Source organism: Watersipora subatra, chromosome 11 (assembly GCF_963576615.1).
Source record: "Watersipora subatra chromosome 11, tzWatSuba1.1, whole genome shotgun sequence".
Lineage (NCBI taxonomy): Eukaryota > Metazoa > Bryozoa > Gymnolaemata > Cheilostomatida > Watersiporidae > Watersipora > Watersipora subatra.
The window spans coordinates 37,048,417-37,120,505 of NC_088718.1; the positions used below are offsets into that span (position 1 = coordinate 37,048,417).

General features: G+C 35.4%; 4 protein-coding genes across 4 annotated transcripts in view; 2 read left to right on the top strand and 2 right to left on the bottom strand.

The window, feature by feature from the left end:
- The first annotated feature begins 10,511 nt into the window (after nt 1-10,511).
- LOC137408028 (uncharacterized) lies at nt 10,512-11,924 on the top strand. The gene has a single exon (XM_068094417.1). It carries the CDS (start codon nt 10,512-10,514, stop codon nt 11,922-11,924), a length of 1,413 nt encoding a protein of 470 aa, XP_067950518.1.
- Nucleotides 11,925-11,945: 21 nt separating this feature from the next.
- Nucleotides 11,946-14,060, top strand: LOC137408029 (uncharacterized). The gene has a single exon (XM_068094418.1). The coding sequence runs from the start codon at nt 11,946-11,948 to the stop codon at nt 14,058-14,060; it is 2,115 nt and encodes a 704-aa protein (XP_067950519.1).
- Nucleotides 14,061-19,407: 5,347 nt separating this feature from the next.
- Nucleotides 19,408-46,467, bottom strand: LOC137408568 (tachykinin-like peptides receptor 86C). The gene is made up of 3 exons (XM_068095144.1): nt 45,639-46,467; nt 33,545-33,748; nt 19,408-19,901 (listed from the first exon to the last, which is right to left on the bottom strand). The coding sequence occupies exons 1-3, from the start codon at nt 46,329-46,331 to the stop codon at nt 19,758-19,760; spliced, it is 1,041 nt and encodes a 346-aa protein (XP_067951245.1). The 5' UTR covers nt 46,332-46,467; the 3' UTR covers nt 19,408-19,757.
- Nucleotides 46,468-56,990: 10,523 nt separating this feature from the next.
- The window catches only part of LOC137408030 (carbohydrate sulfotransferase 15-like), a 23,974-nt gene continuing 8,875 nt past the window's right edge, over nt 56,991-72,089 (bottom strand). The window contains exons 4-7 of the mRNA XM_068094420.1: nt 69,521-69,653; nt 63,802-63,997; nt 60,883-60,990; nt 56,991-57,212 (exon numbers count right to left, since the gene is read on the bottom strand). Coding sequence (XP_067950521.1) covers nt 56,991-57,212; nt 60,883-60,990; nt 63,802-63,997; nt 69,521-69,653 — 659 coding nt within the window. The remainder of the gene's footprint in view (nt 57,213-60,882; nt 60,991-63,801; nt 63,998-69,520; nt 69,654-72,089) is intronic.

The window sequence follows — 72,089 nt, forward strand, 5'->3', positions numbered from 1 at the left end:
CACAGATCCTTGTTCCGTAAATCTTATCAAGCGCTTGTAGATTCAAGCGGCTCCATGATTGTAGAAAAGATAAAACAACTCCAATCAATTTTGGTACAGAACATTCAGTGTAGACAACTCTTGCTTGTTTTAGCAACCAGTTTTTTGTCTGATATTTTAGTAATCCAGAAATCCTCATTTGATCAGAGCTCTGATTCTTATCATAACATTCATGTTACAAGGATAGACAATGCTATTAACATTTGACCTATTGACCTACTTAACTTTTACCATAAAACAATATCAAAGCAGTATAGTAGACGCTTCTATAACGTAAACTTAATTTAATGTAAAGGAATTATGTAAAGTTTTTTTTTCGTATTACATAAAAATTCCATATAACGTGAAGGAATATAATGTCAATATGATAATAATATATTATATAATTATTATTATATAATAATATAATAATAATATAATGTGAAGTGTCAAGGCAGTGCAAGTTCTCAAATTTGTCTTTAATGACAAGGATTTCGCAGTTAGCCTTTAAAGTATTGTCTTTTGTCTTGCGGCTCTTGAGCAAGAAAACATGTATGGGGGTACCTCTATTATATATACCAGCATCCAGGCGGTCTAGTATACAATGTGAGAGATCATCATGTGTGCCGATGCAGCGAGGACAATAAGTAACTACACAACTATTTAGAAAAACTCCAAAGTTGTTTGTATGTCTGTATTTTGCTTCTTAAGCTATAGGAACATCTGATCAGTTTGGTTGACTGAGCAATACTGACTTTATTTGTTCTATAAAAGATCTCTGGGCCAAGTCCAAGCACATTGCTTGTTTCATAAACAACCTCTGAGCAAAATTCAGGTACACTGATTGGTACAGGTTTTAGCTGATGGTCTACTAATCTGAATATCACAAGTTGGAGTCTCATTGAAATCAATGTTGTATTTTAACCTCTAACCATAGTATTTGAAAAACAGGCAGACAGACATTCACTGCTCTTACAGTCGTAAAAATATATTTTGTGTACATTATTTTGGACATATAAAATTTATTTTGTTTTCTACTATAAGCCTTGTTATCTAGAAAAAAAGAAAAACTGGCCAATTTAAATCAACATTGTAGGTTGCACTCATCTTAATTTAACATAAAATTGTTATCATCAGGAGCCCTAAACCAAGTGAAAGTGATAAAAAAGGGAATAGTTGTTAATACAAGCCAATATTACCACAGTTACTGTAAAGTCATTAAATTAAAAAGTTTGGTTAGTTTGTTCTTGTCTTTTGAGTCAAAAAGGGTAAGTTTGGGAGTATATTGAAATGAATTAGGCAATTTACATGTATTTTACTGTCTGTATACCGTAGAAATCGAATAAGGTAAACATTCTCGGAATGGATTATTTACATTGCAGAAGCGTCGACCTCTTCTCTAAACTCTTCTAGCATAGAATGTTTTATACTTAAAGAGATTGTTGTTCATGTGATCTTTTAACTAATAATTGTACAGCAAGAAGTAAACTCTGTTGCTGTTTTGTAATATAGAGAGATATTAATGTTACTAATAATAATAAAAATGAATCGGGTATCCAGGCCGAGTTAATGCAACAAATCTACAAAGAGTGAATTGAAGAGAGACTTGATCCTAAAGAGAACCAACTTTAACAAGTTCTGCTTTAAGGAATACATATACATCGCTAGTTTTGAACAAATTGATGAAGTGCAACTAAAAAACCAATGAAACTGTAAAGAGCGAATTGGTGGGCAGAGGTCAACTCCGAATCTACTCAAAGCTTGGAAACCCAGTGAATATAGACTGTAATAAACTTCTCCCCATTTCAACCTAACGATGCACTTGCACAAAACTTAAGTCAATTTAATCAGAAATTATAGATATTATTTTGCCATTTGCGATTGTTTTTGATATATAAGATGGTCTGACTGCTAAGATGTTTCAAGATTAAAATCGATAAAACTTTATTGGGAATAAGACGTTCAGAAAAAAAGATGTGCCCAGACTTGCCCAAAATGATGTATGTAGCAGTGAGACTGCCTGTCTCAAGCTCGTATTTACATTTGCTATTGCTATCAAAGTCGAGTGCTACACGGCTCTATTGGCATGTACCGCAAAACCTTTATGTGAATGCCATGGTACTCTATTTTTCAACCCTTCTCTTGATGTAGCACTTTATTAGAGGTGATATTCAAATAAAGAATGGAGTTGCATTTTTTAAACGCTTCGTCAGAACGCTGAGAAAATAAATTTAACCTTTTCATGGGCGAGTTGAATGGCGCCTATATTTGACACTCTCCATCAGGCAGTGCGACATTAACCCTTTTGGATGCAAGAATTTTGCTAATTTACCTCCAACTTGTTGTAGGTCTCTAAATAAATATGCATGATAAAGCTGATACATGTCTTTACCAGTTGATATCTAGCGTTCGTCATTATCGTATGATGATGTTATAGCCTGTGTGGCATTGTGTTGCAGTGTTCAAATTATTTTCTTTGATTTAAAAGTTGAAAGCATTCTTTTGTTTTATAACTTTATTTAACAATGCTGCGTAAAAACTCATTGCACTCATTGATATGTCTGAAACAGTTTAAAGCCAAAACTAGTATTTTATGTGCAATAGAATAGGAGTTAAAAGCATGGATCCATTGTAAGGTAAGTTAATATCACTGCAATCATGCTATCAAATAATATGCTTTAAATTTGCAAATTTATAAGTATTATAATAATAATCTATCAAATGCTAGAAATATATTATTAGAAACAAATGAGATAAACAAACCATAATAATAATACATGCAAAAACAAAAACTAGTGTTTTAAAACCAATATTAACATATTTTAAAACAAAAACATTTGCATCATTTTCTCAGTCAGTTGCATTCTGATTGTTTCTTTCATTTGGAACTTCTTATATATTCTTGTGATTGTCCAATACCTTCTACAGTGTCTTCTGACCTCAACTCCTCTTCTGTACTGTTGAACTAAGCGATATTGGCGTCCAACTCATTTTTTAGCAGAGCAAAAAATTTTTGGGATTCCATTTTGAATAGACACTTCTAGTGTAAATAAAGAAAAACCATGTGTAATCAAAATAGCCTCAAAATGTTAGCCTTGAAATATGTGGTAGTATAGATTCCATTGTGAATGCGAAAACTTTGTTATATACATCAGAATATCAAAACCGTGTTAAAAACAAAACTAGTATTGGCCTGGTATAGTTACTAATTATTTCAATGGTGTTGCAATCAAAGTTCTAATTGCAAACTGGTAAAGACTCAGAGTTAGAAAACAGACTTTAGTAAAAACAGAAACAACCAATGAGTTAGTTGTCATTGATGTAATTGAGTTACTTTTAATACGGTTTTGTGGAAACTTTGTCACAGATCATTAGCTATTATGGGTTCATAAAGATTGAGAATGTCAAATAGTGGCGTCAAATAAAGGTGGTGTTTAGATAGAAGTGGCGTTCAATTAAAGGGTAACACTATTATTCAACCCTTTTCCCATATTAGCGCTCAAATAGAGGTGGCGTTCAAATAAAGGTGGTGTTCAATTACAGGTTTTACAGTATCTTAATTTGTACTTGCTCATGATTGTCGGAATAAGATTTTTAGTTTACCCACATGTATATACTCGTATATATATATTTAAAAAATTGTTTCCTCAACCCGGTATAATACCCCGTATGGGTGGTAAATTCTGCTCTAACTCGGGTCTCCTACTAGAGACCTGAGAGTTTGAGCACTCGCCTCAAGATCTTAGCTGTTTCCAATAGCGCACTTTTCTGCAACTCACCTGAGATGATTGCTGTTGGTATTTGGGCAAGCCACATTTGATGCGCCGGTGTTATTGCGCCCAGTGCCCCAATGACTACTGGGATTACAGTTGTTCTTACATTCCAGCATTTTTCAATTTTTTTTTCCAAGAGGGAGATATTTCTCTACCTTTTCTTTTTCTTTGCTGGCTATATTGTAGTCATTGGGTACTGCTATATCTATTATAGTAGCCCTCTTGTTCTCCTTGTCTACCACCACTGTATCTGGTTGGTTTGCTAGGACATGCTTGTCAGTTTGGATGTAGAAGTCTCAGAGGATCTTAGCTCGGTCATTTTCATTGACCTTACCAGGAGCTTCCCACCAGTGTTGTGGTTTATTAAGGCCATACTCATCACATAGACTTCTATACACAACACCTGCGACATGATTATGCCGCTCAGTGTATGCGTTCCCTGCTAGCTGCTTGCATCCACTGATGATGTGTTGGATGGTCTCAGGTGCATCTTTGCACAGTCTGCATCTAGGATCGTCTCTAGTGTGATAGATTTTGGTTTGGAGTTGCCTTGTTGGGAGCACTTGCTCCTGGGCTGCCATAATTAGCGACTCTGTATTGGCCGTTAGGTTTCCTTTGTTCAGCCACATATATGTCTGGTGAAGATCGCCAACCTTAGATATTTGTTGGTGGTAAGCACCATGAAGAGGTTTCGTATGCCAGTCAATTTCCTCATCATCAGGGCGTAGGTCCATTGTAAGAGCAGCCGATTGAAATTCAGCTAGCAACTAATCTGAGATGGCCATGGAAGCTGCATATGCTTTGATGCTTTGCTCCTCTTCTTTCACTGTCTGCTGTACACTTTTGAGTCCCCTACCGCCGTCTTTCCTATCAAGATACAATCTAGCAGTATCAGATTTTGGGTGGTGTGCTCCATGCATGGTCAGCAGTTTACGAGTTGCTATATCTGTTTCTTTGATGGCTTCCTCAGTCCATTTTATTATCCAGGTCATTGACATCTTGATGAATGCCACAAGAGCAGGGTGAACATTGTACATACTGAGGCACTCAAGTATCCAACTATGGGAAATTGAGTCATAGGCCTTTTTGTAGTCGATCCAAGCCATGGCAAGATTGGTTTGCCTTCTCCTGCTGTCCTGACAGACCGTCCGATCCACCAGTAACTGATGTTTAGCTCCTCGGGTGTTGCGCCCAATTCCTTTCTGAGCACTGGTCATATAGTGACTCATGTGCTCTTCCAGTTTGTCTGCAACTATTCCTGAGAGCAGTTTCCAAGTGGTGGGCAAGCACGTTATTGGTCGATAGTTTTTAGGAATCGGCCCCTGCTTTGGATCTTTTATCCGAAGTACAGTTCGTCCTTTGGTCAGCCATTCTGGATGGTCACCTTGTTCTATTAGGCATTCCATCTGCTTAGCCATTCTAGTGTGAAGTGATGCCAATTTCTTTAACCAGAAGGCTTGAATCATGTCATGGCCAGGTGCTGCCCAGTTCTTCATACGCTGCACTCTGCACTTGATGCCCTCTTTGCTGATGGTGAGTCCTTGCTGGGCCACACTGTGTTGATGGCTCTCTTTAAGCCTCTTCAGCCATTTTGCAGTGGTGTTATGAGTAGTCTCTTTCTCCCAGATGTCCTTCCAGAACTTTGAAGTGCTAGATCGGGGAGGCTCAGACATTGGCCTCTGCAGTTCACCTTTGAACTGGAAATACACTCTAGATGGATTATTGATGAACAGTTTGTTCATTCTCTTGTTATCCCGCTCTTTGGTGTACCGCTTCAGTCATGCCGAGAGTGCTACTAGCTGCTTTTTGCTTTTTATAATATATATATATATATATATATTTCTCAAAGTATGTTTGTCATTCCGGCCATAGATATAGCTATAGCGCACACTGATAATTTTACCAATGCGGCCACATGTTACTATGCCCCTATTAAGAAATATTTTCCGGAAAGTTCAATTACTATATCTGTGGTCCAGGCCAATTCTTATATCATCTCTGTGGTAAAGCTTCGACATTATCTCGCTGTTCAGTCAAACAAACGCAGTACCAGATCTCATTTTTAAATTTGTACGGGTATCAAAAGGTACCAGTATCATCGTATTCAAAGTTTTGATGGATAGCTTCTGGTGGATCAGTAACCTTTTTTATACACACACATTGTTATGTATGAACTGTTATTATTAGGTCAGCAAAATCAGAATTTTCATTTTGTTTTCTCAGTTCATATTAATTGTATCATTACTAAACCAGCTTTCATTGTAGCCGTAGCAAAGCAGATTTAAATTAGCTACTACTTGCTAATTATTTCACATTTACATTTAAACATTTTTATATTTGTTTTATTTTGTTTCTTAACTTATTTGATCTGCACAAAACTTTTTTTTGGTCAGATCTTTGAAAGTTACAGTTGTTTGAAGAAGTTTGAAAAACTCATACGGTTGTTTCATTTCTTCTCTTAAGTTATTTAAATTACACAAAACACTTTTCTCATGAAGTTGGAAAGTTAGAATGGCAAATGTTGTCATATGTTAAATAAAAATAGATCTTCTGTGCAAAGGTTTTTTTTATTATTCGAGCAGCTCCGGAGCATTCAGTAGTATATATAAATATATATATATATTTATCACTATCTACGTGTCTCAAATATTCCAAATAAGGTAATGATAATAATCTGTCCCATTTGTTTCTTCTGAATGCTGTGATTATTTTCAAATATATGGTGAAACTAACTGCATCAAAATTTGTAAGGTTCTTTGTTCATTGTAAAATTTTATTTTGCCATTGATGGCCGCTTGTCTATTGTCGCATTGCTGCCAGTCAGGTCATGACCCAATGTGCTCACTGCTTTAATCACCTTGTTTTTAAAATTGCCAAATGCTCCCATATTACAAGAACATTAGTGAGCCTTTTACACCGAAACAACTACCACAGCCACATAGAGTTTATTACTTTTCCAAACCGCTGACCGTGTCCTCACAGTTGCAATATACTCTGAATCACCATTTTCCTTTTTTGTTTTTAGCATAGGTTTTATCTTTCTTGGCATTTCAGTCTAACACCTCAGAGAATGAGGTTGTACAGAATTTCTGTTTCTGTTCACTTACTATTATTGTTTTTAATATTCACCCAGAGAGACATACTTATACATATTTACTCAACTACATTTTAACTCTCTCCTGGATAAGGTGATAGAGGTATGTACTCATTATAAGTTTATGTTTTTATTCAATATTGACTTTTTAAGATTCTTCAAATGTTGTTTTAAACATTTGATGTCATATTGATATTATATGTACTATTGTTATCATATAGCATTCTTGTTTGCTTTATTTTATCTTTATGTTTCATATTATAATTTGTAGTTTTACGGTGTCTACGTCTATAACAGCAAATAAAATTATATAACAAATGACACCCGTTCGAAACTCCACATTGTCTCTGGGAGGGCAGTTACAGTAAAACTCTACCCTTGTGAAGCGCTGCCTAGTAAAACTGACTCTCAGTGAAACTCCGCTGTAGAAGTCAATAATAAGATTCTGCCAACCAAAAAGAATCTTTCTACTTCTGAACAACAATGAAGTTATACAGATATACGGACATTTATCAACGGATTATTTTGACCAATTGAAGAAGTCAACAAATCATCATATACAGACAATTCCATACGCAACTATCTGCCACTAACATTAAGTTTGAAAGAAGTAAATTACAAAGTAAACAGACATTTCAACTACCGAAAGTCAGACCTCCTAAACTCAAAATCAAATCGAACACTCTGTAGCTGAACCTATAATAAGTCTACAAAAATTTGCACTAGAAGTACACGAGAATCCTACGCCACAGTATCCAACGTCTAACGCAAAGAAGAAAAGATAGTGCCAGAGCCAGTCCGACAATAAGCCAGCAGCCAAGAAGCCAGAGCTTAGAGACAGAGCCAGCAGCTACATCTCCTTCTCATTAGATAAGTTGTTTAACACTGTTTGATTCCTTTACTCAGAATTTTGACTTTATAAATAGGTATAATTGCTTACAGAAACTTGTTTAATTTGAGTTTGAATACTCAATTTGAATAGTTGGAGAAAATCTTGTCTTTACGGTATATTTGTATGCAAAAATTTGAATTTTGAACAATTGTAACAGAGCAATTGCAATTGTGACGACATCAGCGGTCAAGCAAATATCTAACTCGAATTGGATAAGCTGTGGTTAAGACATCTGTTTTCATTTTATTAGCAGAGCAGATTTGCTTTCAAGGGGTTCTTGGCGGTGTGCATGAGGGTAGACAGCCTTGCTGAAATTATTGACAGTGGATAAGACTGTAAAACATTTAGCCCTGTTTACAAAATCACCTTGTGCACTGAAACCTTACACCCTACTCAAATTAGAAATTATCTTCTCTTTGCAACTTGTTTGAATTGCTCATTTGCAACACTGACAAGTCAGTTGACGTTGTCCTAACTCAACCATGTCTAAGAAAGGTAGTTTATCTGATCACAATGAAGATTTTCATAGCGTAGATCTAGTACTTGAACAAACCACAGGTGCAAGTGCTGCTAAAATTACTGAAGACTTTGATTGCACAATTCAACCAGAAATGAATATTGAACATGTTGCAACTGAAGTTGAACCTCAGAAGTTTAGTAGGACTGCAATTGGTAATGTTGCTAAACAGATACTTCAAATCATTGAAAATTGCAGTTTCTTTCACAAATCGCTAATAAACGATCTTGTATCAGAACATTTGAGTTATGACCAATTGGCAGGATGCCAAGCACAATTAGAACATGAAAGAAAAACCATAAAACAAACACATGATCAGTGGCGGAGCATGCTTAGAGAGATCGAGCCAGATAGAAGATTAGTTAATCAAGTAGACCAAGTATTAGCAGATATTGAACATCTAGCAGCTCAAGTTTTGGAACGAATGAGCAAACAATGTGGAAGGAGTGAGAGTGTTGCATCACTTAGTTTATTGGTTGACATCCCAACTACCAACAGTCCTCACTCAATTCAATCACCAGCTAACCAACTAGCTTTTCGTAGTCATGAACTCTCAATTACTGAGCCTGCGCCTTCAACTACTCAAACACACATTTCGAAAGCTAAGTCTAAGTCATACAATTCTGTGAGCTCTAGGGCAAGCTCTAGCATGCGTCGTATGCAGCTTGAAACATCTGCTAACCTTGCTGCTATGAAGAAAAGTTTAGCAGCTGCAAGAGAAACGCAAGAGCTGGAAATGAAGGCACAGCAAATGTCGCAAGCCATTCAGCAACACAAAATGCAAGCTGAAATAGAGGGCAAAGAGGCAAAACAGCTTGTGATAACACAAGCGCTTGAAGATGGTGTTGGATCATTATTTCACCCATCCTCAATAAATAATCAACCCATCGCTGTTTCAACTGGAAATGCTGCAGCATCACATCCAGTTACGCAGTCGCATGAACGAGCTTCAGTTTCACCTGTCAGTGCACACGTTCTTAGATATGTATCTGAGCAACAGCCAGCGCCACTTTCAAACCCACAAAAATATCGTTTCAAATCCGAAGAGCTCCTAAGGCCAAGTCATGACAGGTTCAGTCCGAATGAGTACACCACAGCAAAGAACGCACAACCCGACACACACTCTCTTGCTAAGCTTCCAGGTGTTATAGCAGACACGTCCCATAGATATGATACTAGACACCAGTCAATTCAACCAGCTACTCTCACCCCAGTCACAATCAGTCCCAACCACGAGGTATTTGCTGAAACTTTAGCAGATGCCATAAATACTGTACGCCAGCGACCATCGGAACCCCCAATGTTTCATGGTGATCCCCTCCAGTACCATGACTGGAAGGCGGCATTTGAGGAAGCATTTGACCTCTCAAAGGTTACACCAGGTCAAAAGTGGCTAAAGCTGCGGCAGTACGTGGATAGCAGAGCATTAAAAACAGTAGAGGGTTACTGGAGGCATAAGACAGAGGATGCCTACCAAGCCGCTTAGGCGAAGCTCGATAAGAGATTTGGAAGACCTGAAATAATTGCTGAAGCCTATGAAGAAAAATTAACTAGCTGGCCAGCAATCAAGTCAGGTGATGGTGAGAAACTAGAGGATTTTGTAGAGTTTCTTGAGTCTGTTGTTGGCTGTATTTCCACTGAACTAGACTTGAACTCAAAGGCTGCAAATAAGCAGTTGATCCTCAAACTTCCACATCAGATTGCACAAAAGTGGGCGACAAAGGCTACCAAGCTCGAGAAACATTATGGAAAGTTTCCTCCTTTGAAAGACTTCATAACATTCTTGTCAGACGAATGTGATGTGGCCAAAAACCCTCTGACAAAAACCATTCAGAACCACAAAGAAAAGTCTGCTAAGATCAAGAAGGATAATCAAGCCAAAAAGCCAGACAAAAGGGCAACTATGCTTCTAGCAAGTGAAACAAAAGACTCTACAACATTTGAGAGCAAAACCTCTAGAAACCCAGCAAGCGCCACAAAATCCATTGAAAACAAAAATCAACTCAAACGCATAAAGTATCTATGCTTTATTGCAAAAAAGACAATCATACCATATGTGAATGCTTCAAATTAGGCAAGCTACCACACAGTGAAATTGAAAAGCTATTTCATGAACATAAACTCTGCTTTGCATGTGCAAAGCCAAACCACAAAATGAAAGAATGCAAACATCCAGCAAAGTGAAAAAAGGCTAACTGTGAAAAACAACATCTCACAATGTTTCACGAGCATTATATGCACACAAATGATACAGCCAAATCTGCTTCAGAAATGCAAAACCACGCTTCTGGCAATCAAAACAATTTAAAGCAAAGCAAAATCAGTAATGAAGAGAAAGCTGCTGCGCGCCAATGCACTGACAAAATGCACAAACCAGCGCAAGTTATGTCATGGACCATACCCGTCTATATTTCCACATCAGATAATCCTCAAAATGAAATCCTAGTCTATGCTCTTTTAGACTCAGGATCTAGCCACACCTTTATCACACAAAGCACTCTCAATAAGTTACATGCCAAGACAATCACACAGAACATGAACATAAGTACACTAACAAACACGGAAGAAACGAAGTCTGTAAAGGAAGCTGCACCTGGGCTTCTGGTACGTGGTTACCGCAGACAAAAAGTTCTCAAGCTACCAATATGCATCAGTCAATCTAAGATACCAAGTAATTCTGATGACATTCCCAATTCTATGTCCGTTCAAGACTGGCCTCATCTGCAACACTTGGCCAAAGAACTGATATCTGTAGAGGAAGGCAACAAGTTAGAACTCGGGCTTCTTATTGGTAGTAATCTACCTCAAGTGTTCATTTCTAGGCAAGACATCGCAAAAGGTGATCGTGAGCCCTTTGCAAGACTGACCGATTTAGGATGGACTCTAATGGGTAATATCACATCAGAAACCATCCAAAAGGTCGTAGCTAATCATGTGGATATTGTAGTGAATAGATCTGTTGCTGCCCCATTGAGCAGATCAAACATTGCATTCAGGGTAAAACCTGAAACACACGATGATGATCTTGAAAAGAGGATACTTAAAATATTAAGCTCAGACTTTGAAAGCACAATTTCAGATAAAACTAAAACACTTTCAATTGAAGATATAAGCTTCCTAAAGACAATGAAAGAACAAGTTCACAAAGACAGTGATGGTTACATCACTATGCCATTACCAATTAAATGTGAACCTAGCAGGCACAACAATTCGAAATCCATGGCAATGAATCGATTCAAGTTGCTTCAGAAAAAGTTCACCAACCCAACATTCAAGGAACATTATTACGCTTTCATGAAAGACATCATTTCACTAGGCGATGCTGAGCTGGTCCCTGAATCTGAAGTAGAGAATCCAAAGTCATGGTACGTTCCCCACTTTGGTGTGTACCATCCGAAAAAGCCTGACAAGATCAGGGTTGTCTTCGATGGATCAGCCAAGGTGGGAGGCATGTGTCTCAATGATCACCTTCTTGAAGGACCAGATCAACTTAACAGCCTGATAGGCATTCTTTTGAGGTTTCGTAAAGAACAAGTAGTACTGGCATGTGACATCAGTCGTATGTTTCATCAGTTCCGTGTTGTTGACAGACACAAAGACTTCCTAAGGTTTTTGTGGTTTGACTCTTAAGGTGATATTGTAGTTCATAGAATGAAGGTGCACCTTTTTGGAGCTACCTCTTCTCCAGCCTGTGCCACATTTGGCTTAAGGGCCTTATGCAACATGAGTCTTAATGAGAATGATTCCGCTAAGCATTTCATAAAGAAAGACTTCTATGTCGATGATGGCCTCACCAGCGTGCCAGACAGTGAGGCAGCTAAAGCAATGGTACATGACGCCATAGCCATCTGCAAAGAAGGGAATCTGCGGTTGCACAAATTTTCCTCAAACTCTGCCGACTTTCTCCAAGCTCTCCCAGAGTCTGAGAGGAACCTACAAGACATTCAACTACTAGAACCAGATATAACTTTCCAGCCTCTTGAAAGGACATTGGGACTCATCTGGTCACTGAAAACGGATAGTTTTCAATTCAGTTCAGATCTAAAAGCAGGCCCTAACACCCGTAGAGGTGTACTATCCACGATAGCATCCATCTACGATCCTCTTGGCTACCTGTCACCATTCATTCTCCAAGGTAAGAACATCCTCCAAGACATGTGTAAGATGTCAGCAGCTTGGGATAGTCCTTTGAACGATGAAATATTGACACGGTGGGAGGACTGGAAATCTTCATTGCCAGACCTGTCAACTGTAAACATCAGTAGGTGCTACAAGCCAGCCAACTTTGGTGCAATCAAAACCGCAGAGATTCATCACTTCTGTGATGCAAGTACTTCTGGTTACGGATCAGTAAGCTACTTACGACTCGTGAATGCAAGTGACCGAGTCTATTGCTCTCTTCTCATGAGCAAAGCTTGCGTAGCACCACTTAAGCCTACTACTATCCCTCGTCTAGAACTCCAGGCTGCAGTAACAGCAGCCCAGACAGCTAAGCTCATCAAATTAGAACTAGATATGGAAGTTTCAGAAGTATTCTGGACAGATTCCCAAATCGTTTTGGGATATCTAAAAAACACTTCTAAGAAATTCCATGTTTATGTTACCAACCGGATTCAACAGATAAGGGAACTTACTGATGTGGAAGGATGGTTCTATATACCTACTTCTATCAACCCTGCTGACCATGCCTCTAGAGGGCTTACAGTACACCAGTTAACGAAACCCTCATGCACTTGGTTCACTGGCCCAGAATTTCTCCACCATGAGCCGCTGGTCATTCCTCAGCAGGTGACACCTCAAGTTAGCTCTGAGGACCCCGAGGTCAAGTCATTGGCAACTACTGTGCATAACCCTCCTCATAGGACGCTCTATCAAGCGCTTCATGCCTGTTCCTCTTGGACAAGGGCTGTCAAAATAGCCAATGTTTTCTTCAGCAAACAAAACTCTTTGAAAAGGAAGTCACTTGATTCCAATGCAGCAATCACCTACCTTGTCAAATCTTCTCAGCAGGAACATTTCCCTGAACTTGGATCCATGCTGACTCCAAAGCAAATTAGTCGAGGCAGTAAGATTTTCAACTTGAATCCCTTTCTTGATGAAAGTGGAGTTATGAGAGTTGGAGGTCGCCTCAAACATAGTACCAGTCTAGATTACAAACAGAAGCACCCAATAATCCTTCCAAAGGATAGCCACTTCACTCGAATCATTCTTCTACATTTCCATGAGCAAGTAGCCCATCAGGGAAGAGGACTCACTCTTGCTAAAATGAGATCCTCAGGCTACTGGATTGTTGGAGCCAGAGCTTTAGTCGCTTCTTTAATTCACAAATGTGTGATCTGCCGGCTACATCGCGCAAAACCAGTTATTCCCCAGATGTCCTCTCTACCACAAGAAAGATCCGAGTCGTCGCCCCCTTTTAGCTATTGCGGAGTTGACTGCTTCGGACCATTCCTAGTAAAAGACAGGAGAACAGAGCTAAAGAGGTACGGCCTGATGATCACCTGCCTTGCCAGTCGAGCAGTTCACATTGAGTTACTGGATGACCTAACGACCTCAGCATTTATTAATGGTATACGCAATGTCATGGCTATTCGTGGTCCTATCCGGCAAATCTGGTGTGACCAGGGGACAAATTTTGTTGGTGCCATTCCAGAATTGAGCAGAGCAGGACTCCTAGAAATTAAGTTAAACCCTCCCAATGCTAGCCACATGGGCGGTGCTTGGGAGCGGATGATAAAACTGCCAAAAATGTCCTACAGTCATTGATGAGAAGTCACAGTGGGAGGTTGAACACAAGTGCTCTTCGAACCCTACTCTATGAAACTATGGCCATCATAAACTCACGACCTCTTTCCGTTGTCACAGAGGAAGACATACCACTTTCTCCTAATCAATTACTGACCATGAAGTCAGACATCATACTGCCTCCGCCTAGTGAGTTCGGTGATGCTGATATATATAGCCGAAAGCATTGGCGGTCAGTTCAGTTTCTAGCCAACGAATTTTGGAAACGTTGGCGAAATAAATACCTGACTTACCTTCAGGCCCGCCAAAAATGGGTTACAGGAAAATCTGATGCAAAGATTGGCAACATTGTCATCATCAAAGACGATAATGCACATAGAAATCAGTGGATTAGAGGTAAAATCACAGAATGCATTAGCTCAACGGATGGGCACATTAGATCTGTAAGAATACTCATAGGCAACCGTAACAACCCTCACCACTCTGGTAAATATCTAGTCCGACCTGTCTCGAAGGTCATCACACTCATAGAAGCTGAAAATGACTAAAAACTGACAGAATAATAACCTTTGCTAAGATAAAGATGAAAATTTTAGGTGGGAGTGTAAGGTTCTTTGTTCATTGTAAAATTTTATCTTGCCATTAATGGCCGCTTGTCTATTGTCGCATTGCTGCCAGTCAGGTCATGACCCAATGTGCTCACTGCTTTAATCACCTTGTTTTTAAAATTGCCAAATGCTCCCATATTACAAGAACATTAGTGAGCCTTTTACACCGGAACAACTACCACAGCCACATAGAGTTCATTACTTTTCCAAACCGCTGACCGTGTCCTCACAGTTGCAATATACTCTGAATCACCATTTTCCTTTTTTGTTTTTAGCATAGGTTTTATCTTTCTTGGCATTTCAGTCTAACACCTCAGAGAATGAGGTTGTACAGAATTTCTGTTTCTGTTCACTTACTATTACTGTTTTTAATATTCACCCAGAGAGACATACTTATACATATTTACTCAACCACATTTTAACTCTCTCCTGGATAAGGTGATAGAGGTATGTACTCATTATAAGTTTATGTTTTTATTCAATATTGACTTTTTAAGATTCTTCAAATATTGTTTTAAGCATTTGATGTCATATTGATATTATATGTACTATTGTTATCATATAGCATTCTTGTTTGCTTTATTTTATCTTTATGTTTCATATTATAATTTGTAGTTTTACGGTGTCTACGTCTATAACAGCAAATAAAATTATATAACAAATGACACCCGTTCGAAACTCCACGTTGTCTCTGGGAGGGCAGTTACAAAATTTATGTATAGTCAAGGTCATCTAGTCATTATTAGTATCAATTTGTAAAAAATGTTTTACTCACCAGTTTTGATTAGTTGATAAAGTACAAAACAAATAATTTTTTGATTTCAACAAATATGCAAAACATGAAATCAATTTCTTTCTAATCAACTTTCGACCAATTCAACTCTACAAATAAACTTGTCTGACAAAAATTTACTGTTAACATTCGATTAGTTAATTCAAATACAAAACAAATGGTTTTATGAGTTGGCAAAAATTTCGAACGCAAAACAACATCAATTTCGTTGAAATCAATTCACCCACCGATTCTTTGCAAAGGGTTAATAAAACCATTCTTGCACCTGGCGGTTTGTGGCGCGGACTCACCTGTTTTCACTTAGTAGTGTGTAGCATAAAATTTTTTGAGTAGCTCTTAATATTTGGTTTGTTGGATTTGAGTTATGCTATTTCAAAGTCCCTGTCAATACAGCTCTGTTACACTTCCTAAATCCATTTATCAGACAAGATTTTGGCACAGGCGGCAGCGGGGCTATGATGTATTCAATATGTTTTGCAAATCATGCTCCGCATTATCTTCAACATTATTATTTTATTATATAATCTTTATAATCCACAATTTTTTTATCTTAGCAAAGTTTTCATTAAAAACATCTATCAAAGACGTGGCCGTTCACATATTTTCAGCTCATATAATGGAACAAATTACTCTACTGCAGTAAACTCAAACTCTGTATGTATTATATTATTATATTTATGTGTTCCTCTTTGTCTTTAGTCCTAGGATATGTAGCTCTCACTATGTTGCATACGCAGGTTGGTAGTGATCACCACTCTGCTCTTATAAGTCCTTCTGGCTGTGTTCAAGCAGGTGTAGGGGCATGACGTTCTTTGTCTTTTCATACCATATTCTACATCTCATTTTCTTAAAAAACATATTTTCTTGAAATATTAAACTTTTAGGATCTTTTGATAACTTATTGAATGTTACTTGGAATTTATATCACATCTGTTGAAGACAGTTGCCACACAAATCCATATAGTTGCAAAACTTATTAGGGTATTGTCGGTAGTTATGATGGCCCATACTCAACAGACCTGGTTTTACAAATTAGAAAGTCTTTAATCTCCCCACTTCTGCAGCACACTTTAGACCGATCTAAAAAATAGAATGCCATTATTATAATTTGTGCATCATACAATCATCTCTTTCTATCCCATGCATGGTAGTTTTCACGCTGGAACTACAGCTTCACAAGTTAAGAAACATAAACACCATATACCAATAAAACAAGTGTGATATAAGCGTACTGTATTTTACAAGTGACCTACTTTGATGAAGGCTCATTAAAAAACTAAATCTACTGATTCTAAGTTTTTATTCTAACATGTATCTACTGTAAGCTTTCAATTTGGGAGTTAGGTAGATCAAGATTAAAAACTTACAAAATGAACACTTGATTAACAAAAGCATAAATAGGTCAAGCCAATAATTTGAAGCTTTGATTCTGAGATTCAAAAGTGAACATTGATCAATGCATTTACTTTAAATTTCTACAAGTGAGAAGTGAGCATTAATTGTAGACATTAATCTAATTTACTAGCTAAAACAACCAGAGAAAATCTAAACTAATCACATTGCTTATAGTTAAAGCTTTCAGCTAATTAAAGTTGAAATTTTTGTCCAAAAACATTTGATTAATAGTTTCTGCATAAAATCGTACATGTCATACGATATAAATCATTATTATTATTGACCTCGAATCTCTAGACTTCTTGTTATTACATCCCTTTTATCTGTTCATTGTGATTTATTATAATTAAGTGAAACGATAAAATTAAAAATTTGTTAAAACTAGAGACGTCTAGTAGTAAATAATGAATTGACTTACTACAATCAATTTTGCAATGTTTCTTGTTAGTATATTTAAGTATTCATGAGTAGTAAAATTATGCTTTTTAGTTTAACTTACCATATAGAAACGACTCAAACAAAAATATAAGAACACTTACATTTTCATATTTTCCTCAGCAGCATAATGCTTGTCAGCTCTTGCTATAGACTGTCTGCCTCAATACAGCTTTATTGTTTGTTATTGCGACCACAGGCCTATTTGTCTGACCGATAGCAGTCTTAATGGGCCTACTGAGTAGGAAAATAATGACACAACGCTGATCTCTTAATTTCAAATTTTATGACACAACGTAGGCTTGATACGATGCTGCATGTACCTTAATGTACAGTACTGATGTCACAAAGTATTGTTTGGATTAAATCCAACGCCACGAATAGCTATGCTATTGCATATTATGGGCTTTATCACTCCTCCAGCTTTTTTCTTTTGCTGAACTAATTTTGTTGATGAAAATAAATCACAAATAGAGGCACAGGTTTCACGATGTGTTAAAACCAATAAAGAGTTTGTAATTGTCCTTGCTCTAACCTTTAAATGAGTTTTGCAGTTTGTTTAAAACTGTACATAAACATTCTATCAGGTTATCATGTAGTAGCTAGGCTCAATGGCTTCAACGAATCACATTTCTGCCTCATCAAGATTTGTATTCATTATTCTTATCAGGGTTTGATTTTACCGTTGTAGTTCATATGCTTGCTGCTAAATAGTCTCGGTTCAGTTTACTAACGAAATACTCTACTTGCTTGAATGTCTATCAAAAGATGTGTCTCCTGTGGTCTACAAATGTGCAAAATGTTGACAATCACTCTGTTAAACATCTGATTTTTTCTCTCTATGTACCATACGATGACATATGTCCAGTGAGGACATATGTCATCGTAGTTTCCCACCTCCTATAACCATGACTATTCTTGGCAGGTTTCAACAACAATGTTTGCCATTGAGACACCATCTCTAGCTAGCTGGACATTGGTTTACAGATGAGTTCCTTTACCCTTTGTCAGCTTTTTTTTTAATCCTGCATCATTTTAATTATTTATTTTAATCCTTTCTAGCATGCTTCTTGCCACCTAGTGAGATTTTAGTAGCAAAAAAGTTTGTGAAAACGTCTGTCACTTCCCTGTCTACTAGATGCAATTTTTGTTATCAAGCTATGTTACTAGCTCTAACTTGATGAGAAGTTTCTTTCATGGTACTATAAAATGACATATAAATAACTATATAATGACTATAATATATATAATTACGTATAATAACTGCGGCTTTTAAACCTCAACTTCTCTAGCCAAACCATCAATAAGACTAGATAAAAGTACAATAAAGTAATTATTATTTTTGATAGCCAATATTTATTTTTAACTATTTATATTTATTTATTAACCAACAAATTTTATTTTGCCATCGTGAGCATTTTATTCTCTTGAAACTTTGAGAATTACCTAAAGCTAAACCTAAAGAATTACCTAAAGCTAAACCTAAAGCTACATGACATCCTAAATTTATATCACAATTATAGAAAAATTGTTTAAGTAATTTTCGAAATGCTGTGTTTATGATAAAGATATTGAAATATTTCTTCTAGACCAATCACCACGGGTTACTGCAGCAATAGATGAATAGCCAAGGGGCAGATATGTAGCGTTGTAAGGCTATCAATCAGCCTATTTAGAAGCAGATAATTTTTCTCCATTAGTATAGGATAGTCTTAAATCAACAGATTTGGGGAGAAAACAAAAACAAGGTTAATATCATTGAGGTTGAAAATATAACTCTGTCGTAAGGATAAAAACTTGTGGCGAATGTGGATGAGCTCTATGGAAATGCATGACAGCTTCATTTGACTTCTGACTAGTTTACACTGAGCTCTTAAGTCTTGCTTCAATTGTACCTGTCTATGCAAACCTTTGTGAAAACAATATATGCATCTTCATGAAAGGTATGAAATGCCCATGTCGGAGTGTGCGCATGTGTTGTGATTTTATACTGTAATGTTTATATTTCGGAGTGCACAAATTTGGGTATTTTCTTTTTTGTCTGATGACATACAAGTCATAAAGGCTGCTTGACACTATTTTATATATACCAAGGCGTTCGTTAGTACATGTATAGCACTGCTGACCATCACAAAAAAAGGATTAAAGGAGTTGTATTTTCTCTAAACAAGGGCTGACAACTCTCACAATCTATCACGAGTTGATGAGAATCACTGAGTGAAAGACTATTATCATGGGTTGAGCGCAAAATTGTTGTAACTTCAAGTAGCACGAAAGAGAATTTACAACAATTTTGCGCTCAGCCCCTGATATCATAGATACGGTGTATAGAGCTGTAAATCATGTATTTTAAATAAATTTGTTCGCATCTATATGAACTTGGTTCCATCTATGGCAGTCACAAGCATTTGGGAAGCAATGAGCTTAATCGATTGTATCTGAAGGAGTGCTAATTTTTATTTACAGATATTTTTGTTCGAGGTTTGTCTAAAGGGACTTAGTTCCTTGTCTGCTTGTAGGTCTGGCAGATACAAGCTCACTCAGTGTAGACAGTCTACTTCTGGTGTCTGTTGAAATGGCTGATGGTCTTTTTTGCTTCTTTATTCCTAGTAACTCCTGTTTCATGTCCATCTACAAAGAATAATTTCACACTAGCTGAGATGTTGGTCAAGTCTACGCAAAAAGAATTCCAACTGAAGCATCGTAGACTTTATAATTGCAATAATTATTAATAGTAATAATAATAATAATTGTTGGTAATAATAATAAGGCTGACCAAACTAAAGTTCGCAAGAAGGAAATCTCAAAAGAGCAATTTGCTGCACTACTGGGATCAGCTAGAATACTCTGAAAGGTTTTGGATTTCCCAAGTTAGTTTTTTTGACCTGAGTTTTTAAAGAGTGTACCAACACCAGCTTAACATCATGCTGTGCCAACAAACAACAATAATTAATAATAATTATTTGATTAATCTTTTAAGTTAATTATTAATTAATTAATAAATAATAGATAGTAATAATTTTGATAACGGTAGATAGTTGATGCATAAATATATATGCATGATTATATACCTCCACTCCTCGTGATTATATACTTCTACCCCTCAGAATTATATACCTCCACCCCTCATGATTATATACCTCCACCCCTCATCATTTTATACCTCCACTCCTCATGATTATATGTCTCCCCTCTCATGATTATATGCCTCCACCCCTCATGATTATATAACTCATGATTATATACCTCCACCCCTCTTAATTATATACCTCCACCCCTCATGATTATATACCTCCACCCCTTATGATTATATATCTCCACCCCTCATGATTATATATCTCCACTCCTCATGATTATATACCTCCACCCCTCATGATTATATACCTCCACCCCTCATGATTATATATCTCCACCCCTCATGATTATATACCTCCACCCCTCATGATTATATACCTCATGATTATATATAGGTGTAATGCATCTGACACAAAGCGGAAACTGTGCTCAGAATGGGCTGTAAACATGTTTTCTATTGGCTCAACGCAGACAGGGCATTAGTTCTTTCCGTTAAAGCACAGACAAATCCGGCTCACCTTGTAATCAGATCTGGCCCATAAGCTAATTTTACATTATTGTCAATTGTGGTCCATTGATATGAAGCGCTGATGACATAATACTGCACATAACTCCATATTCCATAATGCAATGCTTCAGCTGCCTTGCTGCATAGGCAGCAAGGCACTCTTCTTAACCTACTTCTTGACCTCTTTTTGACCTACTTCTGGGGTCAATTTAACCTGAAGTTTGTTTCAGAATGATAATTCTGTCTGTTTTTATCCATTTTTTTGTTCCAAAAACATTTAGTTTTAGTGTGCTCAATAAATGTTTATCCTGTTCGGCCCGCGACCTAGATTGTGTTTTGAGTTTTGGCCTCTTGTACAATTGAGTTTGACATCTCTGCCGGATTAGCTAATCAATTACTTAGTCACTAAGCAGCAATTTTTTGTGCAATGCCTGCTAAAGCTGTGGTTTTTGGCCATACTCAAAAACTGCTGAGTCATTCCACACAAGTCAGCTTGTGGTACTCACTGAGTCAAGTACCATATCTACGCAATACTTCTGACCCCTAATACTTTTATAATAAGATTATATATTCACAGCTTCATACTTCATCAAACGATAATCATTTTATGTTTCTAATAGGTCAAGGTTGGTTTTTGTGAGTTTGAACTTTATAAGATGAGTATTTGGAAATTGAGCGGCTGGCGGTTAAGCAATTATCCTAATGTGTAGCTAAAGGTTTGATGCATCATGACAACAACTACAGCTCGGATGCTTTCCGCTTTAAAGATTATTGTAGTTAATCATCAAAGTTGACACATGTTGCTATGAGAACCCTTTGACTTACTTGAACAAATGACACATATGTATAAGTGAAACCTTGATTCTTAATTTGCCCTAAAATCTATTACGACGATTTTTATAAAACAATTTAATTACATTGCATCAACTTTCCTTTGAAACCAGCTTATATTGTGTTGCGTATCCAAATAAACTACCCAAGCTCGTTATTCATATTTTTCTGCTTAAAACTCTCTTTATTGTCTGAGGCTTGAAGAGAAAATGTTATGATCACAGAGATAAGAGAAAATGCTATCGATCACATCAGCGGAACAGCGGTAAGCCAATGAATCAACCAATTAGTCGCTAGTGAATTTATCAAGACACCTTTACCATTAAAAATGAATTTACACAAAATTCTCATTGCTCTGGAGTTTTTTTATGTTGCACTTTTTAATTAAATGGTTTTTAATTTAAGGAAAGCATCCAAATTTTTTTAATAAAATGCAACTTTGAGTGCTTTTAGTAAAGATGAACTTACACAAAATTTTAGTAGAGTTTATCAAAAAGCATCCGTAGTTTTTCCATCATTTAAGAATTTTTTTGATGTTTGAGAAGATCTGACTGTCAGAATGTTTCAAGATTAAAATTAATAAAATTTGATCGCGGTTAAAACACTCAGATCAAGCGTAAGGTTGATGGTGGCATCTATAGTTACAAAGAGACCAATAACACCTAACAACTGGTGATGTCGTTGCTTCTGAGGGTTTTAATCGCGATGAAGTTTTGTGGATTTCAACCTTGAAACATCCTGACCATCAGAGCTAAATCATCTTTGAATATTAGGCACTACTTATTCACATGAATATGCTCATGTTCACCAGTAGAGTCGACCCCGATGAAATCACTAGATATTTCTCCAGTCTGCTTTAGCCTTCACAAGACTGGGCCAGATGTCCAGCAGCGACCATGATTTCATGACGATAATCAGTTTGGTTTCCTGAACTGGTTGTTTTATAATAATAGATCTGTGCTAGCCGAGGTGCTTGTTTCAAGATGTTATCTGTCTAATATCCTAGATATCCTAATATCTAGATCAAGCGTAAGGTTGATGATGGCATCTATAGTTGCAGAGACCAACAGAATAGAGATGAGTTAAGTTGCAACTTCAACACAATAGCTGATATTAACTATAGCAACTAGTGATGTCATTTTTCTTTTGAGCGTTTTAATCGTGATGAAGTTTTAACCATTTTAATCTTGAATCTTCCAGGCAGTCAGATAACTTCAAACATCAAAAACTATTGCAAAAGATAGAAAGCGACAGTTGGTTTTTGATAAAACCTACTAAAGTTTTGAGTAAGTTTATTTTCCACCATGTAGATATTAGTAATTATTTTTCCATGAAAGTTCTGGTGGTCTTTTAGGAAGTTTTTAGGAGTTATTAAGTACAATAGTTGTAAAATGAGACCAAAATATCACATGTGTGACTGAGTTCAGACACAAAGCACCTACGCCAAATGGTCAGTGAATACGATAAGCTATGACACATATCCGGGTGAAGTGCAAGACCGTGGCCTCTCATGATAAAGTAGCAAGGATTAGTAACTATGGAAAGCACAGAGTAACCACATAATTAAGCTAGTAGAAAATAGAACATTAGTGAATAATAAAGTGTTTTAATGAAATAAATAGCGTCGTCTCATTGAAGTAACCGCTAATAAGTGAGTGGGCATGCACCGGTGTATACAAATGCAAAAAACCAAGTGTTAGCTTTTCATAATTGGAACAAGTTTAAAGAGTTTTGCGCGCTTCCTTAGTATACAAATACACCCCCTTAATATGTGCTAAAAACTAAAGTTTAAGTTACAGGTTGACTTACAACAAAATTCACATTACAGGTATTTGATATCAAAAGTTTTACCGTGTATTACTCTGTTGTGTTGTAGGTGCAAAATATATGGGAATTGATTAAAAGCTCTTAAAAGCTAAAAAACGAACAGTTAATCGCAGCCATCATGAGACCGCCGTAGTTTGGATTCTCTTTCCAAAACGGCTCTAATGGGATGTAGTTGTTACAGGATGGTTTCTGTTTACACTTTCATGCAACCTCATTCGTCGAAATATTTTCACAAATATACTTCACGCATTCAACAAAACCATGTCTATTGTTCTTATGCGTCTATTTTATCGTCATTGTAATGCTCTCACTTTTAGCACTGATATCTTATAACCTACCGTAAAAAATCGTTAAACTTTTTAACCTTAGCTCGAAGGAGTACATATCATTGTCTGATAATCATGAGGAGCCTGTTGGTCACCTGTGATAATCGAAAAGTGCTGCAGAAATTATTTGCGAAGTATTGGGTCACATGATCAGATTACGACTTGACGATTAGACCAAGCCGAAACAAAACTGTAAAGTAGCGAGCATCTATATTTGATACGGGGTCTTTGGTAAAACCCGAAGTGTTTGTCATAAACTAGTGCTACGATAAGCTTATATTGAACTTTTTATTGGTTTTTCAATACACGTGAGAACATCACGTGACAAACAATAACCAAACTGTAATGACAACGTCAGAGAAATAAAGAGATTCCAATCTATGGCGGCTTTTTGTTTTTGAGCTTTTAAGAGCGTGTAATCACATTTTCACATATTTGGCACCTACAACACAACAGAGTAAGACATGGTGAATCTTTTGATACCAAATAACTGTTATGTGAATTTTGTTGCAAGTCAACCTTCAAAGTAGAAAGATACCTCTTAAAGATTGACCTAAAACTAAATTATAAGTTCAAAATACAAAGTGAATACTTTGTTAACATTAGTTACTGTTGCAAGTAAGTTGTTCATTTTATGGTCAGCTTGTTACACTTGTGCTGTCTTTCTGGCTAACATCCAAATCACACCTTCCAAAAAAATTATATTTACTGATTTTAGCTTGCAAAACAGGTTTTTTGTAAAGTTCTCAGTGACAGGCCCAATATTATTTATTAAATATCAACTCGGTAGTTAATAATACTTTGTGGGTTGTGCATGCAATTTTCATGCATTTATTATTCAGCATATGTGGGTCATACTAAGATGTTTAATAGTTGAGTCAGTGCATGGTTTGCACTTTATCAACCGCATGGGTACACAAGCTGACATTCTAGGCCTTTGATGTTCAGCCAACTTCATTATACTGGCTCGTCAGCATCCACTCAGGCTGATCTCTTAGTTATGATGTTTACTCATTTACTATTTTTTCTGTAATGTTTTTGTGGGTTGTATAAAAGGTAATCGAATTGCTCGTACAAAGCTATTTTTGCTACATAGTATAAGCAAATGTGAGAAAATCTTCTCGCTATGGCGAAGTTATCATCGCTGGTATTCTTCAGTTGGCAAAAGATTCTCCTGGCGACTGCAGAATTAGCCCTTGAGGCCTTCAACTTTTTGCTACAAAAATCTTTTGCTTGTGATAGAATTAACTAATGTCAAAAAGTTTATACTGACTAACACGCGGTATTTTTGCTGTTAAAATGAGAGTTTTTACCATAAAGCTTTTATCTAAAGTTATTTTGGAATCAGCTAAAAATTTTGCTCAAGCGCCAATGTTTTGAAAACCAATTTGGTATTTCTGGAGTTTAGTCAATGTAAAATAAAAACTCTATCGTTTTCGTATTTTAACCAAAACGAAGAACACTATTGTATAATATAAAGATATAGTCATCAGAAATATTTGAGGCTCAAATTGAAGAAATTCACTGGCAGAAATATGTTTAGGTCATTGTAGTGTCTTAGTTCCCACACATTGTATGTTTTCATTAGCATGCCGAGAAAACCATTATGTTGGTCATTATGTTTAGTCAGCCTATTTACCTTGGTTGCATTATTGTCTCATCAAGTTTTATGGCACATTGTATGCCTTGGATATATGGACATAATACAGTTCTTGTATAGACAGCAACCAAGCAAGTGCCTCTCTAGTTCTGACTATCATGCACAATATTGGCGACGACGATTAAACTAACGCTTTGATTAAACCATTGGATTACACACCGCTGATCTGCGATAGAGACCGTTTACTGACCATGGCTATGGCAGGGCTTCCAGCATTTTCAGAGGGAGAGGTGGATGGTTATGTAGAAAGGCTAAACAGTTATTTCATTGTCAGCAAGACTAAAGATGAACACAAAGTGCATGTGTTGGTCGCGGGTCTACCTGCAGGCACGTATGGTGTGCTGAGGGACTTGTGCAGTCCAAGAATGCCTAGTGAGATGGCTTTCGATGAACTGACAAAACTTCTCAAAGATCATTACGGAGGCTCTACAAATCCTATATTAGAGCGCCAAAAGTTTAGGCAAGTGGAGAGGAGGCCAGATGAGAAGGTAAATGAATACGTAGTAAGGCTAAGAAAAGCAGCGAGAGGGTGTGACTTTAAAACAAATCTCAGCGAAAACCTTGTCGAACAGTTTCGAAGAGGTATCAACCATTCTCACATTGCTTCATGTCTTGTTAGAATACCTAATGATAAACAGTTTGACTTAGACACAGTGCTTAAGATGGCTGTAGAGGCAGAGTTGTATGCTGATGGTAGCAGTGGCACAGCGAGTAAAGACAAAACCGAAGTCCTATCTGATGGTATACACAGGATTGGTAACACAACCAATCGTCAGCCTCGACAGGGTAAAGACAAAGATGTCATCTGCTTCCGGTGCAACCGCAGAGGCCATATTGGAAGTGACCCATCCTGTCAGGCTCGAGGTAGAACTTGTAACACTTGTAAAAGACGAGGGCATTTCTCGGGCTCGAAATACTGTACAAACAGCTCATCAACACAGAAAGTATGTACAGTTGGTAGTGAGGAGACAACTCCAACCGAACGTAGCAATACTCAATTTCAGGAGAATCAACTATTTACAATTGGTGAGGCATCAACGTCGACAAAGTGTAGCCAACAAATAGCTGGAGTTTCAAGTGGCATGCCAAAAGTACAACTGTCTGTAGCCGGAAAGACTGTGACATTTTTGATCGATTCAGGAGCTTGCGCCAACATCATAGACATTAAGACATACGATCGGATACACAAGGATGCAACACTGATTCCTACTAGCCGTGAACTGTTTGCTTATGGAAGTAACACCAGGCTAGACCTCAAGGGAGAAATAAACACTAATGTTGCATGTGCTGCTAATGGTAGAGTAGTGAGTACAAAACTATATGTATTTAGCAATGCTACCATGTGTTTATTGAGCTATGAAACTGCTAGAGATTTAGGTATTTTGTCTATCAATGAAAATGTTGTATATGCTGTTAGTGGTTGTCACAAAGATATAGTAGATAGATTCCCCAAGGTTTTTGAGGGTGTAGGGAAATTAAAGGATGTTTCTGTAAAGTTTCATGTAGACCATAGTGTGCCTCCTGTAGCACAGCCTGTACGTAGGTTACCTTTCGGATATAGAGAAAAGGTTAAACAGAATTTAGACAATTTGTTAGCCAATGACATCATTGAGCCAGTGGAGGGGGTGGGTACTTCTTGGGTGAGCCCACTTGTATGTGTGATGAAAGACTCTGGTGAGATTAGGCAAACCATTGACATGCGTCTGGCAAATAAGGCCATCCTTCGTGAAAGACACCCTGTCCCTACTGTTAAGGAAATGCTTGCTGGGTTAGAGGGTGCGAAAGTGTTTTCTAAGCTAGATCTCAATCAAGGTTTCCACCAAGTTGAGCTTGACCCTAACTCACGTGACATAACAACATTCATTACTCCATTTGGTCTTTTTAGATATAAACGTCTAATACAAGGTGCAAATGCTAGCCCTGAGATATTTCAGCATGTAATAAGGCAGACACTGGTAGGTTTGGAAGGGGTGCAAAACTTAGCAGATGATATCATTCTATATGGGTCTAGCGCTGAAGAGCATGATAGACGACTGCACAGCCTGCTTTGTAGGTTAGAACAAGTAGGACTGACACTGAATGGAAAGAAATGTGCTTTTCGAATGTCTTCTATTAGATTTCTAGGGTTCATTGTTTCAGCTGCAGGTATCTCTGCAGACCCTAGTAAAGTTGAGTCTATAGTCAACTTTAGGCGACCAGATAATGTGACAGACTGTAGGAGTTTTCTTGGCTTGGTAAATTTTGTGGGCAGATTTTTGCCAAATCTTGCTACAATTTCTGAACCACTACGACGCATAACACACAAAGACCAGGCCTTCAAATGGACCAATGAACAACAAAAGGCATTTGAGCTCATCAAAAATGCAATGTCACAAGCACAAACATTAGCACACTTTGACCCCCAAGCTGCTACTCGAGTTGTAGCAGATGCAAGTCCCTATGGTCTCGGTGCTATCCTTATTCAGACACAAGGTGCCTCTGAGAGGATAGTTAGTTACGGTCATAGAAGCCTCTCTGCAGTAGAAAGGAAATATAGTCAAACGGAGAAAGAGGCCTTAGCATTGGTGTGGGCATGTGAACATTTTATGCTGTATTTGTTAGGCACTGAGTTTGAGCTAGTGACTGACCATAAGCCTCTTGACTTTATTTTTAATAGTGCATCGAGTAAACCAACACCTAGAATTGAGCGGTGGGCACTAAGGCTGCAGTCATTTAGGTATAAGGTAGTCCACAAACCAGGAAAATGTAATCTTGCCGACCCCCTGTCTAGACTGAGTATCTCAACCAATGCAGAGTACATGGGGAAGCAAAGCATAGCCTCAGTTGTAGCCGAACAATACATAAACATAATCGCTAGGGAGTCTGTACCATGTGCTCTAACATGGAGTGAAATTGCCTCAGCGACTAAGGACTGTCTAGAGATACAGTCAGTTATTAGAGCTGTTGAGCGGAGTGATTTTAAGAGTTGTGCGCTCTCCTATCAGAGTATCAAAGAAGAGCTGAGTGTGTGTGATGGTGTGCTACTACGTAATAACAAGATTGTTGTGCCGCTAAGCCTTAGACCTAGGTGTGTTGAACTAGCTCATGAGGGCCACCAAGGCATAGTGAAGTCAAAACAAAGACTGAGATCCAAACTGTGGTGGCCTAAAATGGATTATGAGGCAGAAAAGTTCTGCAGAAAATGCATGGACTGTGTAAAAGTGTCCGCCCCAGATCCTCCAGAACCTATGTCAATGAGCAAGTTTCCTAGCAAGCCATGGCAGCAGCTAAGTTGTGACCTCTTAGGCCCATTACCTGATGGAAGGTCAGTGATTGCTGTTATTGATTACTACAGCAAATACTTTGAGTGCGCATTCCTTAGATCCACTACTGCAGACAAAGTTATCGAGTTCTTAGATACAGTATTTTCAAGGTTCGGGTTCCCTGACAGCCTTAGAACAGACAATGGCCCACAGTTTGTGTCAGATGTCTTGCAGAAGTATATGCATGACTGTGGAATTCGGTGGGTGTCTACAACACCTCTGTGGCCCCAGGCCAACGGTGAAATAGAAAGGACCAATAGAACACTACTGAAAACTTTAAAAATTGCAAAATTGAACAACCTTGATATGTCAGTTGAGCTGCGAAAGTTTCTCATGGCATACCGCTCAACACCCCACTCGTCTACAGGTGTTGCACCTTATACACTGCTGTTTGGTAGAGACATGAAAACAAAGCTGCCTTCCGTGCAGACTACTAGTGCTGACATTGACAGGACATTACACGATAAAGCAGCAGATAATGATGCATTGAAAAAGTTGTCATCTAAGCTCAATGTGGAAGGAAAAAATGGGGCAGTCGAAAACCAAATCACAGTAGGTGACAGTGTCTATCTAAAACAACCAAAACAAAGCAAACTAGATGCAAACTTTGGTAATGAAAAGTTCTACGTCACAGGAAGGGTAGGGTCAGAAATTGTATGTGAGAATGCTGAAAGTGGTAGTGTAGTGAGACGAAATGTGTCTTTTGCGAAGCGATGTGTAGAATCTAACGATCACAACTGCGCCCAGTCTGGCCAGTCTGAATCCCATGGGGGTGGGTTTGCTGGGAAGTGCACTCAAACCCAACCACTGGTTCAAAGGTCAAGGGCTCCACCTCTTAGGTTTGGCAATCCTGTATCACACTGAGGCTCATGTAGTAGTAGTGCTTATAAACACAGTTATACATTTATATCTTCATATTTTAGCTTAGGTGTGCCGCAATTAGATTTAGCTGATGCTTACTTGACATTTATGGTGAATGGTTTTTTTCAATGCTGTATATCAAAATTTAAATTAGCCAGTTGAGTGAAATTAAATGCTATTACATTTACCGGGTTTATTTTCCAAAGAAGGAAAGGATTGTAGTGTCTTAGTTCCCACACATTGTATGTTTTCATTAGCATGCCGAGAAAACCATTATGTTGGTCATTATGTTTAGTCAGCCTATTTACCTTGGTTGCATTATTGTCTCATCAAGTTTTATGGCACATTGTATGCCTTGGATATATGGACATAATACAGTTCTTGTATAGACAGCAACCAAGCAAGTGCCTCTCTAGTTCTGACTATCATGCACAATAGTCATGGGTTCTTATTTACCTTTTCATCCATCCTAAAAAGAAATTGAAAAATTCAAAAACCATAATATTACCCTGTGATTTGTGATTAAAAAAATAACTGACCAGTTCTTTGGGAAATAATAACCCAATATCCTAAAATTATTGTAGGCAAATTTTTTGGTAGATCAGTTTACTCTGTAGCCTGTGATTAATGTTTCAGTATAGGTAGTAAGGCGAGGCACTATAAAGGCTTTCCGGAAGAAGGAACGATATACGTGAACCATTATAAATGCTCTCTCTGGCACAAGAGTTGATGAGCTTTCAGCCTGCTGGACATACAAGTAATGTCAACGCCATCAATTTATGTTTGTCTATTATAAAGCTGTCCAACACCGGCTTGCTTCATTACTTCTACTACCCAAATCTTTTTAGTTAGTAGATGATATTTTCCATATCAACGATCAAATCAAAAATCCTTTTAAATAAGTTCTATTACAATGTCAGCCACAGTCGCGTCGCTGCGTCGCTATATGCGGCGCTTTACGTAGCTTCAGCAATCCACTAGATCGACTCATGTCCGATTTTAGCAAATATTTCCACAATTTATCATAATACCCAAAAATTTCTGAAAATGTTTCATTATTTATGTAAAGATTATATTTTTGAGAGAAATTTTGTTTTTGATTTGAGTTTTTGCAAGCTTTAGTCAGATTGTTCAAAATAGATACATTTGTTGGAATTGTCAAGCCTCTTCATATGAAGCTAATTAATTGCAAGACTTTTTTCTTAGACGAAAACCATTGCATCTTCAATTAAAAAAATACATCATACATTCTAATTGGATTAATTCATTTTACAATCCTAAAACCTATGATAGCTTGTTAATAAATATATTAATACAAATTCAATAACTAAAATAGTTAAAGGTACAAGTTTATGAAAAAAATTAATAATCAATCAAAAGGTGTTCTTATTGTTAATTTAGCTAGGAGGCACATGAATAGAAGCGTAGGTTTTGCAATGTTTAGGTTTGATGTTGGAGATAAAGATGGGGGAGATAACCTACTATAACTAACTACAACACAAAGTTTAAACTGATAGCATAGATTTTTACTATTTATTTATCATTTATTTTGTATCTATTGTATCAAATATCTGCTTGAATTCTTTGTTATGGCATTTGTATGTAAAAGTATCATTGTACAGTCCTTGAATGTTTCATTTTTAGTATACTTTTTCAAATCAAACGAAGAGCACAATGGTACAGTGTATATCATTATATGCCTATTCGTGTAGTCAATATATTGTGCATTGTTAGTAGCTAACACTCTCCAGTTGATAAACCTATTTGGTTTTATGCATTTAATTTACAGCAATGTACCTAATCTGACTGTTTTATATAGTCTGTTTAGATCAGTCAAGCAGTATATGAATTCTACTAAATATCTGTACCAGTACTAGTACCAGTACTAGTAATTACTAGTACCAGTACTAGTACCAGTACTGGTACTAGTGCTAGTACTAGTACTAGTACTGTACTAGTACTAGTACTAGTACTAGTACTAGTACTAGTACTGTACTAGTACTAGTACTGTACTAGTACTATTACAGTACTGGTACTAGTACAGTACCAGTACTAGTACCAGTACGAGTACTGTACTAGTACTAGTACTAGTACAGTACTGGTACTAGTACAGTACCAGTACTAGTACATTACCAGTACTAGTACTACTACTGTACTAGTACTGTACTAGTACTGTACTAGTACTGTACTAGTACTGTACTAGTACTGTACTAGTACTGTACTAGTACTGTACTAGTACTGTACTAGTACTGGTACTGTACTATAGTATAGCCTTGCTCATTTATTTATAAGGCGCAAATATTTTTATATGACTGATTTTCTGGTAGCCAAATGACCAAATAGAAAATAACCACACATTCACTCCTATCCTTGTGCGGGATGATGTGAGTTTGGAATTTTGCACAAGTTGAGTTATTGTGTGATGAGTGCTTCAATGGTCTAACGCAGGTGCTGTGTTAAAAAGATAAGAAATTCGTAACTGCACAATTTGATTAGTCAGAAAAGCCATATTGGTGACACTGTTGGAAAATGTCTATGACAAAAGGTCTGCAGGAGTATATAGCGAGATGTGTTTTGAGCCCCTGAAGTCGTCTCACACACAGGAGAGGAACAGAATCGAATCTCAAATATTTTGCTTCCTTTAGCACGACTGCCTTTACCTGGGCTCACGAATTCTTTGTTTTTAAAACTTTCAATTCTTAATCAGCGACAGCTGTTGAGAAATATGGAAGGATTATGTTCAGATCCACAGTTTTCCTTGAGGGCTAATACTCTAAGGAATTAGGAACAAAGGTGCAACAGACGTGTTAGTAGCGTGACTTGCAAAAGCTATTGTTGTTTTTAGTTTTTTGCATGTAGCATAAGCGCACCTCTGCCATGATTCATACAGATCACACGTTTTAAGCAGTGGATATTCAGCTAGCCGCTAGCGTACAGCAACTAGCATATAGCAACTATCATATAGCTAGCTAGCAACTAGAGTACAGCAACTAGCGTACAGCAACTAGCATACAGCAACTAGCATATAGCAACTATCGTATAGAAACTAGTGTATAGCAACTAGTTACTAGTGTATAGCAACTAGCGTATAGCAACTAGTGTATAGCAACTAGCGTATAGTAGATAGCGTATAGCAAATAGCGTATAGCAAATAGCGTATAGCAACTAGCATATAGCCACTATCGTATAGAAACTAGTTACTAGTGTATAGCAACTTTAGCGTATAGAAACTAGCATATAGCAACTAGCATATAGCAACTAGCAGATATTTGAGCTGGATCAACGGATCACTCTGAACACTTTTATATTACCATACACTTTCCAAACAAACAGTCTCTACTCAAATAATGCATTTTAATTTTAGAAGATTATGTTTTTATGATGACCAGTTATAAGAGACTTCCTACAACCAGAGGTTCTGGCTTCACTAAATTGAGAACAGTGAACAGGTTTACTGTGAAACATTTTCAACAGCATTTTTTAACAATACATTTCTGTATTAAGTGACTCAAGTACTAAAAGTCACACAAAATATCTTGCAATTCTGACTTCATGAACATTGTTGACCAGTGAACCTTTTGTAAAAAAAAACATATTACCTGAATAAAGTGCTGGCAATGCGCCAGGAGCTACAAACCGTTGATTAAAATTAATCTTTCATTAGTGAGCTACTTCTTTTGTTGTTTTTTATTCGGGTGTTTTATGCATTTAAATGAACAAAATAAATAGGCAAAACAAATCTACTAAAATTTCGTTTTTATTCTGTTTTTGTAATGTTTTCCAACTGAAAATGGCTGTCCATAAAATGGCCTCTTGCATGGCTTTGATATGGACTATTTTGAAAACTCATGACTCTTCTAGATATAAGAATAGAATTTGCTCACCTTATAATCTTTGCTGAATATAAGATAGACTAGATTGGCAGAAAAGCAGTTGGAGAGCATGAGGGTGTAGAAGATCATATTGCTGACAGTTGGCTCCCGGATAGCGGATACCTCACTTGTGAAATTAGAAATGAGACTCGGAAGCATGTAAGGTGACCAAGTTACCGTTGCCAAAATTCCCACTACTGCCAGCATTATAAGCACCTGTAATAATTTGTCACATGTCAGAAAGGAAAAGATTTTTTTTCTCATCCACTCATGCCACTTTCTTTTGGTTGTACACGCCATCAAAGAACAACAACTCTTTGGCTAGTTACTTGTAGGCAATACAGCAATACTTCAACTTACAAGTGCTCCAACGTACGAGAAACTTGAGATACGAGCTCAGTCTCGGAACGCATTAAGCTCGTAAGTCGAGGTATGACTGTAGATATGAACAAAGGACACTACGACTATTTGAATAGAGACTTTGTTATATGGGCCAACTCGAGTGAGGTCAAGGACCACAAACCCATCTCTACGCTTATGTATAAATATACTGATGGACCTGATGCATTGACTTCTCAAGAGCTGGTTACAATAAAGTGAACAAATTGCAAGAAGTAATAATTTTTCAAAATAAACTTAATAAAATCAAAACATGTTTAAACTGACTAAAAAATTTTATGGAAAAAATGAGTATGTAGTAACAAAGAGGTCATGATACAAAAGGTTTCGCCAAGAGAGTGTTTTATTGCGTGTTTGCTATAAATACTACAGTCAATGATCCTAAAACTTATACTTTCTATACTGGCAACTCCACATAATGTAAAGAATTTATTTAATTTTTTTGCTTTGTATTATGTAAAAAGTTCTATATAACGTAAAGTGTCAAATCGGTGCAAGTTCTCAAATTATATTTGAATAACAGGAATCTCAGCTAGCCTTGGAAATATCAGTTTCTCTCTTACTTCACTTGGGTGAGAAAATGACATATAAGGGTATCTCTACTATATATACTAGTAACCTGGTAGTCTAGTATTCCACGAGAGATCATCACATGTGCTGATAGTGCACATAATAAGTATGTACACAATTATTCAGAAATTCTGAAAATAATTCAGAAAATAACATATAAGGGTATTTCAAATTCGATATGGACAACAATAATCTCATAGTTAGCCTTAAAGCATCGCTTTCTTTAGGTTTTGGACTTCGAAGACAAAATGATGTACGTAGGCCTATAGCATTATCTCTATTACATATACAAGTTCCATGACATTCTAGTTCTCTTGATAGATCGTCAGATGTGTCAACAAAACAGAGAAAAGGAATAGCTGCACAATCGTTCAGATATAATCGAGTGGTACGGTGTCGGTCTACCAATCTGAACGTCACGAGTTGCAGTAACATCGAAAGGTATTTTTATCCTAACCTTGACCATCCTAGATACAGATAGACGAGGAGAAGGTACACAACGTTCTTATTATTGCGAAAATTATTTTTTGTTTTACTTCTTTGTAGACCTATAAAATATTTGTTATTAGTTTTTTTTGTAGAATAGACCTAGCTGTCTAAAATAATAAACAAATCATTGTAAATGACGTCAAAAATGTAACTAACTCAGCTAACTTGATGTATAATTACCACGATGATGAACAATAAAATACGAGAGAAAGGATAAGACAAAGGAAAAAGTTGTCGATGCAAACTAATAATACTGCTAGCTCTACCGACTAGTACGGCCAGCAAATGAAAATGCTAAGTCTAGTTTTTTTCTTTTTTGTCTGGCCAAAAGGGGAAGTTTGAAAATACCTTGAAACGGATAAGGCAATTTACACATAATTCACTGTTCGTATAACGTAAATTCCCTATAATGTAAACGTTCCTGAAATGGATTATTTATATTGTAGGAGTGTCTACTGTATGCCCTTTTCTTTTAGTAGGAGCTTTATAGGAGTTTCAATCGTAAGAGTTCATCATACTTTTACTCTCAGTTATGTTTAACTTCTCATTTGATCACCTTTGACCTTTGATAGAATGCTTGAGATTAATATGATTAATATTGAAGGAGCGAGAAAGAAGACAACTCAAAAGTCAATTAGTAGTTAGTAGGCATATCTTTGGCATACATGCGTATAAGAAAACAATTAATACCTTTACTTGAGGAAGAGTCTTACACTGTCCTGTTGGCATGGTAACGAGGCGACACGATTTCCCTGTCACACACATACACACACCAAAATAGACAAGTACATCTTATCTTAAATATACCCTTATTATTATGAAGTCATATTTAAATGGGAGTCAGTCCACCTAAAAGGTCATTGTTAATAACCGCCATATGCAGCTTAATCCTTGTGCACAGTAAGATTTATTTTAGGATATACAGCTTCGTATTCTGACAGGCAGAAAGAAAACTAATGTGATACAATTTCAAAGTTTTAAAATATATACTAAACACTGAGCCTCTAGTAGTTACGAAAACAACACCTTAAACATGGCTATGTGTCAAAAAAGAGAAAGAATTCTAACTGCTAACTACTCCAAAGAAAAAGCCTCTTTATCTCTTTGCTTTTCATAATAAACAGAGTTTCACATGATTGATCCATTCTAGGCAATAGCAAACACATTGAATAACGAGACAGGAATGTTTACTATCCTTACTATGCTAAATATAGGAAAAGTTAATGAACTTTATGGCTCCGGCAAAAATTTTTTTTAGCAGTTAAAAAATGATGACATGATGTTTGCTAAGAGACAACTAGCTAGTGTTGCATTATTTGGGCGTTTGAAAATTTCGCAATAATTTCCACCACGCCGTGACTAAACTGAATGGAATGCTAAATCAAATGTAATTTATGCTGTTCAAACATTTTACTGCTTAGTACTCAACCTAATGGCTGGCTATGCTGAGGTTCATGGGAGCCATGTGGTGTGATGATAAAGCTAAAAATGAAGGCAAACTGAAGCGATACAGCATTGCACCAGTTTTGTACATGGCATAGTTTTTATTGTTACTGCATAGCGTTATTTTTTCTTTGATCAAAATACAGTGGACCCTCGGTTCTCAAATGCTCTTCTTTGTCTCGGATCTCGAACATAAATTCGGTCCTTGACCAAACTGGAGCATTTGCTTTAGAATAAGAATAGCTTCGGAAACAGCATAGAAACATTCGTTAACAAAGGGAGAAGCAAATTAGGCTTCATAAACTCTTTACAAAAAGGAAGGAATCGTCTGGGACGCCATCCCCTCTACGGAGGAGATTGGCTAGGGAGGCAACTCCGCTAGTCGAGTTGCCCTAAATGTTGTTTAGTGTAATTTTGTTTTTATAATATTACTCATACCCTGTCTACAAGTATGCTCTTTTTGCCTCGTTTATTATCTACTGCCTGTACTGACTCTAGCTAATTACTTTACCAGTTATTATTGAGACTAGATATTGCTACCCTAGAACACTTTTATTTCGCTAGTTGGCCTACTAGTTTAGTTTCATGAGTATAGCACACAGAGTAAAATTTTGCTGCAACCTAATTTCGCGGCTCTGATGAGTGCAAAAATAGAGTGACGTGAAAATAATGCAGTGGAACAAACAGATTAGATTCCGTTTTCAGGTTTTCAGATTCCGATTCAGGTTCAGTTCGCTAGTAAAAATTTTTTTTCAATTTGGGACTAGTTTGTATTTGTAAACCGCAGATAGAAATGTGTGGGTGAGATCGATAATTCAATTTGATCGCTTGCTGCCATTAGTTTCTTGAACTATCAATGACATCTAGGTCCCTCTCGTCATGACTTTCACATGTCTTTTACACTCAAGTCCCAAGAAGAAGAAAATAGATAACAACCAACTTCACAACCAGAACAGTATAACATGGTTGGACCTGGTGAGGGTTGTTATTGTTTTTGGTTGGTAATAAAATTCATCACTACAATAATTATTATTCTATTTTATGACTTCACCTAGCAGATTTTCATCCTCATCAGTTACGAATTCGGTGACTAAACTGATATCATGTTCTTTATTTGTCTTGGCTTTTCCAAAAAAACTTGTTATCTTAATTTGCTTTGCCATGCTGCTCATTTGGTGTATTAGCTATAACAAGTTTACCAGAAATTTCCCAATGAGCCCAACCACACACTAAAATGACCTGTATTTCTAATATGACGATTTTATTGTGGATATTAATGAACAAAGCTATTTAATTTCGCGTTTTCGCTCGTTCGTTAAGATAGCTTAGTTTCGCTCATGAAATTTTCGCAAGAGGATGACTCCGCGAAAATGCGACAGTTAGATGACGCGAATACATAAGTGTCCTAGGGTATGTTATCATACCTATATTATGCGTATTCAGTTCTAATAAAGTGGTTGCTGGGATAAAAAAAGATTTCAACAGATTATGGGCCCAGAGACTTCAATACTACGTAACTGATGAATATGGCAATTAGTGATAAACGGAGTGTCGAAAGGCTTGACAGTAGTAACTGGGTAAAAATGGAAGTTTCAAATGAAACACATTTTGTTATCGAAAGGAATGTGGGGCTATGCAGATGGCAGCAAGACTCTAAGTGGCAGTGCCGATCAAACAGCCAAGGATACCTTAAAAAAAGTCACAAAAGACATTTACTCTGATATTTACGGCGATTAGCTCGTCTCATCCTTATCTTATAACATCATTAGAACGGATTAAAATTAACATAAATTTATTCTAATGGAAATAATTGTTTCAGATCTCGAATGACTCAGTTTTCAAACAATATTCTGGAACGGATTATGTTCGAGAACCGAGGTTCCACTATATAACATTGCAGGTAGCTGCACAAACATTACTGATATCATCTCACTAATAGTTATGGAGCATCCAGCAAGCAACTGATCACTTTTACACAACTGAGGTCCATGCTCTCTGGTTAATTGATTTGTCAATACAACATGCTGGCCAATAGCATCAGTATTCCCAGCCACAGTGATATCATTTGCATCAGTGTAGGAGAATAACTCTTAAGAGCACTTTCATATTTCCTATGCACATCCTAAAGAAGTGTGATGTTAAAATACCAAAAAACTATTTATCATAGAATAGGGCATGCAATAAGCATTCATCGAGTCCAGAGTTAAGCCGTAGTCACACGATGGCCGAACCGACTTGGGTTTGGTTTGGTTCGGAGGTTGTTTTACTTTGGTTCGGCTAAGCCACATTTCACACGGCATCCGAAGTCACTTCGCTTCCTAGATACCATAAGCATGGAGACAGGAGACTGTTTCATTAGTAGTTATTATGTATTTGAGCTAAATATTTCTATTGTAAACAAAAAACTTTGAGCAACAATTATTAATTATAATTACGCAGCAGATTTATCAGAAGATCGTTCAGCTGCTCAAAATAAATCACTCAATACAAAGATTTTGCCAACCCTTCCCATCGACAAAATTATATTTTTTATTAACATATGGATGTTTTTCGATGCTGAGTACATAACAAACAAAAACAATCTTTATTATAGTACTGTGGTTTTACATAAATAAACCAGTCAACGGTTCTTCATCAGAATGAGTATGACACATTACTTCTACTCTACACGAAATAAAACTACAACCATTCTTTTACATTTATGCAAAACTTAAGTGCAACATCTTACATTTATGCAACACAATCACAAGTTTGGGTGAGCCTTGTCGTAAATTGCTTCATGTTATTTATTTAAAGAAATAAAAAGATCGTCCCATTTCTTTTTTAACTTTGCTCCTGCACACCCTAAGGAGAAATGTGATGCATGCTCGCTAGAATTTCAACCAGCTAATAAGAGCAAGGGTTTGGCCATGAAATTTCGAGCAGGACCGAAATGGTTAGTTTCGGCCAGAAATGTCTTCATCCGAACAGTTTACAACCAACAGAGACATCGTTTTGCGGCGTTTAGTTCGTTTCGGCTTTCATGTGACCACCCCTTTAGGCTCTACATGTTGTCTTACACGCTGTGAGAAAGACAAGGCAATTACTTTATCAATGATCCATGAAAGGATGATTCTCACTGAGCTCCCAAGTGTTGGCGTTTTCCTCTTGGTAGCCATTCGTCGACTTCGTTTGCCGTAAGCCGATGACATCGCCAAGACAACGCGGATATGTCATCAAATATAGCAGCTGTAAAACTTTCCTAATATTTTGTCGAGCATCCGTGACAGTCTGTGCCATGTGCTCCACTTCAGTGATAGTGATTGACTGTGGCGGATTGTTCAATCTAAATTTCCATTCATGGTAGTTGCTGCGAGACTAATATACTTCATTATTTCAACAATCGCATTGTGTAATGTAAACGATCTTGCTCTGATCACGACCTGTTCGCTGATGCAAATGCGAACGGTTTGAGATAGTTTGGACAATGTTATCTCAGACAATCACCAATGCAATGTGGGGTTAACCAGTCTTAAAGAATTTAAAGAAAAAATTGTGCATCTACCCAACTCAATAGCTATATACGTGTAGCTACTGCTGAGATGTCTCAGCTTAAAAATAATAGAATATTTATAAAAAAAAACTTGTATGGCAGCTTCACCTAATATTATATATTATTATATAGATATATATATATATCATTCACTGGTTGATATTGGTCATCATATAATATCAGTTGGCCTAATCAAGGTCAAACTTACATAATTCTTTGAAAATCATGGAAGATACACAGTTGCAACCCAAATATACCATGTGCACCTTGAAGCAGTATAAATACCATTGATAAAGCATTACAACGCTTTGGCGGCTGTCGGTCAAACAATTGTTAGATGTCTTATTCCATCTGCTGTTCATTCTCAAACCGATTTATGTAAACTGCCTCAGATTTGAGACCTCTTTCTCTCCCATGCAGTTGGTCATTTCAATAATGGCTGTCTTATAGTTTGGGTTTTATCACTGAATTCCATGCAACTATGTTTTCTACCTTCTCTTGTCATCTGTCTGTGTCTAGTTTCCTCAACTTTATGTGATGCTATATTACATCCTTGTATTTCAGCCTGGGTCTGCCCTGATTCATCTTCCTAGAGTTGTGAATATATCAGATGTCTTGGTAATCTTTCATGGCTTTGTGCACATGACTCATCCATTTTAAGCTTTTTTCTATTAGGATGTCCACCATAAATGAAAGGCCAGCCCAGCTTAGGATTTCAGTGTTCTTGACCTTATCTGCCCAGATGAGATTTATCATGACTGTGTGAAGTCTCTTCACTTGCGTTTGGTAGATTGTTCAAGTTTCAGCTTAAAATAATTGGGCTGTTAAGACTACAATTATGTATACTTTACACATAGCTCGAAAGGTTAGGCGCTTGTTCCTCCACAAACGATTTTAAAGTTTTCCAAAGGATGCACTGGCAGTTCCAACTTTGTGACTATGTTCTTTACTAATTCTGACATTAGCCTAATGGATATAAAGCCATAAAAATAAACATTTCTGGCTTTTTCTACCCCTTGAGTCTACTAATACCATGATAAAAGAACGAATTGTGGTTTAAGTGGGAGAGAGTATGGGGGGGGGGGGGGGGTAAGTAGCATAGCTTCGGTTGGTTAAGCACTTCCACAAAGACACCAGAAGGCTGATACAATACCCACTTGCGCCTTCTGAGATTGAAAAGCTAACTAACCAGCTAAAAGTTTTCATATTGCAAGTTTTCATATTGCAAAATCCTAGATTCTAAAATACTAAATATGTTTGGTGCAGAGAAACCTTTATTGCAAAAAAACAAGCCTCAAGTACTACGCTCTGAAAATCTTAGCTCACACAGCCTCGTGTTTATTTCTGTTTATTAAGGCAGATGCATTTGCGGCATCTGTATATATTTTGTTTACACTTTTTCATCTGCTGTTGTTCGCTTAACCATTTGCTTATTAGTTGTATTACTATTTTTACTTCTCTTTACTTCCTAATTACTCTCTTGATAGAGTTCAAGAGTTCAGGTGTTCTCGAAAACCAGCCACTCATCTAATGCCTAAAGAAAACTGGTTCACAATATATCGCTATATGTCGGCGTTTTCTTTTTGGTGTTCATCGTCGATTATGTGAGTTGTAAATCGATTAAATCGACGAACCAACACGGATACGTAGGCAAAGTTTGCATCTGTCAAACTTTCCCCGTTATTTCGCCGCACATCGACGACCGTCGGTACAATGTGAATCATTTTTGCAGTAGTAATACGCGGTCATGGACAGCGTAATTTATTTTCGTTTATGATAGATGCTGCTAGACTAGTTTTTGATTCAAGCGCGTAAAAAAGATGTTTTTTCACGGACAATTAAAAAGAAAAATGATAACACTGTCACGAAGTATTTGCTGATGCAAACGCGAATGGTTTTGTGATAGTGTGAACATCGTTATCAGCTATGATGATCAAAGTGAACGGTGAAATTAGGTGATATAGTGGGAGCCAGCTTTTAAAAGCATTTACTTTTAAAGGCTGGTTTACAATTGATCTACCAAATGAAAAGGTAACAGAGAGAAATAACATAAATGGTTTGTTTGTTTTATGCAGCATTTCATCGAAAGGTCTCATCAAAAGGATAGTCCTACCACCTCTTTTCACCTTTTCCTGTTTAAACTAAAAATCTCACCTCTGCGCGTCAAAAACCTTTAATAGGGAATATTTAAAGGTTTAAAAAAAACTCGATAAAAATTTAAAAATTTTTTTAAAAAACTGGTGTTGTAGAGTATAAGATGAGCCATGTATGCAAAATGGAGGACACCAGGCTGTTCGAAGAAAACCTTTATTCACAACTCAGAGTTCATGATATTAGCAGGTTGCTATTGCGGTTCAAAAACACAGTAAAGTTCAACTTAAAGAGCAAAAGATATCCATTGCAAGCTGGCAATCTCTCAGCAGAAATTGAGGTCAACAGCGAAGTGTGGTTCTACAGAAGTCATTTTCTGATGCTGGAGGGCAGCTAATAATATAGTGTGTAAAAAAACTCTCGTTTTTTGATCTCTCGGTCATCATGAGATTACCATCTCATTAACCACAATATGATAGCTTGGTGGTGCTTGTCTGTATAACCTATTTATGCAGACAGCGCTGATGCTGTCTGTCAATCAAATCAACCATTTTAGTTCATTTTGTGTATGTCAGCAAAAGAGATTCGTAGTTCTTGCAGTATCATTGTACAATAAATTGTATTTATCTTTATGGTAATTTAACTATTATATAAACTTTGCTGATTTATGGTAAACCAATTTATACCTAGTTACTCTGCTGATTCGCAGTATGTCATTTTTTAGTATTTACATATTATAGACATATAGTTTGGCATACGAGAGATCAAGTCTTTGTACTGCCTTACCTGGGTGAAAGTCAAATAAGTTTGCAATTTATATTATTAGCAATCATTCATGTAACTGTCATAGCGTCTGCATAATATAGAATTTTATACATTTTATGTCTAGTGGTAGCATCTTTGACTGTCAACCATGGGGTTGGTGGTTTGAGTCCTGCTTAATGTGGATCTGACAAAAAGCTCTCAGCAAGCTTCCAACCCCAAATTGCTGGTTATTTTGAATCTAGACCATAACTTGGAGGCCCTATGTACCACACTGACATCATGACACAAAGATCCACCTCTGTCCTTGAAATTGGGCAAGTAAAATGGCTACCTGGCTGTCAGGCTGGACGTGTTGCGACATGCATTCCTTCAGTTAATCTGACAGTTCCAGAAGTGTTAGATACAGAGAACAGGGTACCTCGACTCTATCTTAATGCCTGACCCAACCATTCATCGCTAAGATGCAAATCATTGTCGATTTCGAAGGACAGCCAGAAAAAACTAGCTACAGGCTAACCTTACAGCATTGGGAATGGTTACAAATCACCATGCTTATACAAACACAGCCCAAACATCTTATGTCACTATGTAATACTTTTCTTTTAGTTTTCACGATTGGGGTTCCAAATACGCAATATGAACCTGAAGCAGTTACACTCAGTTTTTTAACCCTGTAAGGAAAGTACATGTACATATTCACTAATGTTCCATGCTACAAGTTTTTGAGCTTCTAGCTGTGGTTTTGATCCCAAGAATGAGGAGGATGTATTTACATGATACACAGGAGTGGTCGCACAACTCCCAATTGTTTGCGGCTGACGAGTTTACATGCTAAGAAAAAATTGTCGCACAACTCCGTGTTTTCTATATTAGCCTGTTGTGTTTTTAGCTACAGCGGAGCGTGTATTTTATATCGCGGCTGACACGATTAAATTGCATCTAAAGTCAAATGTCAATGTCAAAGTGTGCGGATATTTTTCTTTCAAATTCGGATTTAATATTTTTTATTTCATAGACAATATTTCTAAAACACGAGCCGTGAAAACAGAGGTGAATAGGAATGCTGTAACGGCTTCACCAATGAAGACAATGAAAATCCAACCTTCGATCGCAAAGATTTATGCAATAATACAAACATTGATGTTTACATCATACAATGTCTGATACAATGTTTCCAAAAACACCTTCCTCCTTGAATCGGAGGTTTGAATCGCTTCGAAGAATTAAATATGCGACGTCTGAAACCATTTACATGCTACGAAGATGAAAAATACGACAAAAATCCGTAGCATGTAACACTAGTGATTGATGTATGATGCTTTAATATGAGACACCACTCATCACCTGCATACAAAGGTTTGTATATATTATTCATAAGCATACCTCTTGTGCATCTCAGACTGCATGTATATTAGTCTCCCATTTAGCTAACCATTTGTTGTACAACAAAGAAATTAAATCTCTAGCCTTGCTTGACCTTTCAGTCAAAAGGAGCAATACAAATGGTCAACTATATTTACCTGTGATGCCTTTATGGGAGTTTCTTTTGACTAGTTGAAAATAAATTTGCACAAAACTTTAGTGGATTTCATCAAAGTATTTTTTTTATAATTTGCAATTGTATGTTGCAAGACTAGAATCGACAAAATTTGATTGTGGTTAAAACGATCAGATCAAGTGAAAGTGCAATTATGATGTCTATATTTGCAGCGAGATTGGCCAAATAAAAGCAAGACGCGCTTAGCACGTAATGCTGCAACTAGAACGCAATAGCCGATATCAATTATAACAACGAGAGCAACTAGAGATGTCATTTCGAATATTTTTTGTCTGAGTGTTTTAACAACGATCAAGTTTTGTCGATTTTAATCTTGAAATATCCTGGCAGTCAGATCACCTCAAACATCAAAAACCATCGCAAATGGTAAAAAAATACCGATACTTTCTGATAAAATCTTGTAAAGTTCATTTTTCAAGAGATAGGAGAAACTCAACCATACTTAATAGCATTTGAGCAAGACATAATAATTCGTAGGAACACCTTTAAAAACTAAACATTACATACAAGTTAAAACTTAGATGCTTAGATGGTAAAGAATCAGTACACACTATCTATTTTACTTAGAGCTTCATGATTTCCAAAAATCCCCAGATGGTTCGATTTTATATTGCAAATAGACGATCCGCGGTATATCGCAATATAATTACTATAAATATTATTATGTTAAAAGCCTTGTAAATTTCTGTAAATACTTTTTGTACGTTCTAGCTTAAAAGAAAACTTTTTTGTGTTTGTGATAATTAGAAACATAGATTTCATGAATGTCCGTGTGCGTTGAAGGCCATGGAATAAACTCGTTATAAAACTCGAAGGTCCGTGCATTTTAGTTCCAGTATTGCTCACTTTGAAAATTGACTGGTTTGAAATAAATCATCATTCCAAAATTAGATTATTTATACAGTTGGCGATACCTCTTTAAATGGTGGCAATTTTTAAATAGTTTACCTTAAAAATTGTCCCCAAACAACTAAATCAGCACGACCTTGGCTATATCAATAATAAATGATCACACAGATCATTTATTATTGGCCGACGTTGTGCTTTTTAACAAATAAATCTATAGTAACTCATAGAATTTGACAAAAAATATTGCGATCTTTTGTATCATTGACTTTTTAATCCCTAAAAAGATTGTACCCATGAACACGCTCAGTGCAACATTAGACAGCTTCGAAGAACTGACTGCAATGAGAATTATAGTCGATCATAAAAATATCTCATAGCACTTACATTCAGACAGTGGCAGGCGTACTTACCTGATGGTTCTTTTTTTGCCCGCTGTACATATGTCTTTCGCCAATAGTTTTTCTCCTCACAAGTTTGAAACCGATAGAAATGTAGCAGAAAAGCAATATGGCGACTGGTAAGAGAAACCTGAGGATATTAACCAACCTCCAGAGAATGTTTTTGGAAGCCTTTCTCGAGAGACACATACGAATATTACCAAACTCTGGTATGTTATGAATCGCGCTGAAGAGTATTATGTCAACGTGTAATCCGAATGAAGAAATCCAACCGATCAAAATGACAATTATAACACCTCGTCGAGAATAGGTGTGAATTTTTAATGGATAAAAGACAGCAACAAAGCGTTCTATCGCCATGGCGACGGTGCAATAAAGGCTGTTACAAAAAAACACTGTCGTAAGGAACTGGTGGAGAACACATAAAATATTACTTTGAAAGTAATTAATCGTCACAATCCCTCCTATGAACCCACTTATTGGACACAGTAAGGCGCACAGAAAATCTACTACAGCCAAATTGATTAGCTGTATTTTCATTCCTTGTCCAAATCGTTTTCCGTTGAGAATTATGGCTATAGTTACGCCGTTTGAGATGATTCCCAGCAACCCGCATAATCCATGCACCGTCAGATTAATAATATCAGTTTGAGTAACTATATGTGGTACTGTCCAAGTTGTGCTGCCGTTGAGAGTAAAGTTCATTCCTGCTTCTCAACTCATTGCAAGTCTATGGACGATACTGACAGAGTTTGGAAGATATGTTAGGAATAGTATGATCCTGATCCGAAGTTTAGCGTGCGAGTAATTGTCCTACTTTGCCAGGTATGTTTCCTGTGGACCATCGTGTGGTGTTATGCGAGAATCAAACAAGCATTAACCTTCTCAATGATGGGAATGATTGATTTTACTTGCATGTTCAGTCATGCGCAGAGAGGAAGGATTACATTCTTGTGAGTGCATAATTTCAACTGCTACATGAAAAGATGACGCTTGAGCTGATGTACATGTACGTAGTCGTTACGGCATTTCTAATTTGTATCAGCTAGAGCTGCAGTGGCTGTACAAAACATGGAATGCTGCTTTGAGTTATGTTTTAATAAAAACTATTTTGAAGATTTTATCGCACCCAATGTCTCAGATTTGATAAAAAAATTACAGATGTTGACTTTAAACCATAACTGTAATGCACAACTTTGATCGTATTTTCTAGGTAAATCAGACACGCTGATTCCGATTTTGTACTCAAAATAAATATTGGTCCACTAACTTTCAGTCATTGAGGCTTTTTTAAAGCGTTGCATTATCCGTCTCAAAAACAACACAATCGGCATTACAAGCTCTGCCCATAAATATGTGAAGAAACCTAGCTTTTTTAGGAACGGAAGTTAGAGATGTTTAGTCCGATTTAGAATAATAGCGATGGGTGTCTTAAAACCCATTTTTATCTAAATCCAACCTGTAAAATAATCTCAGTCTTTTATGAAAGGTATATAAACTGTTTAAAATTGCTCGTAGCTTGTTACATGATGTTTAAATAGGCTGAACGCCGAGAAAAATGAGCTCAAAAAGCGGAGTTTTATCACAAACTAGCATTGTTATTGCGCTTTTTTGAGCTCATTTTTAAATATGCAATGTTAAATAGCTCATCTACTTTTCAGAAAAGACTGATATTATTTTTAAAGCTGAATTTAGATAATGGATTTTAAAACACCCATCTCTATTATTCTACGTCGGTCTAAACATCCCTACTTAATTTTCGTTCCTGAAAAGCTAGGTTACGTCACGTATTTATGGGCGGAGCTTGTTGTGCCGATCGTGTCATTTACGAGACCGATATTAAAACGCTGTAAAAAAGTCTTCATTACTCTGAAAGTTAGTGGACCAATCTTTATTTTGAGTACAAAATCGGAATCAGCGTGTCTGATTTACCTAGTAAACACAATAAAAGTTGTACGTGACAGTTACGGTTTAATATCAATTTATTAATGAAATGAACAAACAATGCCTTTTGGTTTTGATAAAAACCTCATTAACCTATTGACGGATAAACTGACATTAATGTTGCTAGTGTAGGCATTTTTTTCAAAACAGTTTTTCATATATATCGAAGTATCAGACCATGTTAAACAAGGGTCTACTTAAAGGTTGACTTGCAACAAAGTTTCATTACAGTTATTTGGTATCAAAAGGTTCACCATGTTTTACTCTGCTATGTTGTAAGTTCAAAATATGTGGAAATGTGATTACAAGCTCCTAAAAGCTCAAAAACGAACAGTTAAAAGAAATGACAATAAACATGGTTTTATTGAATGAGTGAAGTATATTTGTGAAAATATTTTGACTAATGAAGTTGCATGAAAGTGTAAACAAAAGCACATCATGTTCAACTATGTCACATTTGACTCGTTCTGAGAGATTCCAACCTACAGCCGTTTTCGTGATGTCTGTGATTAACTGTTAGTTTTTGAGCTTTTAAGAGCTTGCAATCACATTTCTACATATTTTGAACCTACAACACAGCAGAGTAAATTGTGGTGAACCTTTTGATATCAAATAATTGTAATGTAAGTTTTTTGCAAGTCAACCTTGAAGTAAAACATGTTAAACTGATAGGAATATTACTTATTTTCATTGTGTTACTTTTTTGGTCATGAGAAAACCCAAGCTGCTTCGGAGTTTGATGACGACATGCCGTAAAAACAGCTTCTCCAGATGCTAGTATGCTGCTCCTGAAGAGCATTTCATTCATTAATCTAAGTAATCATTTAAAGTTTTTAGACTAGGCTGTGAACTACTTCATTGAAGAATGCAAAAACATTCGGTCACATTTAGACTTTACTGATCTCGAACCAGAATGTATTTTTTTTTATTCCGACGATCAATCTTGTCAGATGCACTCGTCATGACAACCACATCAACAACAATGAAACAATTGTAATACATATTGATGTTATTATTATGAATCATTATTATTACCATTTTGCAAAAAAATCTTTAATTGATCACTTTTGTTTATCACTTATAAAAAACAAAAAACTAATTTTGAGTGATGACCAAAATAGTAAATGTTAAACTTAATGACAATCTTTTCAAAATTTATTCATCTATAAGAGACTGCCCACCAAATGGTTAAAATCAAGTAAAGTCAAGGATTACTTAGTTTTTTAAATACATTATCAAAGTTTTACACGTTTAATATTATAATAGCAATGACTTTACGAGTTTGTATAGTTATCACATATTTTTTGTGCGGTTAGCTAAGGTCAAGTACTTGCACTAAATTGCCCGAGTCTTTATTACCTGCTGCGGCAAAGTTTTTTGTGTGTACTGGGCTAAAGTATTTGAACAGATGACTAGAGCAATCCCTTTTAATTTGACAATCAACTCTAGAAAAGAATTCAGGCAACGCATTATATGTATTTGCTAATAAGATAACCATATATCCTGGCATGTATATGATACAAGATTGTATGTTGTGAAGTATGTATGTATAACCTTTTATCGACATTGGCAATCGTCAACGAAATGATGTTTTGTTTAAAAAAACTGAAAAGACAGAAGTCAGGAGTTACAGAGTGAGTTGAATAAAGGTTTTGTTAAAGTTGGCAATTTAAAAGTTTTGCGAAGGAGTCAGGAGTGTGAATTGAAGGTTGGAGTAACAAAAAGTTCATAAACTGAAACATCTTATGGCGGATGTGGTATGATGGTGTCTCAAAATGGAAAACGGTGTTTGTCATGCGTTTGGAAGGATAAATACAAATTTTCTCAGCATACATGTAGTTTATGCAGGATTTAGAAATCTGTAACACAAATGCAGAAATGAGCAAGTTTGATATAAAACAATATGTTCAAAAATTTTGTAATGTGATGTCCTAAAAAATTCTGGTGTACAGTTTATATTTTACAAAAGGTGATAAGTGGATAGACTGGCCTGCCAATTTTTAAATTAGGCTGTTGCACGGCATATTTCACAGCTGTTTTATTGGCCATAAAGATTGGTTGTTCTAACACATGCTATAGCAAGCCATTAGAAATTTCATGTTCCATCATCATTTATAGTAGGTAGTGTAACAGATTTTTTTAAAGATATATTGCAAGGTACATGTAATTTAATTTAGTTTTAAAATTAATTACATTCGGTTTAATATTTTAAATAATTATTATTTAATTTAATTATTATTTGGTTAATTTAATTCAAAAACTTCAACTTTAAAATTAATTACTTTCAATTTAATAATTTAATTTTATTAATTACTTTTAAAATTATATAGGTATTTTAGCAAAACTGCATGTATTGTATCTTATAAAATAAATGACAATCTAGCCATACAGATGCTGAGAAGAACTTAATTTCTGTAGCCAATATATTCGCCAATTTAAAATTAAGTTCAAAATTATTCATTGGCATCAATTTTCTGGTAACACAATCTATTGGGAAGTACAAATAGGTGAGATAGAAGGCAAATCCTACAAGAAGGCAAATACAATATTGCCTTCTTGTAGGATTGACTGAATATAACAATAATATTTATAAAGAGTTGTGTGTGTTATACAGATCTGCCATTGCAAGATTGACGTCAACAGGAGTTGCGATTCCAATTCATCGTCACACAGCATCGCTGAAAATTGACACAAAATACTGCATTTGATTAATTAGTAAAAATAGTGCAAAAATCTTAAATCAGAAATTTATATCAAAAATTAATTCAGTTACCAAAGCGGCTGCTTCCAAGTTTTTTTTTCTCTTTTCAAAAATAAATCAAGAGATAAAATTTGTGTAAGCATTTGTTTTCTCAGCAGTCACAGACTAATTTTAAAGCATTTAAACAGCAAGATAATGACAAGTATGAAAAATTGTTTATATTTCATACATGCCTGAATAATTTTATATACATGTAAATATAAATTAGCTCACTGCATTATCTTCTTTTTACTGATAGAAAGTTAATAATTTTTGCCTATGCAACAACGAGGCTGTGGTTTTGACAAAAAGATTCCAGATTTCCATTACTGTTCTAGGTCATCAGTGACTAAAAAAATAACAGTATGTTTGCAAAAATCTTAGGCTACAAGGAATGCTTTGTTATATCAAACAGGCTCTAGTTGAAAGCTTAATCATGTAACGTTTTGTTGACAAAATTTTGGGCGGGTACAAAAAAGTTTCTATAGTTTTGTTGGCACATGTTTGATTTTTTTTATCTCTACTGTTTCTTGATACTTGATGTTAAAAATTCTTTCTTAGCATCCTAAATGGTCTTGTTTATGCCGTAAGTGTTATGCCTTGATGCAACATACCCTACAGAATGAAAATATTTGTTGGTTATAAAAATTCGTGATTTCGCGAACAGTCAGTTCCGCGAAATATTAAATTCCGTGAATAATTAGTTCTATTTTTAATCACAAGGGAGAATAACTACTGCATCAAATTAAAAACTAGCTGCTAGGCTAGTTTTTAAGGTTGTCACAAAATATGCAGAATGGCGTCATCGCAAAAATAGCCGCTAGGCAGGAGTACTAAACGTAGCCGAGTTCCAAAACTTCTTTAAAATCATCGCCTGGCTTCGAATTTTATTGCCATTGCATCAAACTTTACAAAATTATTCAAGGTTTTCACAAGTTATTCGCCATGGCTTCGTCATCGCAAAAAAAATCTCTCCTAGTTTTTTTTACATTGAAATCAACTTCATCATTCTCTAATACCGAAGTTGACGATCATGATTCTGATCTGGACAATACGGTATATATTTGATTTGCAGTGCAGATACGTTTTTCCATAATTAACTGCATTAGTTAAGTCTTTTGTTTAAAAACTGACTGCGTTCATTAAATACTTTAGCTATTGTTTTTGTACTTCCTTAACACTTATTAATATTTTTTCTTTTTTGTGTTTACTGCAGATTGAGAATGAAACAACCTACTCCGATTATGAAAACTAGAGACAAGTAGTAATATTCATCAAGGCAGGAATATTGGCAGAGAAGCAACCAGTCAACCTAGGCCCCTTCATCGACAACAACTCTTTGATATCGCAGCAGCAAACATGATTAAATTATATATTTTATTTCTTGTATAGATATATTATAATTTATTACAAACTTGAGTGTACAAATAAAATAATTCAAATACAAATAAAATTTTACAAACGATGAATGGAGTAAATATAAACAGTTTAGTCCATATGGCGGTTGTCTAGAGCAATAAAATTGAACTGATACTCTTGATAAGTGAATACTAGCGTGTAATGGTGCTCTCTGACTAGTTATTTTGGTAATAGCCGCTCTATATATCGCTGTCACTGTCTTGGGTAGATGTTAAAGGCGATTCTCTCGCTACTACATGGCTGGTAAAGAAGTTATTATCAGAACTCTCCTCGTGGCTTACTATTGCAAAGTTCTGCCGGTTGGCCAAAGATTTGTGCTCGTAAAGGCGTTTTTGTTCCTTTTGTTAAAACAGATATATTCTCCTCGTAAGTAGCTGCGGTCACTTCTACCTCAAATTCCAGACATCCCTGAGTGATTGGTGATTTTCTAAGAATGACATATATCACCCTTGCAATCATTGTGCTTGCGTGTATGATGAAAAATCTCTCTCTCTCTCTCACTAGAACAAATAATGAAGCGGTAGGAATGGAAAAAATAAATATTGCGTTTTATCGAAAAACCAAAGTAAAATTCAACTAATTTAGTAAATGGTTTTGAAAAAATTCATTACTTGCCACAAATTGTTGGTTCATCAAAGGCCTCCAAAACTATGAATATTCGTGAAAACCTCTGAACGCAGCAAAAATAGATAGCTTATCACGATCCACCCGTAGCTGTAAGCTAAATAGAAAACGAAACACGCGGTGTGCGCATGCGTAGGGTTAACTCTATTGGTAGACGTAATAGAGTTAACTTTTCATAGAGAGTGACAGTTTTCAGCCGCGAATAAATTAATCCGCGAATATGCATGAAATGGCAATTTTCGCGAAATTTAACTCCGCAAATAAATTCATCCTGTAGGATAGTTCAATCAGTTCCCTGCTGCATTTGATTTGAAATACAGCTGCTATACCTAAGGGAACATTGGTCAGCAGCCTATATACTACCACTATGTGAGCAGGTAAGTCATCCTTCAAAGATGAACTTACACAAAAATTTAGTTGACTTTATTCAAAAGTATCAGTATTTTTTATCATTTGCGATTGTTTTTGATGTTTGAGGTGATCTGAGTGCCAGGATGTTTATAGATTAAAATCAACAAAATTTGATCACGGTCAAAATGCTCAGATTCAAGCAAAATGCGATTTTGATGTCTATAGTTAGAAAAAGATCAACAGAATGGAAACTCAGGTGTTTTAACTTGAACGCAATAGCCGATATCAATTATAGCAACTAATGACGCCATTTTGCTCTTTTTTCTTATGAGCGTTTCAACTGCAACCAAAAAAGTTCACATAAATACCACTTTGGAGTTATCTGCTTTTGCAAGGTCAAATTTTGATAATAATTGCCATTGCTTCAACTCTTTAAATGGTTTTACAATGAGTTTTTAAGATTCATTGATTTCTAAAATTTTCTAATTTGAACCAAACCAATAAAAAACTGATGATGAATTGTGGTTCTGAACCGATATTGATAAATGCTGAGCATTTGGTACTAACTCTAACCATTTAACCTTTGACCTCTGTTGGTCACCGCATAACTGATGGAGATATCATTGTCTAGTTCCCACAGTTACATATGTTTATATAAACTCATCATGCTTACTCATTGGTTTACCTAAGATGTGCTTTATGGTTACTTGTGCTGTTTTTGCATACTTTCACAACCATATATGTAATGCTTGCTCTGTCTATTGTATGTCAGTTGGTTATGGTGTCTTGATAAATAAACTTGTACTCGTTCCACACAAACTCATAATTCTAACAATAACTACATATGATTGGCTTGTAAACCTGTGTAACTACCATAGCTAGTACAGATACATTGAGCCCAAGTTACCTTGGCATCATTTGAGTAAATGCTTTTAAAAAAAATTATTCTAGCTCATTCCACAGTTCATATGGTAAGCATTGGCCTTGCTTTGCTTAAATAAAAAATTAAGGTGCCACGTGGTCTCTAATTTTAGTCCATGAAAGATAAAATTGCGGCCATCGAAGCAAACTCCACCTTGGGTTTTATGAGGTGCAATATCTTCACAACTTCAGATATGGTTAAAGTCAGTGCGTACAAACAGCCTGTGCATCTTGTGCTAGAATATGTCTCAGCGTCTTGGGATTCTGCACCAGACAGTTCCTCTGACGAACTGTAGGATGTGCGTCTAATCTGTGGTGCCAGGAGAACTGATAGGAAGGCCAGTACAAGAAGTCTCCTCCAGCAACTACAGCTACCACCACTATCCAAGCACCGATCTAAGAGACGACTTAAGATCTTTAGACAATATCACCACTCAAACTTGGTAGTGTTGGATCGATACATCAAACGTTCTAGTTTCTGCTCATCGCGTAATTATCAGCACCAGTACTTCATACCACAGTCCAACATGCTACACCATCAGCGCTCATTCTTCATTTGTACAGCAAGAGCATGGAACTTACTACCGCCCAATAGAAATATTTTAGTACCCCTGACACCTAGTTTGCTTGTATTGTACTATAATTCCAACTTTGTTGCTAACCGGAAACGATGTGATCAATACTGAGACAATGTTTCCCAAGCCACAGCTTTTGCTGGTGTTGGAGACTGTATAGACGCAGGTAAATACGCAGATAAATAAGATAAGTTTACAGTCCCAGATAGTATAGAAAGAGCCATTGGTATGACCATAGAGTTATCTCCCCCTAGAGTGATAACTACGCGAGCGTTTCCGGTGCCAACAAGGAGCGTTTAGGCCACGCCCCTTTTTTGTGCTAGTCACTTGTAGTGATTGACAGAACAATAACATCAGCCATGAGAATGGTTAAACAATGATCATGAATTTCCACAGTTAAGATAGTAATTATTGCTCATGTTAAAGAAATGATGATTATAGTTTATTACTCTAATATGTGCTTATTATTTAAAGCAATTCAATACCTACATGACTTGCAAAGGCTCTGAATAGATAGTGTTAAATAAGTGAGTTAATGCAATCAGTTACTCGTAGATAAGATAGATAGTCATACTGGGGTTGTATTACATTAGTGTGATGGAAAGCTAATCGACTGCTATCAACTATGAGCTGTACTACCCGGCATTGCCCGAGTAATAAAAAAGTCTTTGAACAAAAAATTTATTTTTACATAACATTTACCATTCTAACTTTTAAACTTCATATCATGAGAAAATATTTTTAAGCAGTTCAAATAAATTAAGAGGAAAAAGAAAACAACTGTAAAAGTTTTCAAGCTTTTTCAAACAACTACAACTTTTAAATTTCATATCGTGAATGAAGTGTTTTGTTGAAATAAATTTGAAAGAAAAATAAAACTGTAAATGTGTTTAAATGTATAATAATTAGCAAGTAATGGCTAAATATAATCTGTTTAGCTATGATTACAATAAAAATTTATTTCATAAATAAAGTAATAAAAAAGTCTATTTTACTTTTACATAATTATAATTTAGTATAATTAAGTATAATTTATTTTTATTTAACATATAACAACATTTGCCACTCTAACTTTTAAACTTTTTGCTTGCTTACATCAAGCAAGGATGTTCACTAACTAGTGGACATCTTTGCTTCAAGCTAGTCTATGTATTTGATTGATTTGTATTGAAATCTAATATTACATGCAAGGGCTGTGTGTGCACTGTGGTGTCAATGAATCACTCTATCACTATACAATGTCAAAACAGTTACTTGATGGCGGTCGATTAGCTTCCCATCACACCAATGTAATACAACCCCAGTATGACTATCTATCTTATCTATGAGTAACTGATTGTATTAACTCACTTACTTAACACTATCTATTCAGTGCCTTTGCAAGTTATGTAGGTATTGAATTGCTTTAAATAATAAGCATATATTAGAGTAATAAACTATATATAATCATCATTTCTTTAATATGATCATTAATTACAATCTTAACTGTGGAAATTCATAATCATTGTTTAATCATTCTCATGGCTGATATTATTGATCTAGTCAATCACTACGATTGACTAATCCAAAAAAGGGGTGCGGCCTAAACACTCCTTGTTGGCACCAGAAGCGCTCGTGTTGTTGAAAGCGCCGTTATCACTCTAGGGGAAGATAACTCTATGAGTATGACATGCTTGAGTGAAAATTAAACCATAGTCTTTCCAAGTGGTTGCTTGTTTTAAACCAATAGACTAAGCTGTATCACATTTTGATCACCAGTTCATGAAAAGTGGAGCGTAGCTGACATCATTACTTTACTGAACTATTGAAAGCTCTTTAATGTAAGTAGGATTATGGTGTAGTAATCTCTGGTAAAAGGAAGTAGGAAGCTATTAGAAGGAAACGGATGACTCAGCACATTTGAGCCACTCTGTCAATGGTGCTACCAAACTAAGCTGAATACTAGCAAAGGAATCTCAAATTTTGAGTTGTCTTCTTTTTGATGATTAGTTCAACATGTAAGACTATGTGATAAATAAATGACTAATATTACAGCTGTTTTGGCAAAAAATTGACAATTGAAGTAAAAAAATTAATCTGGCAGAATTAATTTTTTGCTAGAAATCAGAAGTTCAAAATTGCTAGCATCTAAATAAATATTCTATTGGTCGTTTAATCAACAAATCACCAACTGTTTTTATCAAGGGTACTAAAAATAATTTACTTAATTAATAAATTATTTTAATAAGAATAAAAACTTAATGGCAACACTACGGACACACCGCTTACAAACTCTTCAAATTCATTTATGTAAGAAAAGTTCCAAATGCGCATCAAGGACTGAAGAAATCAAGGATTAGTCTCAGGTTGATGAGATTTCATAAGCTGGATGCTGTCAGGCAGCGATGCAAACAGCTGCCAAAGTCTGCAACTACTAGCCTTATAAGCTCTGCCAAGATTGGAAGGTTCTGCTTCGTGACTCAAACATCTGCTGTTAAAAGTCGATAAAACTGATAAAAGTTGGCCTAATTATCCTTCCCAATCTTTCTTTTTCTTTTTTACTTTCTCCAGCCAGTGATTGATTAATGAGTTCATCTTCAAGTCAGGTGGCTATGAACATGCAACGAAACAACTGGCAGCTTAAGAGTTTAACAAATCAATGATGTTCATATCAAGGACCATCTTAAAATAACTTTGAATTTAACTTCAAATAGTCAATTTCACATTAAAATTTTATTTCACATTAATAAAACGGGGTGAAGTTTTTTAATACAATATAAATTTAGTGCACAAAATTGCTCTGAGAAATTTTCATGTTCTTGACTTGCTAAACATCCACTTCCTGTCCCCAAGCAGCTCGGAGAGTCGCTGATTAAAGGGAGCGAAAAACTCGTCTAAAAGTGTCAAAGTCGATGGCCAAACATATTTCTTTGGTCCTTCGTTTATGACTTGGGTAGGCAACTCATTTTTGAATAGGCTAGCTGGTATATCCACTCCGAAGAAACCAAGAATCACTTCCGATGCGACTTTTTTCTGCAAAACCAAGGGGAAAAATGTGGGTATGTTGATGCCATACCATGTCTAGCAATTTGTTTTCTTTAAAGATGACTTACATAAAATTTTAATAGATTTTATCAGAAAGTATTGGTATTTTTCTATCATTTGTGATTGTTTCTGATGTTTTAGGTGATCTAACTGCCGGAATGTTTCAAAATTAAAATCGACAAAACTCAATAGCAGTTAAAATGATCAGACCAAGCAAAATGCAGTTATGACGTCTGTGGTTGCAGAAGACGGACAGTAAAAAATATGTAAAGCTGCAACTTGAATGCAATAGCCGATATTTACTATAACATTTATAACAACTAGTGACCTCATTTTGCTTGAGCATTTTGACCCCAATTAAGTTTTGTCAATTTTAACCTTAAAAAATCCTAGCGATCAATTCAACTCAAACATCACAAACGATCACAAATGATGGAAAACTGCCGATACTTTTTAATGAATTTCACAAAACTTTTTTGCAAGTTGATCTTTAACAAATAATACCACCCTAAGCAAAATTATAAGGAACTATATATCAGTTTCACTTTTGAGCTTTATAAAGATGTGGAAATCTTTTGGCACAGAAAATATTCAATCTTTATACACAAGCTGTGCAAACGAAAGGGATTTTTATAATTATCCTGTATTATAGATTAATGCTCAATGTATGTTTTAGTAAATATGCATATCTTCTTATCAGATTTCTCAAGGTGACTCAGTCCGGGAAGCACTGACTCGCGTTCCATCTTTCTTAAGGAAGGTGAGTCAGTCGTAAGCTAACTTATTGCGTGGGGCATGTGGCTCTAATGAGCTGCGGTTTCCTATAGAAACAAGCTTATCAGCATTGAGAAGTGTTTAAAGCTTACGTTTATTTAGAAAATATTATTGCTAGCTGCTTTAACAATCTTCCATTTAATATCCATTCTGGTAGCAAAGCAAAGAATTTTAAACGATATATGGCAATCTGTTTATTTAATTTTAGTCGCTAAGTGTTATCCTTTTTGAACGATTCTTGTATTAAATAATTTGGAAATTTTTTTCTTTGAAATGAAATTATTGCCAATGAAGTGATATGTATATTTTGGATATATGGAATATGCATAAAAAAATATATATATATTATATATATGAAATATATATGAAATATATATGAAATATATATATTTTATATATATACATATTATATAATACTATATAAGTTATTATTACTGTTATACTATTATAATATATTATATTTTAATTATATATTACATGTTTTTATATATAAATATTATATATATTATATATAATCATATGTATAATTATAATATTATATTATCATATTATAGTATAAATATTATAATACTAGAAATTCCCCTGTCATACAGCCCACGACCAAAGTGATATTGGAAAAAAGAAAGGGTACTGATGGTTGAGAAATGCAATATTAGCAATCGAATGGCTCTGCAGTGCAATAGGATAACTGCAATGCTAGCTGTAATGTACTGGGTGTGGGTGTTATTATATACAACAAACAGCAATAATGAAAGGAAAAGATTATATGTTTTTATTTTTCTCCCTGCAATAAGAGAAATGCAATATTGGCTAATATTAGAAGTAAAATGCACTGATATTATTAGAATAACCAATATTATTAATATAGTAATACAGTAACAATAGGAAACCAATGCACAATTTTGTTTACATTTCAAAACGTCCTAGCTAACAATATCAAGAAGTTGTGATATTTATATAGATTTTTAGAAAATCTATTTAACAAAACTATTTACAAAAAATAATAACGTAACATATTACCCATCATCGATGTTGTTAGTGTGACTATTAAACTTCAATAGTCATCTAAACTTATAATTAAATATTGTAATAATCTCATAATAATCGTTAGAAAAAAATATCATCGGCATTTCCTTTACTTTTACTGCTTTGGACATCAGTTAGAATACCAAAGTACTCAAAAGTTTCCAAAATGTCAGTTACTTTGAAATCGGCAGAAAAGAAACGATTTCTGTACTTCTACGTTAACTACAGAATCCTTCGACAATTCGACAATGCAATAGACTGGTGAAATGTGCACGTTATTTTTTCGTGAAATGCGCACAACTTAATGGTTCTATTCTCTGTTGCTCAGCGTTTTGTTTGCCGGTCTTAACATTTATTAAACCAAGCTTTTCAAGCGTTTTGTGAGGATTTTCGGCCAAATTAATCTTGTCTATTTGTGTATAGTCCGATCAGATGGGTAAGATTTAAGAGACTATCGACATTTTACAAAGACTTGGTAACATATTTAAATAGGCTTATATGTGTTTTGTATCGTTATTATACTTTAACGACTCTACAAAACGATGGTTAAATTTTTTATGAGATTTTGAAACAAGGGTTTGCGACGTTGTTGATGAATAATTTTCGTAAGTTGTGTGCATATGCATTTATCATAAAACCTCCCAAACTTCGCTCCGCTCGTTCGGTTGTGGGATTATATATATTATCTGTATAATAAATATAACATCATATATATTAGGCCTATATATAAATTGTTCTATATACATGTATGTATAATATGTACATGTAATTACCATTATATTAATATTATAATTATATTAACATTATACAGTTATAATATATATATTATATGTATACTATATGTATACTATTATATGCTATGCCTTGGGTAAAGTCAACGGGTCAATTTTTATTAAGATAGAATTTTATACAATTATCATAGCATTTGATCCTTAAAACCTAATAAATAAAGCTGTTTGAAATTGAACGAGGTCAATAGATAAACAGTGCTTTTAGATTATATACGCTGTCTAGATAGGAGGGGAGGAGGTAGGCATAAAAAGAGACATATTAGCACCAAACGTTGTTGCTATGAGACTGTACTTGGTAACCGAAGCCTATCATATTAGAACATTTATAAAGATTTCAGGCTAGAACTATTAGTGATGCATCATCACTTTTGTCTGCAGGCCCACCCAACTTAGTTATTGTGTGCCATAGTGTAACACAACCAAAGCACAGACTAACATGTTTCTTCTAAAATTCAGTACGTCAACTGTGTCAGTCTTGAACCCATTATGTGTAGAAAATTTAAAAACACTTTACATTTTAAACCGATTTAACTATTCTGTAAGGTGACCCATAAAACTTTCAGCAAAATGTTGTTTTTATATTTATAAAGAGTATGCTTAAAAAAACAAATAAGATGAAGCATGTTTATAACATGCGCAGTTATAACTGAGAATTCTTTTTTAAATATTCGATTGCAACTATTGCCAGATCAATTTTAACATTATAATATTTAATGATATGTTTAATATCAAATTTAATATTATATACCAAATACAATATTAGGTTCATATTGCCACGCAAATATAAACCTAGGTAAAAATACAAATTAACACTATGCAGTTTGTTGTCATCTTATTAGCGCTGTTACAGCTACTAAAAGGCGTGCAGACATGACTAAAGCAATGAACATGTCCATCACTCATTTCACAGTTTTAACTTTTAGCAAAAACAAAAAATTTCTATTAAAATATTTCGCGCATGAGAAAATCTCAACTCACAGATGATTTCAATAAAATAATAATTCCTCAACAACTCCAAATGAAATATGTCTCTCTCATAACTTTTCTTATTAGTATATCCAACTCACCTGATTCAAGCTATATTCTTCCATTGTCTTCAACAGGATTTGCTCTTGAGGTACAAATCTCAAAGCCTCTTTCAGAAAGACTATATATAGACTGTGTGTAATTAAAGTCTGTAATAAAGAAAACACTGTTCTGTAAGAAATTATATACGTATATATATGCTAGCTGTGCTACCCGGCGTTGCCCGGGTAATAGAAACGTCTTTGGACAGAAAATTTGTTTGTAATTAACATGTAACAACATTTGCCATTCTAGCTTTCAAACTACATATCATGAGAAAAGTGTTTTGTCTTATAAACAATAAGAAGTAATGAGAGCTGCTTGCTATTAGCCTGGCACAGTGCCAATTGTAAATCTGAGTAGTGCTTAATAATGTGAGCCAACAGCTTCTCGTGACATTATGCTATGACCCTGCGTCGTACGCAAAGCCGTTGGGTATTTGCTAAAATATAGCGATACTAGCTGTGCTACCCGGCGGTGCCCGGGTAATAAAAAAATTTTTTGGACAGAGAATTGATTTGTATTCAACATATAACAACATTTGTCATTCTAGCTTTCAAACTACATATCATGGGAGAAGTTTTTAGTGCAGTTTAAATAAATTAGAAGAAAAAATAAAACAACTTTAAAGGTTTTCAAACATTGCCAAACGACTGGAACTTTCAAAGTTTGTATCACGAGGAAAATGTAATGTGCAGGTTGAATAAATTAAGAAACAAAATAAACAACTATAAAAGTGTTTAAATGTAAATGTGAAGTAATTAGCAAGTAATAACTAAATTAAGTCTGTTTAGCTAAGATTACAATAAAAGATGATTTAGTAGTGATACAATTAATACGAACGAGGAAAACAAAATAGAAATCTTGAATATGTTGTATTAATAATCACAATTTGTGCATAGAAGTGTGTGTGTATAAAAAAGGTTACTGTTCCAACAGAAGGTATCCATTAAATCTGTGAATATGACGAAACTGGTACCTCTCGACACTGGTGCAAATGTAAAAATGGGATATCAGACTGTCTTCGCCAGACCGAACGAAGACAGAATGTAGAGGCTATTCCTACTCGAGGCAATACAAATGTCTGCGTGAAAGGTATTGACCTTGACCACAATTTAGTAATTGAGCTTTACAAAAAGCATCGAGTTTCATAGAGTTAATAGAATTCATAAAGTTTTAACTAATACGTTATTTAGCGCATGCTATCGAGAATAGAGTATATACTGTATATAGCAAGAGTTGTGTTTTGTAAGAGTCATCGTAGACTGGTGGTTTGGTAATTTGATAACCAACTTGCGGTTGTGATCTTCATGAGTTCCAATCCAGCAGATTGCGAAATTTCAATTCCAGGATTTAAACAGCTATAGCTGGACATACCGAACGACAGACGACAGACTTTGAAATATATATATAGACTAGTGGAATGACTGGTGTTGAACGGGTATAAGAATCAGCTTATAAACAGTGATAGCAATGCTACACTTATAAACTCAGCTTATAAACAATGCCATTTGCCATTATATTAGCCTAGAACATTGGCAATGGCTAATTTAAGAAAGCCAGTTATCTACTGCTCTTATTAATACATAGAATGAGGTTGCGTCGTAACAGAAAGCGGTAGCGTATTTTCACACACATAGTGACATGTATTGCCCAATGAATCGATCAATCTCGCGTAGCTAAATTGGTAAGGCACGTGCCTAGCGAATGAGAGGTTCCGAGATTAAATCTTCTGCCATATGGATTCTTCATTCCAAGATTTTAATAGCTGTAGCTAGACATGCAGAACACACAGACAAATTTTCCAATTTATATATATAAAAGTATATAAAATATATATGCAATAATTATTTATACCTATATATATTTCATTGTTTGTCGTTCTTCTGTCTACTTATAGCAATAAGGTTTTAACAACAAAAAATCCCCTTCGTAGAGGATTTGAACTCACAACATTCATATAACAAGTTTACAAACAAGCGAGCGTAACCACAAGGCTAATTCATTCTTATCATTTCTATCATTCTTACCATATACTGTGAATCTTTTTTGTGTACACAACAAATCTACACTTTTCATTATTCATTAATATTACCTTTTGCGTTTTGTAATTTTTGAATTTTATTTAAAAGCTAATTTTTTACCCTTAGCCTACCTATTTTTTTTAATTTGTAATTTTCAAATGTGCCGTTACACTTATATTTACCCATTCACTATTTTTTCTCTTAATTTATTTAAACAGCATAAAGACTATTTTTTTACAATTTGAAGTTTAAAAGTTAGAATGGTAAATGTTTTACCCAGTAAATAAAAATAAGTTTTCTGTACAAAGACTTTTTTACTACCCGAGAAACACCAAGAATTAGTCTAGTGTATATGAGTAGAGCAGTTCAACGCAATTAAAACGTTAAGAAGAAAAATACGTGCAAAATGACATTACTAGTTGCTATCATTGCTATAGTTAATATTGTCTATTAAATTCAAGTTGCAGCGTTAAGCGTCTCTATTCTGTTCCAATTGTCTAGTCTCTCTTTGCAACTATAAACGCCATAATCGCACTTTTGCTTGATCTGAGCGTTGTAACCGCGATCAAGTTAGGTTGACTTTAAATTTGAAACATCCTTCCAGCCAAATCACCGCAAACATTAAAAACAATTGCAAATGATAGAAAAATACTGATACTTTTTGATAAAATCTATCAAAATGTTGTGCATTTTCATTGTTAACTAACTGAGATGTAGTCATTTTGTCTGACATGCAATTTGAATAGTTTTAGGTTTTCTAATATTTTGTCACAAACAGCAACTATATTGCAATTCAAGCAAAGCAACTAAAATTGATGTAAACTAGAAATATGCACACTGCTAACGCCAGTTAAAAGAATTTTTCAAAGTTAAAAGAAGCAAAAGAAAGATACTTACATTCAAGTTGCCATCTTCAGAGCTGGGTGTGTATACACAAGCCACCTCTCCATTTGTGTCTAGACAGTGTTGCAGCTCTCTCATGAGTCTTCGTAAAAGTTCGTCTACAAAACTTGGCGTGAAGGTGTGATCAGGCTTGTCTTTGTATTCCGGAATCTGTTTTAGTTTTTGCCAGTAAAACAGGTAGGAGATAACTCTATAATAGAAAAGAGTTTATCTATTCATTATTATACACGCAGCAGTAAAATTATTATTAAAAAACTCTAAAGCAAGATGACACATTTAAATTTAAAGTACTTCTCTTGTTTGTAATTTTTAAATCATACGCTAGTTAATACCATTCTTATTATCAATACACAAATATTAGCATCTCTTTACTTTACCTATGCTAAACATTCATTCCACGTCAATTAAAGAATTCAAAATCTTTCATGGTATGTGTCCTTGTTTATTTCATGACAGTTACAGGTTTTTAACTCATTTCAACTAATGTGATATGAACAAATTACATACAAAATTTAACAACTATTTAGAAAATATCAAGCCATCAAACAACACTGATGGCTCCTTTAACAAAATTTCACCTAATATCAATTTGCTTAGCAGAAAAATATATTTTTAAATACTATACGTCAAACTATTTATTTGATTCTAGTGGCTAACTGTTTCCTTTTTTTTCTTTTTTGTTCGATTATTAAGTGAATGCTGGGCGTTGCCCTGGTAGTAAAAGTTTTTTCACAAAAAATTCATTTTTATTTAACATATAACAACAGTTACCATTCTAACTTTCAAACTTCATATTATGAGAAAAGTGTTTTGTGCAGTTTGAATAACTTCAAAGGAAAACTAAAACAACTGTAAAGATTTTAAAACTTTGTCAAACAACTGCAACTTTCAAACTTCATATCATGAGTAAAATTTTTTGGGCAGGTTAAATAAATTTTTAAAAAATAAAACAGCTATAGAAGTTTTTAAATGTAAAAGTGAAATATATAGGAAGTAATAGCTAAATTAAATCTGTTTTGCTATGATTACAATAAAAGATGATTTGGTAATGTTACAATTAATACAAGCTGAGAAAACAAGATAAAAATCTTGAATATATTAAATTAATAATAACAATTGATGCATAGAAGTGCGTGGGTATAAAAAAGGTTACTGTTCTAGCAGAATCTATATCCATCAAAACTTTGAATACGACGATACTGGTACCTCTCGATACTGGTACAAATTTAAAAATGAGATACCGGACTGTCTTTGTCTGGTACTTTGTCTCATTGAACAGAAAGAGAATGTAGAAGCTATTCCTACTCGAGATAATACAATTTTCCGCGTGAAAAGTATTAGCCTTTACCGCAATTTAGCAATTGAACCTTACGAATAACTGGAAAAAGAAGTTCACGAAAACACAAAATCATCTTTTTCCATAGAGTTATTAATAGAGTTCATGGAGTTTCAAAAAATATCTCATTTAGCGTGTGCAGTCGAGATAAGGGTATATGGTAAATGATAAGAGCAATAGATTGTTAAGAACTGTATCGCTCATTGGTTAAATTCATGGTTTCGAAACATGTGGCTGCAATCACAGTGATTTCAAATCCAGGGTGCAGCGAGCTTTTAATTCCAAGATTTTAATAGCTATAGCTGGACAGACAGACATCCAAATAGACGAGATTGACAATCTTTGAGATTTATATATAGATATAAGTTCTATACAATTCAATAGTCTATATACTTATATATATTTATCATTGTATGGCATAATTTGAAAAAGTTCTGTTTGAAAGGAAATTACTGCCAATAAACCGCCATATACCATCACACATTTATAGTAACTCTTAGTTCTTTTTGTTCCGAAACGTTCCAGCTGGTGTATATGTTACATTCAATGTGTAAAATCAGTCATTTTTTAAAATACTTGAAACTTTTAATCAATTTACAAACTGCCTGATGCAGTCATTATACAAAATGACTGAAACTTTTAGAAATTTTACAAACTGACTAATAAATCAGTTCATTCGTTTGACAGATTGCCTGAAGCATAGAAACTGACACACCGCTCACGCTGTGCAACTTATAAGAGCATAAGTCAAACTGGTTTCTTCTGCAACACCCTTTTAGGTTCCCTCATAGACTGCTATGCGATACAGGTCGTTGTCTTCTCTGTCCACAATCACGCCCCTTATAATACAAGATCTCTTTTCCGATGATTTAGCAAATGAATGGAAATAGTCACATTATCGCCAGGATTTTCAGGTACTTGTTCAAGTTGATTCTGTTTGACCATGCCCTCTGCCTGCGACAGCTGCCCATCAGTAGCTCTCTTGCGACTGAGTTTGAGGCTTTCAAGCTGCAGCTTCATTTGCTCAATCTGTTCAGTCTCTTCAGTTTGTCCTATATGTTCAGTCTCTTCAGTTTGTCTTATCTGTTCAGGCTCTTCGGTTTGTCCTATATGTTCAGTCTCTTCAGTTTGTCTTATCTGCTCAGTCTCTTCAGTTTGTCCTATATGTTCAGTCTCTTCAGTTTGTCCTATATGTTCAGTCTCTTTAGTTTGTCCTATCTGTTCAATCTCTTCAGTTTGTCCTATATGTTCAGTCTCTTCAGTTTGTCTTATCTGTTCAGGCTCTTCGGTTTGTCCTATATGTTCAGTCTCTTCAGTTTGTCTTATCTGCTCAGTCTCTTCAGTTTGTCCTATATGTTCAGTCTCTTTAGTTTGTCCTATATGTTCAGTCTCTTCAGTTTGTCCTATCTGTTCAATCTCTTCAGTTTGTCCTATATGTTCAGTCTCTTCAGTTTGGCATATACATGTATGTTCAGTTTCTTCAGTTTGTCCTATCTGTTTTGTTGCTGAAGCTGTAGGATTATTGCTGATGTTTAAATTATCTTCATGTTGGTCATTGGTGGCCTATGCTGATTCATATGCCGCTCTCAGGAAATCTTCTGTTATCGATAGTCTAAGGATATCACTGGGTAAGCATGTTAAATGCAACATGACACATGTATTACTGCCAAATATAGCACCGAATGGAGACTGTTCTAGTCCTAAAGGTAATTACTGTTTTTTTAAACTGTACTAAATGAAGACTCATGAGTCAATCTGTAGAATCATTGTACCCCAACCAAGCAACCAGCATATCCGTGATATTCCAGCTCAACTGTTCCACTGAATCATGACTTGGAGGGTGCTTAAGCCCACCATATACCATCAGCAAATCTGGCTACACTGCACATGTCTTTGAACTCATTGATGACTGAGGCAGTGATTTCACTTCCATTTTCATCCTAAAGAATCTGGTACACACCAAACAGCAAGAATAAGTCAACCAGTTGGGAAGCAACTTCAGCGCATGTTTTGAAGTCAAAGGCCGCAATACACAGTACTTAATAAAGTGATGTTGGTATGCCTTAATATAGCGATATGAACCTTTAGCCATGAACTGCTTAATGATGAGATCTATGTCAACCCTGGAATTAAAATCCTAAACACAATAGACCTTTGACTTTTGACACAATTGGCTTTACAGCTATACCTTTCGTGGTAGCAGGCAAGCGCTTCTTTTGACATTCAATGCATAAAGATTTGTATAGCGCAAATGAGTGGTGTATGATGTTTGCATACTTATCTATAACTTGGGTCATTTTTTACAGCCACCATGCTCAGTTGAATTGTGTGTGTTGAATAATATCAAACATATCATTAATGCGAGCAAAGTCAACAATGTCGTGAAAGTCAAACCCTGCGATTACAAATCAATTTCTCAATATCACCACACTGAAGGATTTTGTTTCAACCCACAATATAGTTAGTTAGTTAGTTAGTTAGTTAGTTAGTTAGTTAGTTAGTCTTCTTTGAAGATGCAGATGCTTCTTTCAGTTTTGCCAGCAACGAGAAGGACTCTTTCTCTGTCATGAGGACAGAGTTTTCATATTTAACAGCTCCTTGCCAAATGTGGAGTCCTTAGTGTCCATCTATTTAGTGGATAACTGAAGTCTTTCATGTTTCTAATTGTATCATCAAAACCATAATTGTGTTGTTTCATTGATCTACACTAGCATCAAATAGATTTGTGGATGGCTGCACCATTTAATGTGAGTACTCAACTCTACTCGACACCGCTGTTTGGCTCTAATTTATGCACAAAGTAATCTCATTAACGCTAGCACACAAGTAATTATGGTAAACAGCAACTCTTTGTAACTCATCCAAGCATCTTGCCATTCAAGCATCTGGTTCAGTTAATGTAAAGCCTTTATTTGAATGCCATGGCACTCTATTTTTTAACCCTTCCCTTAGAGTGCTGTTTTATTAAAGGTGACATTCAAATATAGGGTGGCGTTGTATTTTTCAAACACCTCATCAGAATGCTGAGAAGATAAATTTAATCATTTCATGGCCGAATCGAATGTTGCCTAAACTTTGTACTCTCCTGCAGACGGTGCGACATTAACCCTTTTAGGCGCGAGACATTGGCTAACTTATCTCCAACTTGCCGCAGACCTTTAAATAAGTATACATGAGAAGGCTGACACATGTCTCTACCAGTTAATATCTATTGCTCACAATTAACCTACAATGATCTTATAGCCTGCGTTGCATTTTGCTGAAGCTTAAAAGTTTTTTATTTCATTTTAAGTTTGAAGGCATATTTTTATTCTATAACTACATTTAACAAAGTTGCATATAAGCCCTTTGCCCTCATCCATATGTTTGGTACAGTTTGCAGCCTAAACTGGCTTTCTATGTGCACTAGAACAGGAGTTACGAGCTTCGACCCATTTTAAGCTGAGTTCAAATTACTGCAATCAAGCTATTAAATAATATGCTATAAATCTGCTAATTTTCTCAATAATTTTTATAATAATAACTTATCAAATGCTACAAATGTATAATTCAAAATCTAGTTTCATAAACAAACCATAATTATTATAGGCCTACATGCAGCAACAAAAACTAACAGTTTAAAATAAATATTAACATTTTTAATACAAAAATATTAACATCGTTTGCTCAGCCAGTTGTGTCCTGATTGTTGCTTCTGTTTGGAACCATTTCATGTTCTTCTGGCTGTTCAATACTGTCCACAATGTTTTGGACCTCATCGCATCTTCTGCACAGCTGAGTTTAAGCGTTCAAATGTTTTTTTTATCAGAGCGAAATCGAATAATTTATATATATATAGATATAAATATATTTATATATCTATCTACGTAGATAGAACCGTATATCTCTTAATAATGTATATAATCAGTACACAAATCACCAAATTTAATTTCAATAGAAATTGTTGTTGATATTGTGTGGTAGAACAAATTTGCCCTAACGAAAAAATAATGAAAAAGCATCATGTTTCCTCAAGTTAAGCGAAAAATTATTTTACAACATTAGCATCGCAACGCGTGGACGCAATGCTCAAATAATACATCATTTAGCGTGGGCATACGGTATAAGGTATATGATAGCTATACGGTATACACTGTAAGGTATATGATAGCGCCAAAATGACAGTAGATTTTGTTTGTCTTTAGTAGCAATAGTGTTTGTGTGCAAACAAGATTTCACTGCTGATTTAACTGAAGTTATTGGCTCTGCAACAAGTTTGACTGTATATATTAACTTTACCGTGATTGCACAGCCTTTAAAATTTGTAAACATAGTATAGCATCATTTCGGCAAAGGCTATTAGTTAGCTAAAGTCAATATATAAATAGGAAGTATTACCTATCCGTTGGGTTTCTTAACTGGATGTAAAACCTAGTCGCAGGAGTCGACATATAGCCCAAGAACTGCATGCCAGAAGCGATCACCAGATGGGTTTCGTTGAACAGCACCTTTCTGTTTGTCATGAGCGTACCTATAAAATCAATCTGTGTAATTATAGTTCAGTAGTGGTGGTAAACACTTGTGCAAGATGGATAATGGTGATCTTTAATGCAAAATCTTAAAATAATCACATCCCCTAAACTATAAACTACAGCTTTATCAGAAAATCAGCGAACTAAAACTAGCATGCTCTTTGTTTTGGCGATATCAAAAAAATTGTTAGACCTACTATAAAAAATTATTAATAGTATTAATAATTATAAAATATAACTGTTATAATGATTAAAATTATAATAATAATTAAAATTATAATAATAATTAAAATTATAATAATAATTAAAATTATTTTAATAATTAAAACTATTATTAATAATTATAAATTATAATTATTATTATAATTCATAACTTTTTTAATATACAGTGTAGTTATAAATTTTGTAAAATTATTTTTGTGATGTTAAAAAACCATTACTATTAAAAATTTATTATTAATAATTGTAAATTATAATTATTATTATTAAATTAACTAGAAATTCCCCTGTCATACAGCCAAAGTGATAATGGAAAAAGAAAGGGTACTGCTGGTTGAAAAATGCAATATTAGCAGTCAAATGGCACTGCAGTGTAATAGGAGAACTGCAATGGTAGCTGCAATGGTAGCTGTAATGTACTGGGTATTATTATGTACAACAAACAGCAATAATGAAAGGAAAAAATTACATGTTTATATTTCTCTCCTGCAATAGGAGAAATGCAATATTAGAAGTAAAATGGCAAGCTGCTGTGTAATATATACAGTTTGAAAGTTGGTTGTGTTGAATGTAGAATGGTTTTGACAGTGATCTGTAACAGAAAGCAAGCATTAGCATTCACGCATCTGGAAGTTTTTTGCAAACTGGAACAAAATAAAGAAATTTTCTTGTCATAAAGGGGTATTGTAGTTTGGCCCTAGCTTGTACATAAGATGTAAAGAAATTTGGCTAATATTTTAGATAATTTAATGAAACCTCCGGTAATTAGACAAAAACAAACATAGGCTGATAAACTGTGTACCACATTTTCATATCTGTAAATCAATATTGCAATGTCATAATGTTAAGATTTACTGAAGGTAAAACAAACAGTCTACGTTTATTACAGAAACCTTTGGAAATTGGACAATGCCATAAACTGATGAAATGTGCACGTTTTTCTACTATCTGTTGCACTGCTTTATGGTCTACTATCTGTCGCATGGCTTTATGGGCATTTTGTTGGCCGGTCTCAATTTTGATTAAAAAAGGCTTGTCAGGTTTTAATGGCGACTTTAGGCCAAATCAATCTTTTTAGTTATGTATCACCCGATCAGATGGGTAAGTTTTAGGATATTGTCGACAATCTTCAAAGACTTGGTAACATATTTAAATAGGTGTATAGGTGTTTTGTATCATTATTATACTTAAACGACTCCAAAGAAAAGTGATTAAATTTTTTGATGGAATTTCGGTACAAGGGTTTGGGTATGGCTGTTGGTGGATACTTTTCGGGAGTTGTGTGCACATACGCATTTATCATAAAGCTCCCCAACACACTCGCTTCACTCGTGTTTGGTCGTGGGAGAAGGTTATCATGAAAAAGTGGACTAATTTTTTAAAAACAAACTCTACCTGTTAGTATAGTTAAACTCTCATCTTGTAGCCTAACCTTAGCAGGCAGTTTTGATTCTCATTTGGGTTAATTTAATATTTGACTTATAAAGATTGGTTCAGGTATATCAAATATAGTCAGTCTTAGAAAACTCGGTTGTGGAAACTCGATTGGCTTAAACTAGCTATGAACTATTTAAGGCTCTATCAAAACATACATATCATATACTATATATCATACATGTATATTTTAAATATATATTTACAATAAATGATTAATGACCCAGCATCATAGTAAAATATAAAAAGTGGTGATAGAATGGTGATGGATGAACAAACTACAATCATAAGGCCTAGTGAAATTGCAATCAGGATTGACATAACACCAAGTATAAAATTACACAGATGAGTTTTTAAAAGAAATAATTGGGAAGTAAAATCAGAGCAACCACCATACCAGGAAATGACGTTTGGCTATAGTAGGCGAAACACCTCTGATAAATAACCACACTTTCACACTAACAACATAAGAGCCGTTAATACAGACTCTATATCACAGCTGATAGCAGACTGTATATATCACGGCAACCCCAGCAAGAGCAGACAATTCAGACTCTATATCACAGCCAATATCAGACTGCACATATCAGCACCACTCCAACAAGAGCCGATAAATCAGACTCTATATCACAGCCAATATCAGACTGCACATATCAGCACCACTCCAACAAGAGCCGATAAATCAGACTCTATATCACAGCCAATATCAGACTGCACATATCAGCACCACTCCAACAAGAGCCGATAAATCAGACTCTATATCACAGCCAATATCAGACTGC

Bases quoted from the DNA above. Each gene is read 5' to 3' on its own strand.
- LOC137408028 (XM_068094417.1), top strand. From the start codon at position 10,512: ATGTTTCACGAGCATTATATGCACACAAATGATACAGCCAAATCTGCT.
- LOC137408029 (XM_068094418.1), top strand. From the start codon at position 11,946: ATGAAGGTGCACCTTTTTGGAGCTACCTCTTCTCCAGCCTGTGCCACA.
- LOC137408568 (XM_068095144.1), bottom strand. From the start codon at position 46,331: ATGAACTTTACTCTCAACGGCAGCACAACTTGGACAGTACCACATATA. The intron at 33,749-45,638 runs GTAAGTACGCCT...AAATTATTACAG, and splicing joins GGCAAAAAAAGAACCATCAG to GTGCTTATAATGCTGGCAGT. The intron at 19,902-33,544 runs GTGAGCAAATTC...TATTCTTTGTAG, and splicing joins TATTCAGCAAAGATTATAAG to ATGGACATGAAACAGGAGTT.